This window comes from Ochlerotatus camptorhynchus, unplaced genomic scaffold, assembly GCF_037179485.1.
Source record: "Ochlerotatus camptorhynchus isolate MF236.1 unplaced genomic scaffold, CSIRO-AGI_Acam_v1.1 ptg000177l, whole genome shotgun sequence".
In the NCBI taxonomy this organism is placed as follows: Eukaryota; Metazoa; Arthropoda; class Insecta; order Diptera; family Culicidae; genus Ochlerotatus; species Ochlerotatus camptorhynchus.
The window spans coordinates 3,232,757-3,304,845 of record NW_027040667.1 but is presented as its reverse complement, the minus strand read 5'-3'; the positions used below and the strand labels follow the sequence as shown (position 1 = coordinate 3,304,845).

The 72,089-nt window shown below is 33.4% G+C and overlaps 4 protein-coding genes across 4 annotated transcripts; 2 read left to right on the top strand and 2 right to left on the bottom strand.

Annotated features, from left to right (window-relative positions):
* Positions 1 to 17,255: 17,255 nt before the first annotated feature.
* LOC135701844 (histone H3-like) lies at positions 17,256 to 18,201 on the bottom strand. The gene has a single exon (XM_065222788.1). It carries the CDS (start codon positions 18,016 to 18,018, stop codon positions 17,608 to 17,610), a length of 411 nt encoding a protein of 136 aa, XP_065078860.1. The 5' UTR covers positions 18,019 to 18,201; the 3' UTR covers positions 17,256 to 17,607.
* A 44-nt stretch (positions 18,202 to 18,245) lies between these two features.
* On the top strand, positions 18,246 to 18,717 carry LOC135701847 (histone H4). The gene has a single exon (XM_065222790.1). The coding sequence runs from the start codon at positions 18,261 to 18,263 to the stop codon at positions 18,570 to 18,572; it is 312 nt and encodes a 103-aa protein (XP_065078862.1). The 5' UTR covers positions 18,246 to 18,260; the 3' UTR covers positions 18,573 to 18,717.
* Positions 18,718 to 27,331: 8,614 nt separating this feature from the next.
* On the bottom strand, positions 27,332 to 28,264 carry LOC135701843 (histone H3-like). The gene has a single exon (XM_065222787.1). It carries the CDS (start codon positions 28,092 to 28,094, stop codon positions 27,684 to 27,686), a length of 411 nt encoding a protein of 136 aa, XP_065078859.1. The 5' UTR covers positions 28,095 to 28,264; the 3' UTR covers positions 27,332 to 27,683.
* A 57-nt stretch (positions 28,265 to 28,321) lies between these two features.
* Positions 28,322 to 28,793, top strand: LOC135701846 (histone H4). Its single transcript, XM_065222789.1, has one exon. The coding sequence runs from the start codon at positions 28,337 to 28,339 to the stop codon at positions 28,646 to 28,648; it is 312 nt and encodes a 103-aa protein (XP_065078861.1). The 5' UTR covers positions 28,322 to 28,336; the 3' UTR covers positions 28,649 to 28,793.
* Positions 28,794 to 72,089: the final 43,296 nt, after the last annotated feature.

Here is a 72,089-nt window from a genome sequence, read left to right as displayed (position 1 = left end):
CCGGATTGTTTGGTGTTTTTAGTAACGTTCAACCTGCTTGTAAACGGGGTGATCGAGTTAAGAATCGAAAAAAAAAATCGGCGTGGAAACTACGTAATTCAAAGGGGGAAGCCTGGCTCAAGGCTCCCCCATCCTCCATGAGACACGCCAATTAGTCTTAAAACCTGAAATCTGATGTCTGTGTTAGGGAATCTAAACTTTTTTTTTTTATTGCGGTTTGTAGTTCCTTCTTCAGAATGGTTAAGTTTGCCATAACCGCAACTTGTAGAAACAATTTCAGGCCAATCTGACGATTGAGGTTAGAGATAGGTCTGTTAAACTTTTGTGTAATAAACCTATCACTATTTTTTAAAAATTAACGGCACAACTCATCAAGCTGAAATTTTCACAGAAGGCAGTTGGTAATGACTTCTACTTGTAGAAAAAATTTCAGGCCAATCTGATGTTTGTTGTTTGAGATAGAGTGGTTTCCCCGTTTTACGTTTGTTGTGGAATAATTATACTTTTTTGTGTAATAAACCTATCACTATTTTTTAAAAATTAACGGCACAACTCATCAAGCTGAAATTTTCACAGAAGGCAGTTGGTAATGACCTCTACTTGTAGAAAAAAATTCAGGACAATCTAATGCTTGTTGTTTGAGATAGAGTGATTTCCCCGTTTTACGTTTGTTGTGGAATAATTATACTTTTTTTGTTTAATAAACTTATCACTATTTTTTAAAAATTAACGGCACAACTTATCAAGCTGAAATTTTTATAGAAGGCAGTTGGTAATGACATCTACTTGTAGAAAAAATTTCAGGCCAATCTGACGGTTGGGGTTAGAGATAGAGTGATTTCCCCGGTTTACTTTTGTTGTGGAAAAAATTAATTGAAGATTTTTAACAAAAGAAAAGCAATCTTCATATAGGACATTAAAAACCATCTCGGATTGTTGGTTGTTCTTAGTAACGTTCAACCTGCTTGCAAACGGGGTGATTGGGTTTAGAATCGAAAAAAAAATCGGCGTAGAAACTACCTTATTAAAAAGGGGAAGCCTGGCTCAAAGTTTCCCCATGAGACACGGCAATGAGTCTTAACACCTGCAATCTGATGTCTGTGTTAGGGAATCCGAACTTTTTTTTTTTTTTTTTTTTTTTTTTTTTTTTTTGCGCTTTGTAGTGACTACTCCATAATGGTTGAGTTTGCAATAATTTCTACTTGTAGAAACAATTTCAGGCCAATCTGAAGGTTGGGGTTAGAGATAGAGCGATTTGCCTGTTTTACTGTTGTGTAATAAATCTATTACGATTTTGTTTTTTATTAACGGCACAACAAATCAAGCTGAAATTTTCACAGAAGGCAGTTGGTAGTGACCTCTACTTGTAGAAAAAATTTCAGGCCAATCTGATGTTTGTTGTTTGAGATAGAGTGAATTCCTCGTTTTACGTTTGTTGTGGAATAATTATACTTTTTTGTGTAATAAACCTATCACTATTTTTTTTAAATTAACGGCACAACTCATCAAGCTGAAATTTTCACAGATGGCAGTTGGTAATGACTTCTACTTGTAGAAAAAATTTCAGGCCAATCTGATGTTTGTTGTTTGAGATAGAGTGATTTCCCCGTTTTACGTTTGTTGTGGAATAATTATACTTTTTTGTGTAATAAACCGATCACTATTTTTTTTTAAATTAACGGCACAACTCATCAAGCTGAAATTTTCTCTGAAGGCAGATGGTAATGACTTCTACTTGTAGAAAAAATTTCAGGCCAATCTGATGTTTGTTGTTTGAGATAGAGTGATTTCCCTGTTTTACGTTTGTTGTGGAATAATTATACTTTTTTGTGTAATAAACCTATCACTATTTTTTTTAAATTAACGGCACAACTCATCAAGCTGAAATTTTCTCTGAAGGCAGATGGTAATGACTTCTACTTGTAGAAAAAATTTCAGGCCAATCTGATGTTTGTTGTTTGAGATAGAGTGATTTCCCCGTTTTACGTTTGTTGTGGAATAATTATACTTTTTTGTGTAATAAACCTATCACTATTTTTTTTAAATTAACGGCACAACTCATTAAGCTGAAATTTTCTCTGAAGGCAGATGGTAATGACTTTTACTTGTAGAAAAAATTTCAGGCCAATCTGATGTTTGTTGTTTGAGATAGAGTGATTTCCCCGTTTTACGTTTGTTGTGGAATAATTATACTTTTTGGTGTAATAAACCTATCACTATTTTTTAAAAATTAACGGCACAACTCATCAAGCTGAAATTTTCACAGAAGGCAGTTGGTAGTGACCTCTACTTGTAGAAAAAATTTCAGGACAATCTAATGCTTGTTGTTTGAGATAGAGTGATTTCCCCGTTTAACGTTTATTGTGGAATAATTATACTTTTTAGTGTAATACACCTATCACTATTTTTTTTAAATTAACGGCACAACTCATCAAGTTGAAATTTTCGCAGAAGACAGTTGGTAATGACTTCTACTTGTAGAAAAAATTTCAGGCCAATCTGATGTTTGTTGTTTGAGATAGAGTGATTTCCCCGTTTTACGTTTGTTGTGGAATAATTATACTTTTTTTGTTTAATAAACTTATCACTATTTTTTAAAAATTAACGGCACAACTTATCAAGCTGAAATTTTTATAGAAGGCAGTTGGTAATGACATCTACTTGCAGAAAAAATTTCAGGCCAATCTGATGTTTGTTGTTTGAGATAGAGTGATTTCCCCGTTTTACGTTTGTTGTGGAATAATTATACTTTTTTGTGTAATAAACCTATCACTATTTTTTAAAAATTAACGGCACAACTTATCAAGCTGAAATTTTTATAGAAGGCAGTTGGTAATGACATCTACTTGTAGAAAAAATTTCAGGCCAATCTGACGGTTGGGGTTAGAGATAGAGTGATTTCCCCGGTTTACGTTTGTTGTGGAATAATTATACTTTTTGTGTAATAAACCTATCACTATTTCTTTAAAATTAACGGCACAACTCATCAAGCTGAAATTTTCACAGAAGGCAGTTGGTAATGACTTCTACTTGTAGAAAAAATTTCAGGCCAATCTGATGTTTGTTGTTTGAGATAGAGTGATTTCCCCGTTTTACGTTTGTTGTGGAATAATTATACTTTTTGGTGTAATAAACCTATCACTATTTTTTTAAAATTAACGGCACATCTCATCAAGCTGAAATTTTCACAGAAGGCAGTTGGTAATGACTTCTACTTGTAGAAAAAATTTCAGGCCAATCTGATGTTTGTTGTTTGAGATAGAGTGATTTCCCCGTTTTACGTTTGTTGTGGAATAATTATACTTTTTTGTGTAATAAACCTATCACTATTTTTTTTAAATTAACGGCACATCTCATCAAGCTGAAATTTTCACAGAAGGCAGTTGGTAATGACTTCTACTTGTAGAAAAAATTTCAGGCCAATCTGATGTTTGTTGTTTGAGATAGAGTGATTTCCCCGTTTTACGTTTGTTGTGGAATAATTAAACTTTTTTTGTTTAATAAACTTATCACTATTTTTTAAAAATTAACGGCACAACTTATCAAGCTGAAATTTTTATAGAAGGCAGTTGGTAATGACATCTACTTGTAGAAAAAATTTCAGGCCAATCTGATGTTTGTTGTTTGAGATAGAGTGATTTCCCCGTTTTACGTTTGTTGTGGAATAATTATACTTTTTGGTGTAATAAACCTATCACTATTTTTTAAAAATTAACGGCACAACTCATCAAGCTGAAATTTTCTCTGAAGGCAGTTGGTAATGACTTCTACTTGTAGAAAAAATTTCAGGCCAATCTGATGTTTGTTGTTTGAGATAGAGTGATTTTCCCGTTTTACGTTTGTTGTGGAATAATTATACTTTTTTGTGTAATAAACCTATCACTATTTCTTTAAAATTAACGGCACAACTCATCAAGCTGAAATTTTCACAGAAGGCAGTTGGTAATGACTTCTACTTGTAGAAAAAATTTCAGGCCAATCTGATGTTTTTTGTTTGAGATAGAGTGATTTCCCCGTTTTACGTTTGTTGTGGAATAATTATACTTTTTTGTGTAATAAACCTATCACTATTTTTTTAAAATTAACGGCACAACTCATCAAGCTGAAATTTTCTCTGAAGGCAGATGGTAATGACTTCTACTTGTAGAAAAAATTTCAGGCCAATCTGATGTTTGTTGTTTGAGATAGAGTGATTTCCCCGTTTTACGTTTGTTGTGGAATAATTATACTTTTTTGTGTAATAAACCTATCACTATTTTTTAAAAACTAACGGCACAACTCATCAAGCTGAAATTTTCACAGCAGGCAGTTGGTAATGACTTCTACTTGTAGAAAAAATTTCAGGCCAATCTGATGTTTGTTGTTTGAGATAGAGTGAATTCCCCGTTTTACGTTTGTTGTGGAATAATTATACTTTTTTGTGTAATAAACCTATCACTATTTTTTTAAATTAACGGCACATCTCATCAAGCTGAAATTTTCACAGAAGGCAGTTGGTAATGACTTCTACTTGTAGAAAAAATTTCAGGCCAATCTGATGTTTGTTGTTTGAGATAGAGTGATTTCCCCGTTTTACGTTTGTTGTGGAATAATTATACTTTTTTTTTGTAATAAACCGATCACTATTTTTTTTAAATTAACGGCGCAACTCATCAAGCTGAAATTTTCTCTGAAGGCAGATGGTAATGACTTCTACTTGTAGAAAAAATTTCAGGCCAATCTGATGTTTGTTGTTTGAGATAGAGTGATTTCCCCGTTTTACGTTTGTTGTGGAATAATTATACTTTTTTTGTTTAATAAACTTATCACTATTTTTTTTAAATTAACGGCACAACTTATCAAGCTGAAATTTTTATAGAAGGCAGTTGGTAATGACATCTACTTGTAGAAAAAATTTCAGGCCAATCTGACGGTTGGGGTTAGAGATAGAGTGATTTCCCCGGTTTACTTTTGTTGTGGAAAAAATTAATTGAAGATTTTTAACAAAAGAAAAGCAGTCTTCATATAGGACATTAAAACCCATCTCGGATTGTTGGTTGTTCTTAGTAACGTTCAACCTGCTTGCAAACGGGGTGATTGGGTTTAGAATCGAAAAAAAAATCGGCGTAGAAACTACCTTATTAAAAAGGGGAAGCCTGGCTCAAAGTTTCCCCATGAGACACGGCAATGAGTCTTAGGCCCTGAAATCTGATGTCTGTGTTAGGGAATCCGAACTTTTTTTTTTTTTTTTTTTTTGCGCTTTGTAGTGACTACTCCATAATGGTTGAGTTTGCAATAATTTCTACTTGTAGAAAAAATTTCAGGCCAATCTGAAGGTTGGGGTTAGAGATAGAGCGATTTGCCTGTTTTACTGTTGTGTAATAAATCTATTACGATTTTTTTTTTATTAACGGCACAACAAATCAAGCTGAAATTTTCACAGAAGGCAGTTGGTAGTGACCTCTACTTGTAGAAAAAATTTCAGGCCAATCTGATGTTTGTTGTTTGAGATAGAGTGATTTCCCCGTTTTACGTTTGTTGTGGAATAATTATACTTTTTTTGTTTAATAAACTTATCACTATTTTTTTTAAATTAACGGCACAACTTATCAAGCTGAAATTTTTATAGAAGGCAGTTGGTAATGACATCTACTTGTAGAAAAAATTTCAGGCCAATCTGACGGTTGGGGTTAGAGATAGAGTGATTTCCCCGGTTTACTTTTGTTGTGGAAAAAATTAATTGAAGATTTTTAACAAAAGAAAAGCAGTCTTCATATAGGACATTAAAACCCATCTCGGATTGTTGGTTGTTCTTAGTAACGTTCAACCTGCTTGCAAACGGGGTGATTGGGTTTAGAATCGAAAAAAAAATCGGCGTAGAAACTACCTTATTAAAAAGGGGAAGCCTGGCTCAAAGTTTCCCCATGAGACACGGCAATGAGTCTTAGCACCTGAAATCTGATGTCTGTGTTAGGGAATCCGAACTTTTTTTTTTTTTTTTTTTTGCGCTTTGTAGTGACTACTCCATAATGGTTGAGTTTGCAATAATTTCTACTTGTAGAAAAAATTTCAGGCCAATCTGAAGGTTGGGGTTAGAGATAGAGCGATTTGCCTGTTTTACTGTTGTGTAATAAATCTATTACGATTTTTTTTTTATTAACGGCACAACAAATCAAGCTGAAATTTTCTCTGAAGGCAGATGGTAATGACTTCTACTTGTAGAAAAAATTTCAGGCCAATCTGATGTTTGTTGTTTGAGATAGAGTGATTTCCCCGTTTTACGTTTGTTGTGGAATAATTATACTTTTTTGTGTAATAAACCTATCACTTTTTCTTAAAAATTAACGGCACAACTCATCAAGCTGAAATTTTCACAGAAGGCAGTTGGTAATGACTTCTACTTGTAGAAAAAATTTCAGGCCAATCTGATGTTTGTTGTTTGAGATAGAGTGATTTTCCCGTTTTACGTTTGTTGTGGAATAATTATACTTTTTTGTGTAATAAACCTATCACTATTTCTTTAAAATTAACGGCACAACTCATCAAGCTGAAATTTTCACAGAAGGCAGTTGGTAATGACTTCTACTTGTAGAAAAAATTTCAGGCCAATCTGATATTTGTTGGTTGAGATAGAGTGATTTCCCCGTTTTACGTTTGTTGTGGAATAATTATACTTTTTGGTGTAATAAACCTATCACTATTTTTCAAAAATTAACGGCACAACTTATCAAGCTGAAATTTTTATAGAAGGCAGTTGGTAATGACATCTACTTGTAGAAAAAATTTCAGGCCAATCTGACGGTTGGGGTTAGAGATAGAGTGATTTCCCCGGTTTACGTTTGTTGTGGAATAATTATACTTTTTTGTGTAATAAACCTATAACTATTTCTTAAAAATTAACGGCACAACTCATCAAGCTGAAATTTTCACAGAAGGCAGTTGGTAATGACTTCTACTTGTAGAAAAAATTTCAGGCCAATCTGATGTTTGTTGTTTGAGATAGAGTGATTTTCCCGTTTTACGTTTGTTGTGGAATAATTATACTTTTTTGTGTAATAAACCTATCACTATTTCTTTAAAATTAACGGCACAACTCATCAAGCTGAAATTTTCACAGAAGGCAGTTGGTAATGACTTCTACTTGTAGAAAAAATTTCAGGCCAATCTGATGTTTGTTGTTTGAGATAGAGTGATTTCCCCGTTTTACGTTTGTTGTGGAATAATTATACTTTTTGGTGTAATAAACCTATCACTATTTCTTTAAAATTAACGGCACAACTCATCAAGCTGAAATTTTTACAGAAGGCAGTTGGTAATGACTTCTACTTGTAGAAAAAATTTCAGGCCAATCTGATGTTTGTTGTTTGAGATAGAGTGATTTCCCCGTTTTACGTTTGTTGTGGAATAATTAAACTTTTTTTGTTTAATAAACTTATCACTATTTTTTAAAAATTAACGGCACAACTTATCAAGCTGAAATTTTTATAGAAGGCAGTTGGTAATGACATCTACTTGTAGAAAAAATTTCAGGCCAATCTGATGTTTGTTGTTTGAGATAGAGTGATTTCCCCGTTTTACGTTTGTTGTGGAATAATTATACTTTTTTGTGTAATAAACCTATCACTATTTTTTTTAAATTAACGGCACATCTCATCAAGCTGAAATTTTCACAGAAGGCAGTTGGTAATGACTTCTACTTGTAGAAAAAATTTCAGGCCAATCTGATGTTTGTTGTTTGAGATAGAGTGATTTCCCCGTTTTACGTTTGTTGTGGAATAATTATACTTTTTTTTGTAATAAACCGATCACTATTTTTTTTAAATTAACGGCGCAACTCATCAAGCTGAAATTTTCCCTGAAGGCAGATGGTAATGACTTCTACTTGTAGAAAAAATTTCAGGCCAATCTGATGTTTGTTGTTTGAGATAGAGTGATTTCCCCGTTTTACGTTTGTTGTGGAATAATTATACTTTTTTTGTTTAATAAACTTATCACTATTTTTTTTAAATTAACGGCACAACTTATCAAGCTGAAATTTTTATAGAAGGCAGTTGGTAATGACATCTACTTGTAGAAAAAATTTCAGGCCAATCTGACGGTTGGGGTTAGAGATAGAGTGATTTCCCCGGTTTACTTTTGTTGTGGAAAAAATTAATTGAAGATTTTTAACAAAAGAAAAGCAGTCTTCATATAGGACATTAAAACCCATCTCGGATTGTTGGTTGTTCTTAGTAACGTTCAACCTGCTTGCAAACGGGGTGATTGGGTTTAGAATCGAAAAAAAAATCGGCGTAGAAACTACCTTATTAAAAAGGGGAAGCCTGGCTCAAAGTTTCCCCATGGGACACGGCAATGAGTCTTAGCACCTGAAATCTGATGTCTGTGTTAGGGAATCCGAACTTTTTTTTTTTTTTTTTTTTTTTTTTTTGCGCTTTGTAGTGACTACTCCATAATGGTTGAGTTTGCAATAATTTCTACTTGTAGAAAAAAATTCAGGCCAATCTGAAGGTTGGGGTTAGAGATAGAGCGATTTGCCTGTTTTACTGTTGTGTAATAAATCTATTACGATTTTTTTTTTTATTAACGGCACAACAAATCAAGCTGAAATTTTCACAGAAGGCAGTTGGTAGTGACCTCTACTTGTAGAAAAAATTTCAGGCCAATCTGATGTTTGTTGTTTGAGATAGAGTGATTTCCCCGTTTTACGTTTGTTGTGGAATAATTATACTTTTTTGTGTAATAAACCGATCACTATTTTTTTTTAAATTAACGGCACAACTCATCAAGCTAAAATTTTCTCTGAAGGCAGATGGTAATGACTTCTACTTGTAGAAAAAATTTCAGGCCAATCTGATGTTTGTTGTTTGAGATAGAGTGATTTCCCCGTTTTACGTTTGTTGTGGAATAATTATACTTTTTTGTGTAATAAACCTATCACTTTTTCTTAAAAATTACCGGCACAACTCATCAAGCTGAAATTTTCACAGAAGGCAGTTGGTAATGACTTCTACTTGTAGAAAAATTTTCAGGCCAATCTGATGTTTGTTGTTTGAGATAGAGTGATTTTCCCGTTTTACGTTTGTTGTGGAATAATTATACTTTTTTGTGTAATAAACCTATCACTATTTCTTTAAAATTAACGGCACAACTCATCAAGCTGAAATTTTCACAGAAGGCAGTTGGTAATGACTTCTACTTGTAGAAAAAATTTCAGGCCAATCTGATGTTTGTTGTTTGAGATAGAGTGATTTCCCCGTTTTACGTTTGTTGTGGAATAATTATACTTTTTGGTGTAATAAACCTATCACTATTTTTTAAAAATTAACGGCACAACTTATCAAGCTGAAATTTTTATAGAAGGCAGTTGGTAATGACTTCTACTTGTAGAAAAAATTTCAGGCCAATCTGATGTTTGTTGTTTGAGATAGAGTTAATTCCTCGTTTTACGTTTGTTGTGGAATAATTATACTTTTTTGTGTAATAAACCGATCACTATTTTTTTTAAAATTAACGGCACAACTCATCAAGCTGAAATTTTCTCTGAAGGCAGATGGTAATGACTTCTACTTGTAGAAAAAATTTCAGGCCAATCTGATGTTTGTTGTTTGAGATAGAGTGATTTCCCCGTTTTACGTTTGTTGTGGAATAATTATACTTTTTTGTGTAATAAACCTATCACTATTTTTTTTAAATTAACGGCACAACTCATCAAGCTGAAATTTTCTCTGAAGGCAGATGGTAATGACTTCTACTTGTAGAAAAAATTTCAGGCCAATCTGATGTTTGTTGTTTGAGATAGAGTGATTTCCCCGTTTTACGTTTGTTGTGGAATAATTATACTTTTTGGTGTAATAAACCTATCACTATTTTTTTTAAATTAACGGCACAACTCATCAGGCTGAAATTTTCACAGAAGGCAGTTGGTAGTGACCTCTACTTGTAGAAAAAATTTCAGGACAATCTAATGCTTGTTGTTTGAGATAGAGTGATGTCTCCGTTTAACGTTTATTGTGGAATAATTATACTTTTTAGTGTAATACACCTATCACTATTTTTTTTAAATTAACGGCACAACTCATCAAGCTGAAATTTTCGCCGAAGACAGTTGGTAATGACTTCTACTTGTAGAAAAAATTTCAGGCCAATCTGATGTTTGTTGTTTGAGATAGAGTGATTTCCCCGTTTTACGTTTGTTGTGGAATAATTATACTTTTTGGTGTAATAAACCTATCACTATTTTTTTAAAATTAACGGCACATCTCATCAAGCTGAAATTTTCACAGAAGGCAGTTGGTAATGACTTCTACTTGTAGAAAAAATTTCAGGCCAATCTGATGTTTGTTGTTTGAGATAGAGTGATTTCCCCGTTTTACGTTTGTTGTGGAATAATTATACTTTTTGGTGTAATAAACCTATCACTATTTTTTAAAAATTAACGGCACAACTTATCAAGCTGAAATTTTTATAGAAGGCAGTTGGTAATGACATCTACTTGTAGAAAAAATTTCAGGCCAATCTGACGGTTGGGGTTAGAGATAGAGTGATTTCCCCGGTTTACGTTTGTTGTGGAATAATTATACTTTTTTGTGTAATAAACCTATCACTATTTCTTTAAAATTAACGGCACAACTCATCAAGCTGAAATTTTCACAGAAGGCAGTTGGTAATGACTTCTACTTGTAGAAAAAATTTCAGGCCAATCTGATGTTTGTTGTTTGAGATAGAGTGATTTCCCCGTTTTACGTTTGTTGTGGAATAATTATACTTTTTGGTGTAATAAACCTATCACTATTTTTTTTAAATTAACGGCACATCTCATCAAGCTGAAATTTTCACAGAAGGCAGTTGGTAATGACTTCTACTTGTAGAAAAAATTTCAGGCCAATCTGATGTTTGTTGTTTGAGATAGAGTGATTTCCCCGTTTTACGTTTGTTGTGGAATAATTATACTTTTTTGTGTAATAAACCTATCACTATTTTTTTTTAAATTAACGGCACATCTCATCAAGCTGAAATTTTCACAGAAGGCAGTTGGTAATGACTTCTACTTGTAGAAAAAATTTCAGGCCAATCTGATGTTTGTTGTTTGAGATAGAGTGATTTCCCCGTTTTACGTTTGTTGTGGAATAATTAAACTTTTTTTGTTTAATAAACTTATCACTATTTTTTAAAAATTAAAGGCACAACTTATCAAGCTGAAATTTTTATAGAAGGCAGTTGGTAATGACATCTACTTGTAGAAAAAATTTCAGGCCAATCTGATGTTTGTTGTTTGAGATAGAGTGATTTCCCCGTTTTACGTTTGTTGTGGAATAATTATACTTTTTGGTGTAATAAACCTATCACTATTTTTTTTAAATTAACGGCACATCTCATCAAGCTGAAATTTTCACAGAAGGCAGTTGGTAATGACTTCTACTTGTAGAAAAAATTTCAGGCCAATCTGATGTTTGTTGTTTGAGATAGAGTGATTTTCCCGTTTTACGTTTGTTGTGGAATAATTATACTTTTTTGTGTAATAAACCTATCACTATTTCTTTAAAATTAACGGCACAACTCATCAAGCTGAAATTTTTACAGAAGACAGTTGGTAATGACTTCTACTTGTAGAAAAAATTTCAGGCCAATCTGATGTTTGTTGTTTGAGATAGAGTGATTTCCCCGTTTTACGTTTGTTGTGGAATAATTATACTTTTTGGTGTAATAAACCTATCACTATTTTTTAAAAATTAACGGCACAACTCATCAAGCTGAAATTTTCTCTGAAGGCAGTTGGTAATGACTTCTACTTGTAGAAAAAATTTCAGGCCAATCTGATGTTTGTTGTTTGAGATAGAGTGATTTTCCCGTTTTACGTTTGTTGTGGAATAATTATACTTTTTTGTGTAATAAACCTATCACTATTTCTTTAAAATTAACGGCACAACTCATCAAGCTGAAATTTTCTCTGAAGGCAGATGGTAATGACTTCTACTTGTAGAAAAAATTTCAGGCCAATCTGATGTTTGTTGTTTGAGATAGAGTGATTTCCCCGTTTTACGTTTGTTGTGGAATAATTATACTTTTTGGTGTAATAAACCTATCACTATTTTTTTTAAATTAACGGCACAACTCATCAGGCTGAAATTTTCACAGAAGGCAGTTGGTAGTGACCTCTACTTGTAGAAAAAATTTCAGGACAATCTAATGCTTGTTGTTTGAGATAGAGTGATGTCTCCGTTTAACGTTTATTGTGGAATAATTATACTTTTTAGTGTAATACACCTATCACTATTTTTTTTAAATTAACGGCACAACTCATCAAGCTGAAATTTTCGCAGAAGACAGTTGGTAATGACTTCTACTTGTAGAAAAAATTTCAGGCCAATCTGATGTTTGTTGTTTGAGATAGAGTGATTTCCCCGTTTTACGTTTGTTGTGGAATAATTATACTTTTTGGTGTAATAAACCTATCACTATTTTTTTAAAATTAACGGCACATCTCATCAAGCTGAAATTTTCACAGAAGGCAGTTGGTAATGACTTCTACTTGTAGAAAAAATTTCAGGCCAATCTGATGTTTGTTGTTTGAGATAGAGTGATTTCCCCGTTTTACGTTTGTTGTGGAATAATTATACTTTTTGGTGTAATAAACCTATCACTATTTTTTAAAAATTAACGGCACAACTTATCAAGCTGAAATTTTTATAGAAGGCAGTTGGTAATGACTTCTACTTGTAGAAAAAATTTCAGGCCAATCTGATGTTTGTTGTTTGAGATAGAGTTAATTCCTCGTTTTACGTTTGTTGTGGAATAATTATACTTTTTTGTGTAATAAACCGATCACTATTTTTTTTAAAATTAACGGCACAACTCATCAAGCTGAAATTTTCTCTGAAGGCAGATGGTAATGACTTCTACTTGTAGAAAAAATTTCAGGCCAATCTGATGTTTGTTGTTTGAGATAGAGTGATTTCCCCGTTTTACGTTTGTTGTGGAATAATTATACTTTTTTGTGTAATAAACCTATCACTATTTTTTTTAAATTAACGGCACAACTCATCAAGCTGAAATTTTCTCTGAAGGCAGATGGTAATGACTTCTACTTGTAGAAAAAATTTCAGGCCAATCTGATGTTTGTTGTTTGAGATAGAGTGATTTCCCCGTTTTACGTTTGTTGTGGAATAATTATACTTTTTGGTGTAATAAACCTATCACTATTTTTTTTAAATTAACGGCACAACTCATCAGGCTGAAATTTTCACAGAAGGCAGTTGGTAGTGACCTCTACTTGTAGAAAAAATTTCAGGACAATCTAATGCTTGTTGTTTGAGATAGAGTGATGTCTCCGTTTAACGTTTATTGTGGAATAATTATACTTTTTAGTGTAATACACCTATCACTATTTTTTTTAAATTAACGGCACAACTCATCAAGCTGAAATTTTCGCCGAAGACAGTTGGTAATGACTTCTACTTGTAGAAAAAATTTCAGGCCAATCTGATGTTTGTTGTTTGAGATAGAGTGATTTCCCCGTTTTACGTTTGTTGTGGAATAATTATACTTTTTGGTGTAATAAACCTATCACTATTTTTTTAAAATTAACGGCACATCTCATCAAGCTGAAATTTTCACAGAAGGCAGTTGGTAATGACTTCTACTTGTAGAAAAAATTTCAGGCCAATCTGATGTTTGTTGTTTGAGATAGAGTGATTTCCCCGTTTTACGTTTGTTGTGGAATAATTATACTTTTTGGTGTAATAAACCTATCACTATTTTTTAAAAATTAACGGCACAACTTATCAAGCTGAAATTTTTATAGAAGGCAGTTGGTAATGACATCTACTTGTAGAAAAAATTTCAGGCCAATCTGACGGTTGGGGTTAGAGATAGAGTGATTTCCCCGGTTTACGTTTGTTGTGGAATAATTATACTTTTTTGTGTAATAAACCTATCACTATTTCTTTAAAATTAACGGCACAACTCATCAAGCTGAAATTTTCACAGAAGGCAGTTGGTAATGACTTCTACTTGTAGAAAAAATTTCAGGCCAATCTGATGTTTGTTGTTTGAGATAGAGTGATTTTCCCGTTTTACGTTTGTTGTGGAATAATTATACTTTTTTGTGTAATAAACCTATCACTATTTCTTTAAAATTAACGGCACAACTCATCAAGCTGAAATTTTCTCTGAAGGCAGATGGTAATGACTTCTACTTGTAGAAAAAATTTCAGGCCAATCTGATGTTTGTTGTTTGAGATAGAGTGATTTCCCCGTTTTACGTTTGTTGTGGAATAATTATACTTTTTGGTGTAATAAACCTATCACTATTTTTTTTAAATTAACGGCACAACTCATCAGGCTGAAATTTTCACAGAAGGCAGTTGGTAGTGACCTCTACTTGTAGAAAAAATTTCAGGACAATCTAATGCTTGTTGTTTGAGATAGAGTGATGTCTCCGTTTAACGTTTATTGTGGAATAATTATACTTTTTAGTGTAATACACCTATCACTATTTTTTTTAAATTAACGGCACAACTCATCAAGCTGAAATTTTCGCAGAAGACAGTTGGTAATGACTTCTACTTGTAGAAAAAATTTCAGGCCAATCTGATGTTTGTTGTTTGAGATAGAGTGATTTCCCCGTTTTACGTTTGTTGTGGAATAATTATACTTTTTGGTGTAATAAACCTATCACTATTTTTTTAAAATTAACGGCACATCTCATCAAGCTGAAATTTTCACAGAAGGCAGTTGGTAATGACTTCTACTTGTAGAAAAAATTTCAGGCCAATCTGATGTTTGTTGTTTGAGATAGAGTGATTTCCCCGTTTTACGTTTGTTGTGGAATAATTATACTTTTTGGTGTAATAAACCTATCACTATTTTTTAAAAATTAACGGCACAACTTATCAAGCTGAAATTTTTATAGAAGGCAGTTGGTAATGACTTCTACTTGTAGAAAAAATTTCAGGCCAATCTGATGTTTGTTGTTTGAGATAGAGTTAATTCCTCGTTTTACGTTTGTTGTGGAATAATTATACTTTTTTGTGTAATAAACCGATCACTATTTTTTTTAAAATTAACGGCACAACTCATCAAGCTGAAATTTTCTCTGAAGGCAGATGGTAATGACTTCTACTTGTAGAAAAAATTTCAGGCCAATCTGATGTTTGTTGTTTGAGATAGAGTGATTTCCCCGTTTTACGTTTGTTGTGGAATAATTATACTTTTTGGTGTAATAAACCTATCACTATTTTTTTTAAATTAACGGCACAACTCATCAGGCTGAAATTTTCACAGAAGGCAGTTGGTAGTGACCTCTACTTGTAGAAAAAATTTCAGGACAATCTAATGCTTGTTGTTTGAGATAGAGTGATGTCTCCGTTTAACGTTTATTGTGGAATAATTATACTTTTTAGTGTAATACACCTATCACTATTTTTTTTAAATTAACGGCACAACTCATCAAGCTGAAATTTTCGCCGAAGACAGTTGGTAATGACTTCTACTTGTAGAAAAAATTTCAGGCCAATCTGATGTTTGTTGTTTGAGATAGAGTGATTTCCCCGTTTTACGTTTGTTGTGGAATAATTATACTTTTTGGTGTAATAAACCTATCACTATTTTTTTAAAATTAACGGCACATCTCATCAAGCTGAAATTTTCACAGAAGGCAGTTGGTAATGACTTCTACTTGTAGAAAAAATTTCAGGCCAATCTGATGTTTGTTGTTTGAGATAGAGTGATTTCCCCGTTTTACGTTTGTTGTGGAATAATTATACTTTTTGGTGTAATAAACCTATCACTATTTTTTAAAAATTAACGGCACAACTTATCAAGCTGAAATTTTTATAGAAGGCAGTTGGTAATGACATCTACTTGTAGAAAAAATTTCAGGCCAATCTGACGGTTGGGGTTAGAGATAGAGTGATTTCCCCGGTTTACGTTTGTTGTGGAATAATTATACTTTTTTGTGTAATAAACCTATCACTATTTCTTTAAAATTAACGGCACAACTCATCAAGCTGAAATTTTCACAGAAGGCAGTTGGTAATGACTTCTACTTGTAGAAAAAATTTCAGGCCAATCTGATGTTTGTTGTTTGAGATAGAGTGATTTCCCCGTTTTACGTTTGTTGTGGAATAATTATACTTTTTTTGTAATAAACCTATCACTATTTTTTTAAAATTAACGGCACATCTCATCAAGCTGAAATTTTCACAGAAGGCAGTTGGTAATGACTTCTACTTGTAGAAAAAATTTCAGGCCAATCTGATGTTTGTTGTTTGAGATAGAGTGATTTCCCCGTTTTACGTTTGTTGTGGAATAATTATACTTTTTTGTGTAATAAACCTATCACTATTTTTTGACGTAGGACTACGTCTGTGATTTCTATATGGGGGTACACTTTGTGAAAACCGAAAATGGAACATGTAACGTAAATTCCCAAACAGGGACGCAGCGACAGAGCGCCAATCGAACACACGACACATTTTTGCTTTGACTTCGTTCACATTCTGATTTCGACCAAGTTCCCTTCGCCGATTTCAGCTGTGAACGATTGCAAAAACAGCAAACTGATCGCAGTCACTTTGGTGCTTTGTGCTGCTTCTAACTTGGGCAGTAAAAAATAAAGTAGGGGTTATTTTCCAAGAGTCGAAGTGACTTTTTTCACTAGTGAAGTGAGAAAAGACACGTCGTGGTGACGTTACTCTCCATTTGATTTCCACAGAGAGTCACGTCACCACGACGTGACTTCTCTCACTTCACTAGTGACAAAAGTCACATCGATTCTCGCTATCGCTCATTCTGGAATTTCAATATGCAGGAATATGGGAAAATCGGCTTCTATGCAGCAGCTGTGGCATGCACAGCGCAAACAACCAAAACAAGCTAGAATGAAACATTGAAACGTCCGTCGCTGCTGTCAGAGATGCCAGATTCACAGACATGTCTGTGAATTCACAGACTTTTATTTTTTTCACAGACTTTTTTTTCGTTACAGACTTTTTAGTTTTTTCACAGATATTTACAGACTTTTGAAATGAAGGGAAAAATTTAAAATTTAGTTACCTTTTTATTAATAGCTTTGAACGTATACGCGTAAATGGATGCATTCCCAACTCCAATTAGGTTTAATTCGTTAAAAGCAGGTCTGTTTTTTCCCATACCGTTTTAACCGCTTTACTACCAATCCCCAGAGCCAAAACATTAAAATTTGAAAGAGAAAATTCACTCTCAATATCTCAACATTCCATGTACTTTGATGACACTCTGTAACATTTGGTGGGGGAGGAAGGACTAACATTTGAAGTCCCTCCCATTTAGCATATTCTGCATAAAAAATACATACAAATTCAGCCTGTAAGAAAATACTATTTATCAAAAATTTCTAGGAAAAAAAAACTAAACGTTAATGAATGATTTTTGACTTATTTTCACCATAATATGCATCCAAAGCGTTCCATCCACTTTTCCAAATTTCTAACTTACTATCAATGGAACAGCGCCATCAATGATAAAAAATAGCCATGACTTGGTGAAAACTATTTTTGTAGTTCTTTAAGAAATCTATTCCAACTCTTTTTTTATATGAACTTAGTGGCCCTGAAAAGGGCCGGTTTGGTAAGATTTTCGACGGGGAAATTAAGCGCGTTCACCACGGATACGACGAGCCAGCTGGATGTCCTTTGGCATGATTGTGACACGCTTGGCGTGGATGGCACACAGGTTGGTATCTTCGAACAGACCGACCAGATAAGCCTCGCTAGCTTCCTGTAGAGCCATAACAGCTGAGCTCTGGAAGCGCAGATCGGTCTTGAAGTCCTGGGCAATTTCACGGACCAGACGCTGGAAAGGCAACTTGCGGATCAGCAGTTCGGTCGATTTCTGATAACGACGGATCTCACGCAGGGCGACGGTGCCTGGCCGGAAGCGATGAGGCTTCTTTACTCCTCCGGTGGCTGGAGCGCTTTTGCGAGCGGCCTTCGTTGCCAACTGCTTGCGAGGAGCCTTTCCTCCAGTGGACTTGCGAGCGGTCTGCTTGGTGCGAGCCATTTTCCTTTATCCGATGTTTTCACGTTGAAAGCTAACTGTGGAATAAAAAATAAAAACGACTTCCATTCTGTTTTATAACATGCGTTTGCTGTGATCAACCAATCAGAAACGATGAAAGAACAAGAATACAACAACTAACAAGAAGAATTTAACCCTCGAGTAGGTATAAAAAAGCCGAAATTTGGAATTTTTGTTCACTTTCGTCTCATCCTTCATCAACAATAAACAAACCATCTCCCCCAATGACTGGACGCGGCAAGGGAGGAAAAGGACTCGGCAAAGGAGGAGCAAAGCGTCATCGAAAAGTGCTGCGTGACAACATTCAGGGTATTACTAAACCTGCAATCCGTCGTCTGGCTCGTCGTGGTGGAGTCAAGCGAATTTCTGGGCTTATTTACGAGGAAACTAGAGGTGTGTTGAAGGTATTTTTGGAGAACGTTATCCGTGATGCTGTTACTTACACCGAACACGCTAAGAGGAAGACGGTCACCGCGATGGATGTCGTTTACGCTCTGAAGCGACAGGGACGCACTCTGTACGGTTTCGGAGGATAAATTACCCTAATAAAAAATAACCATAAACGAACGATAACCCAAATAATTGAACTTTTCCACAAATGGTTTGGACGATACCCAGAACACGTCGTTAAGCAAAATAACCATAACAATTTTATTAGGGTAGCATCATCGACTCAGACTAAAAAACCGGCCCTTTTCAGGGCCATCAAATGAATTAAAAAGGTGATTTTGATTAACTTCCTTGTCGGGATTTCAAAGGTGGTAGGGATGTGATCGAATGATGATTTTTTTCAGTTGAAGATTATTAGATTTAACCTAAGTTGGTTGTTACTGGTATGAGATCTACCACTGCTAATCCAGTACCGACAATCATTTGCATTCATTTGTTGTGTTGGGGTAAGTAGTGCGTTTCCAGTGTTCCAGTCGAAATACAAAATAATCAATAAAAACCGCCTCGGTTGTACGCGCCTTGGTCTTGGTTGGTTAATCTGAGGGCAATCATAGAGAATAATCAGAGAACCCAACTAAAATTCCTATTCCTACACAAAACACAAACTCCTGCTGCAGTTAACAAAAATATTTATTATATCATACCACGTTGTCCTACGTCATCATTTCGTACAACCCCATTGGGTTGTCCCTTGTAGTTTTTTAAATTAACGGCACATCTCATCAAGCTGAAATTTTCACAGAAGGCAGTTGGTAATGACTTCTACTTGTAGAAAAAATTTCAGGCCAATCTGATGTTTGTTGTTTGAGATAGAGTGATTTCCCCGTTTTACGTTTGTTGTGGAATAATTATACTTTTTGGTGTAATAAACCTATCACTATTTTTTTTAAATTAACGGCACATCTCATCAAGCTGAAATTTTCACAGAAGGCAGTTGGTAATGACTTCTACTTGTAGAAAAAATTTCAGGCCAATCTGATGTTTGTTGTTTGAGATAGAGTGATTTTCCCGTTTTACGTTTGTTGTGGAATAATTATACTTTTTTGTGTAATAAACCTATCACTATTTCTTTAAAATTAACGGCACAACTCATCAAGCTGAAATTTTTACAGAAGACAGTTGGTAATGACTTCTACTTGTAGAAAAAATTTCAGGCCAATCTGATGTTTGTTGTTTGAGATAGAGTGATTTCCCCGTTTTACGTTTGTTGTGGAATAATTATACTTTTTGGTGTAATAAACCTATCACTATTTTTTAAAAATTAACGGCACAACTCATCAAGCTGAAATTTTCTCTGAAGGCAGTTGGTAATGACTTCTACTTGTAGAAAAAATTTCAGGCCAATCTGATGTTTGTTGTTTGAGATAGAGTGATTTTCCCGTTTTACGTTTGTTGTGGAATAATTATACTTTTTTGTGTAATAAACCTATCACTATTTCTTTAAAATTAACGGCACAACTCATCAAGCTGAAATTTTCTCTGAAGGCAGATGGTAATGACTTCTACTTGTAGAAAAAATTTCAGGCCAATCTGATGTTTGTTGTTTGAGATAGAGTGATTTCCCCGTTTTACGTTTGTTGTGGAATAATTATACTTTTTGGTGTAATAAACCTATCACTATTTTTTTTAAATTAACGGCACAACTCATCAGGCTGAAATTTTCACAGAAGGCAGTTGGTAGTGACCTCTACTTGTAGAAAAAATTTCAGGACAATCTAATGCTTGTTGTTTGAGATAGAGTGATGTCTCCGTTTAACGTTTATTGTGGAATAATTATACTTTTTAGTGTAATACACCTATCACTATTTTTTTTAAATTAACGGCACAACTCATCAAGCTGAAATTTTCGCAGAAGACAGTTGGTAATGACTTCTACTTGTAGAAAAAATTTCAGGCCAATCTGATGTTTGTTGTTTGAGATAGAGTGATTTCCCCGTTTTACGTTTGTTGTGGAATAATTATACTTTTTGGTGTAATAAACCTATCACTATTTTTTTAAAATTAACGGCACATCTCATCAAGCTGAAATTTTCACAGAAGGCAGTTGGTAATGACTTCTACTTGTAGAAAAAATTTCAGGCCAATCTGATGTTTGTTGTTTGAGATAGAGTGATTTCCCCGTTTTACGTTTGTTGTGGAATAATTATACTTTTTTGTGTAATAAACCTATCACTATTTTTTTTTAAATTAACGGCACAACTCATCAAGCTGAAATTTTCTCTGAAGGCAGATGGTAATGACTTCTACTTGTAGAAAAAATTTCAGGCCAATCTGATGTTTGTTGTTTGAGATAGAGTGATTTCCCCGTTTTACGTTTGTTGTGGAATAATTATACTTTTTGGTGTAATAAACCTATCACTATTTTTTTTAAATTAACGGCACAACTCATCAGGCTGAAATTTTCACAGAAGGCAGTTGGTAGTGACCTCTACTTGTAGAAAAAATTTCAGGACAATCTAATGCTTGTTGTTTGAGATAGAGTGATGTCTCCGTTTAACGTTTATTGTGGAATAATTATACTTTTTAGTGTAATACACCTATCACTATTTTTTTTAAATTAACGGCACAACTCATCAAGCTGAAATTTTCGCAGAAGACAGTTGGTAATGACTTCTACTTGTAGAAAAAATTTCAGGCCAATCTGATGTTTGTTGTTTGAGATAGAGTGATTTCCCCGTTTTACGTTTGTTGTGGAATAATTATACTTTTTGGTGTAATAAACCTATCACTATTTTTTTAAAATTAACGGCACATCTCATCAAGCTGAAATTTTCACAGAAGGCAGTTGGTAATGACTTCTACTTGTAGAAAAAATTTCAGGCCAATCTGATGTTTGTTGTTTGAGATAGAGTGATTTCCCCGTTTTACGTTTGTTGTGGAATAATTAAACTTTTTTTGTTTAATAAACTTATCACTATTTTTTAAAAATTAAAGGCACAACTTATCAAGCTGAAATTTTTATAGAAGGCAGCTGGTAATGACATCTACTTGTAGAAAAAATTTCAGGCCAATCTGATGTTTGTTGTTTGAGATAGAGTGATTTCCCCGTTTTACGTTTGTTGTGGAATAATTATACTTTTTGGTGTAATAAACCTATCACTATTTTTTTTAAATTAACGGCACAACTCATCAGGCTGAAATTTTCACAGAAGGCAGTTGGTAGTGACCTCTACTTGTAGAAAAAATTTCAGGACAATCTAATGCTTGTTGTTTGAGATAGAGTGATGTCTCCGTTTAACGTTTATTGTGGAATAATTATACTTTTTAGTGTAATACACCTATCACTATTTTTTTTAAATTAACGGCACAACTCATCAAGCTGAAATTTTCGCAGAAGACAGTTGGTAATGACTTCTACTTGTAGAAAAAATTTCAGGCCAATCTGATGTTTGTTGTTTGAGATAGAGTGATTTCCCCGTTTTACGTTTGTTGTGGAATAATTATACTTTTTGGTGTAATAAACCTATCACTATTTTTTTAAAATTAACGGCACATCTCATCAAGCTGAAATTTTCACAGAAGGCAGTTGGTAATGACTTCTACTTGTAGAAAAAATTTCAGGCCAATCTGATGTTTGTTGTTTGAGATAGAGTGATTTCCCCGTTTTACGTTTGTTGTGGAATAATTAAACTTTTTTTGTTTAATAAACTTATCACTATTTTTTAAAAATTAAAGGCACAACTTATCAAGCTGAAATTTTTATAGAAGGCAGCTGGTAATGACATCTACTTGTAGAAAAAATTTCAGGCCAATTTGATGTTTGTTGTTTGAGATAGAGTGATTTCCCCGTTTTACGTTTGTTGTGGAATAATTATACTTTTTGGTGTAATAAACCTATCACTATTTTTTTTAAATTAACGGCACATCTCATCAAGCTGAAATTTTCACAGAAGGCAGTTGGTAATGACTTCTACTTGTAGAAAAAATTTCAGGCCAATCTGATGTTTGTTGTTTGAGATAGAGTGATTTTCCCGTTTTACGTTTGTTGTGGAATAATTATACTTTTTTGTGTAATAAACCTATCACTATTTCTTTAAAATTAACGGCACAACTCATCAAGCTGAAATTTTTACAGAAGACAGTTGGTAATGACTTCTACTTGTAGAAAAAATTTCAGGCCAATCTGATGTTTGTTGTTTGAGATAGAGTGATTTCCCCGTTTTACGTTTGTTGTGGAATAATTATACTTTTTGGTGTAATAAACCTATCACTATTTTTTAAAAATTAACGGCACAACTCATCAAGCTGAAATTTTCTCTGAAGGCAGTTGGTAATGACTTCTACTTGTAGAAAAAATTTCAGGCCAATCTGATGTTTGTTGTTTGAGATAGAGTGATTTTCCCGTTTTACGTTTGTTGTGGAATAATTATACTTTTTTGTGTAATAAACCTATCACTATTTCTTTAAAATTAACGGCACAACTCATCAAGCTGAAATTTTCTCTGAAGGCAGATGGTAATGACTTCTACTTGTAGAAAAAATTTCAGGCCAATCTGATGTTTGTTGTTTGAGATAGAGTGATTTCCCCGTTTTACGTTTGTTGTGGAATAATTATACTTTTTGGTGTAATAAACCTATCACTATTTTTTTTAAATTAACGGCACAACTCATCAGGCTGAAATTTTCACAGAAGGCAGTTGGTAGTGACCTCTACTTGTAGAAAAAATTTCAGGACAATCTAATGCTTGTTGTTTGAGATAGAGTGATGTCTCCGTTTAACGTTTATTGTGGAATAATTATACTTTTTAGTGTAATACACCTATCACTATTTTTTTTAAATTAACGGCACAACTCATCAAGCTGAAATTTTCGCAGAAGACAGTTGGTAATGACTTCTACTTGTAGAAAAAATTTCAGGCCAATCTGATGTTTGTTGTTTGAGATAGAGTGATTTCCCCGTTTTACGTTTGTTGTGGAATAATTATACTTTTTGGTGTAATAAACCTATCACTATTTTTTTAAAATTAACGGCACATCTCATCAAGCTGAAATTTTCACAGAAGGCAGTTGGTAATGACTTCTACTTGTAGAAAAAATTTCAGGCCAATCTGATGTTTGTTGTTTGAGATAGAGTGATTTCCCCGTTTTACGTTTGTTGTGGAATAATTATACTTTTTTGTGTAATAAACCTATCACTATTTTTTTTAAATTAACGGCACAACTCATCAAGCTGAAATTTTCTCTGAAGGCAGATGGTAATGACTTCTACTTGTAGAAAAAATTTCAGGCCAATCTGATGTTTGTTGTTTGAGATAGAGTGATTTCCCCGTTTTACGTTTGTTGTGGAATAATTATACTTTTTGGTGTAATAAACCTATCACTATTTTTTTTAAATTAACGGCACAACTCATCAGGCTGAAATTTTCACAGAAGGCAGTTGGTAGTGACCTCTACTTGTAGAAAAAATTTCAGGACAATCTAATGCTTGTTGTTTGAGATAGAGTGATGTCTCCGTTTAACGTTTATTGTGGAATAATTATACTTTTTAGTGTAATACACCTATCACTATTTTTTTTAAATTAACGGCACAACTCATCAAGCTGAAATTTTCGCAGAAGACAGTTGGTAATGACTTCTACTTGTAGAAAAAATTTCAGGCCAATCTGATGTTTGTTGTTTGAGATAGAGTGATTTCCCCGTTTTACGTTTGTTGTGGAATAATTATACTTTTTGGTGTAATAAACCTATCACTATTTTTTTAAAATTAACGGCACATCTCATCAAGCTGAAATTTTCACAGAAGGCAGTTGGTAATGACTTCTACTTGTAGAAAAAATTTCAGGCCAATCTGATGTTTGTTGTTTGAGATAGAGTGATTTCCCCGTTTTACGTTTGTTGTGGAATAATTATACTTTTTGGTGTAATAAACCTATCACTATTTTTTTAAAATTAACGGCACAACTTATCAAGCTGAAATTTTTATAGAAGGCAGTTGGTAATGACATCTACTTGTAGAAAAAATTTCAGGCCAATCTGACGGTTGGGGTTAGAGATAGAGTGATTTCCCCGGTTTACGTTTGTTGTGGAATAATTATACTTTTTTGTGTAATAAACCTATCACTATTTCTTTAAAATTAACGGCACAACTCATCAAGCTGAAATTTTCACAGAAGGCAGTTGGTAATGACTTCTACTTGTAGAAAAAATTTCAGGCCAATCTGATGTTTGTTGTTTGAGATAGAGTGATTTCCCCGTTTTACGTTTGTTGTGGAATAATTATACTTTTTGGTGTAATAAACCTATCACTATTTTTTTAAAATTAACGGCACATCTCATCAAGCTGAAATTTTCACAGAAGGCAGTTGGTAATGACTTCTACTTGTAGAAAAAATTTCAGGCCAATCTGATGTTTGTTGTTTGAGATAGAGTGATTTCCCCGTTTTACGTTTGTTGTGGAATAATTATACTTTTTTGTGTAATAAACCTATCACTATTTTTTTTAAATTAACGGCACATCTCATCAAGCTGAAATTTTCACAGAAGGCAGTTGGTAATGACTTCTACTTGTAGAAAAAATTTCAGGCCAATCTGATGTTTGTTGTTTGAGATAGAGTGATTTCCCCGTTTTACGTTTGTTGTGGAATAATTAAACTTTTTTTGTTTAATAAACTTATCACTATTTTTTAAAAATTAACGGCACAACTTATCAAGCTGAAATTTTTATAGAAGGCAGTTGGTAATGACATCTACTTGTAGAAAAAGTTTCAGGCCAATCTGATGTTTGTTGTTTGAGATAGAGTGATTTCCCCGTTTTACGTTTGTTGTGGAATAATTATACTTTTTGGTGTAATAAACCTATCACTATTTTTTTAAAATTAACGGCACATCTCATCAAGCTGAAATTTTCACAGAAGGCAGTTGGTAATGACTTCTACTTGTAGAAAAAATTTCAGGCCAATCTGATGTTTGTTGTTTGAGATAGAGTGATTTTCCCGTTTTACGTTTGTTGTGGAATAATTATACTTTTTTGTGTAATAAACCTATCACTATTTCTTTAAAATTAACGGCACAACTCATCAAGCTGAAATTTTTACAGAAGGCAGTTGGTAATGACTTCTACTTGTAGAAAAAATTTCAGGCCAATCTGATGTTTGTTGTTTGAGATAGAGTGATTTCCCCGTTTTACGTTTGTTGTGGAATAATTATACTTTTTGGTGTAATAAACCTATCACTATTTTTTAAAAATTAACGGCACAACTCATCAAGCTGAAATTTTCTCTGAAGGCAGTTGGTAATGACTTCTACTTGTAGAAAAAATTTCAGGCCAATCTGATGTTTGTTGTTTGAGATAGAGTGATTTTCCCGTTTTACGTTTGTTGTGGAATAATTATACTTTTTTGTGTAATAAACCTATCACTATTTCTTTAAAATTAACGGCACAACTCATCAAGCTGAAATTTTCACAGAAGGCAGTTGGTAATGACTTCTACTTGTAAAAAAAATTTCAGGCCAATCTGATGTTTGTTGTTTGAGATAGAGTGATTTCCCCGTTTTACGTTTGTTGTGGAATAATTATACTTTTTTGTGTAATAAACCTATCACTATTTTTTAAAAATTAACGGCACAACTCATCAAGCTGAAATTTTCTCTGAAGGCAGATGGTAATGACTTCTACTTGTAGAAAAAATTTCAGGCCAATCTGATGTTTGTTGTTTGAGATAGAGTGATTTCCCCGTTTTACGTTTGTTGTGGAATAATTATACTTTTTTGTGTAATAAACCTATCACTATTTTTTAAAAACTAACGGCACAACTCATCAAGCTGAAATTTTCACAGAAGGCAGTTGGTAATGACTTCTACTTGTAGAAAAAAATTCAGGCCAATCTGATGTTTGTTGTTTGAGATAGAGTGATTTCCCCGTTTTACGTTTGTTGTGGAATAATTATACTTTTTTGTGTAATAAACCTATCACTATTTTTGACGTAGGACTACGTCTGTGATTTCTATATGGGGGTACACTTTGTGAAAACCGAAAATGGAACATGTAACGTAAATTCCCAAACAGGGACGCAGCGACAGAGCGCCAATCGAACACACGACACATTTTTGCTTTGACTTCGTTCACATTCTGATTTCGACCAAGTTCCCTTCGCCGATTTCAGCTGTGAACGATTGCAAAAACAGCAAACTGATCGCAGTCACTTTGGTGCTTTGTGCTGCTTCTAACTTGGGCAGTAAAAAATAAAGTAGGGGTTATTTTCCAAGAGTCGAAGTGACTTTTTTCACTAGTGAAGTGAGAAAAGACACGTCGTGGTGACGTTACTCTCCATTTGATTTCCACAGAGAGTCACGTCACCACGACGTGACTTCTCTCACTTCACTAGTGACAAAAGTCACATCGATTCTCGCTATCGCTCATTCTGGAATTTCAATATGCAGGAATATGGGAAAATCGGCTTCTATGCAGCAGCTGTGGCATGCACAGCGCAAACAACCAAAACAAGCTAGAATGAAACATTGAAACGTCCGTCGCTGCTGTCAGAGATGCCAGATTCACAGACATGTCTGTGAATTCACAGACTTTTATTTTTTTCACAGACTTTTTTTTCGTTACAGACTTTTTAGTTTTTTCACAGATATTTACAGACTTTTGAAATGAAGGGAAAAATTTAAAATTTAGTTACCTTTTTATTAATAGCTTTGAACGTATACGCGTAAATGGATGCATTCCCAACTCCAATTAGGTTTAATTCGTTAAAAGCAGGTCTGTTTTTTCCCATACCGTTTTAACCGCTTTACTACCAATCCCCAGAGCCAAAACATTAAAATTTGAAAGAGAAAATTCACTCTCAATATCTCAACATTCCATGTACTTTGATGACACTCTGTAACATTTGGTGGGGGAGGAAGGACTAACATTTGAAGTCCCTCCCATTTAGCATATTCTGCATAAAAAATACATACAAATTCAGCCTGTAAGAAAATACTATTTATCAAAAATTTCTAGGAAAAAAAAACTAAACGTTAATGAATGATTTTTGACTTATTTTCACCATAATATGCATCCAAAGCGTTCCATCCACTTTTCCAAATTTCTAACTTACTATCAATGGAACAGCGCCATCAATGATAAAAAATAGCCATGACTTGGTGAAAACTATTTTTGTAGTTCTTTAAGAAATCTATTCCAACTCTTTTTTTATATGAACTTAGTGGCCCTGAAAAGGGCCGGTTTGGTAAGATTTTCGACGGGGAAATTAAGCGCGTTCACCACGGATACGACGAGCCAGCTGGATGTCCTTTGGCATGATTGTGACACGCTTGGCGTGGATGGCACACAGGTTGGTATCTTCGAACAGACCGACCAGATAAGCCTCGCTAGCTTCCTGTAGAGCCATAACAGCTGAGCTCTGGAAGCGCAGATCGGTCTTGAAGTCCTGGGCAATTTCACGGACCAGACGCTGGAAAGGCAACTTGCGGATCAGCAGTTCGGTCGATTTCTGATAACGACGGATCTCACGCAGGGCGACGGTGCCTGGCCGGAAGCGATGAGGCTTCTTTACTCCTCCGGTGGCTGGAGCGCTTTTGCGAGCGGCCTTCGTTGCCAACTGCTTGCGAGGAGCCTTTCCTCCAGTGGACTTGCGAGCGGTCTGCTTGGTGCGAGCCATTTTCCTTTATCCGATGTTTTCACGTTGAAAGCTAACTGTGGAATAAAAAATAAAAACGACTTCCATTCTGTTTTATAACATGCGTTTGCTGTGATCAACCAATCAGAAACGATGAAAGAACAAGAATACAACAACTAACAAGAAGAATTTAACCCTCGAGTAGGTATAAAAAAGCCGAAATTTGGAATTTTTGTTCACTTTCGTCTCATCCTTCATCAACAATAAACAAACCATCTCCCCCAATGACTGGACGCGGCAAGGGAGGAAAAGGACTCGGCAAAGGAGGAGCAAAGCGTCATCGAAAAGTGCTGCGTGACAACATTCAGGGTATTACTAAACCTGCAATCCGTCGTCTGGCTCGTCGTGGTGGAGTCAAGCGAATTTCTGGGCTTATTTACGAGGAAACTAGAGGTGTGTTGAAGGTATTTTTGGAGAACGTTATCCGTGATGCTGTTACTTACACCGAACACGCTAAGAGGAAGACGGTCACCGCGATGGATGTCGTTTACGCTCTGAAGCGACAGGGACGCACTCTGTACGGTTTCGGAGGATAAATTACCCTAATAAAAAATAACCATAAACGAACGATAACCCAAATAATTGAACTTTTCCACAAATGGTTTGGACGATACCCAGAACACGTCGTTAAGCAAAATAACCATAACAATTTTATTAGGGTAGCATCATCGACTCAGACTAAAAAACCGGCCCTTTTCAGGGCCATCAAATGAATTAAAAAGGTGATTTTGATTAACTTCCTTGTCGGGATTTCAAAGGTGGTAGGGATGTGATCGAATGATGATTTTTTTCAGTTGAAGATTATTAGATTTAACCTAAGTTGGTTGTTACTGGTATGAGATCTACCACTGCTAATCCAGTACCGACAATCATTTGCATTCATTTGTTGTGTTGGGGTAAGTAGTGCGTTTCCAGTGTTCCAGTCGAAATACAAAATAATCAATAAAAACCGCCTCGGTTGTACGCGCCTTGGTCTTGGTTGGTTAATCTGAGGGCAATCATAGAGAATAATCAGAGAACCCAACTAAAATTCCTATTCCTACACAAAACACAAACTCCTGCTGCAGTTAACAAAAATATTTATTATATCATACCACGTTGTCCTACGTCATCATTTCGTACAACCCCATTGGGTTGTCCCTTGTAGTTTTTTTAAATTAACGGCACATCTCATCAAGCTGAAATTTTCACAGAAGGCAGTTGGTAATGACTTCTACTTGTAGAAAAAATTTCAGGCCAATCTGATGTTTGTTGTTTGAGATAGAGTGATTTCCCCGTTTTACGTTTGTTGTGGAATAATTATACTTTTTTGTGTAATAAACCTATCACTATTTTTTTTAAATTAACGGCACATCTCATCAAGCTGAAATTTTCACAGAAGGCAGTTGGTAGTGACCTCTACTTGTAGAAAAAATTTCAGGCCAATCTGATGTTTGTTGTTTGAGATAGAGTGATTTCCCCGTTTTACGTTTGTTGTGGAATAATTATACTTTTTTGTGTAATAAACCGATCACTATTTTTTTTAAATTAACGGCGCAACTCATCAAGCTGAAATTTTCTCTGAAGGCAGATGGTAATGACTTCTACTTGTAGAAAAAATTTCAGGCCAATCTGATGTTTGTTGTTTGAGATAGAGTGATTTCCCCGTTTTACGTTTGTTGTGGAATAATTATACTTTTTTTGTTTAATAAACTTATCACTATTTTTTTTAAATTAACGGCACAACTTATCAAGCTGAAATTTTTATAGAAGGCAGTTGGTAATGACATCTACTTGTAGAAAAAATTTCAGGCCAATCTGACGGTTGGGGTTAGAGATAGAGTGATTTCCCCGGTTTACTTTTGTTGTGGAAAAAATTAATTGAAGATTTTTAACAAAAGAAAAGCAGTCTTCATATAGGACATTAAAACCCATCTCGGATTGTTGGTTGTTCTTAGTAACGTTCAACCTGCTTGCAAACGGGGTGATTGGGTTTAGAATCGAAAAAAAAATCGGCGTAGAAACTACCTTATTAAAAAGGGGAAGCCTGGCTCAAAGTTTCCCCATGAGACACGGCAATGAGTCTTAGCACCTGAAATCTGATGTCTGTGTTAGGGAATCCGAACTTTTTTTTTTTTTTTTTTGCGCTTTGTAGTGACTACTCCATAATGGTTGAGTTTGCAATAATTTCTACTTGTAGAAAAAATTTCAGGCCAATCTGAAGGTTGGGGTTAGAGATAGAGCGATTTGCCTGTTTTACTGTTGTGTAATAAATCTATTACGATTTTTTTTTTATTAACGGCACAACAAATCAAGCTGAAATTTTCTCTGAAGGCAGATGGTAATGACTTCTACTTGTAGAAAAAATTTCAGGCCAATCTGATGTTTGTTGTTTGAGATAGAGTGATTTCCCCGTTTTACGTTTGTTGTGGAATAATTATACTTTTTTGTGTAATAAACCTATCACTTTTTCTTAAAAATTAACGGCACAACTCATCAAGCTGAAATTTTCACAGAAGGCAGTTGGTAATGACTTCTACTTGTAGAAAAAAATTCAGGCCAATCTGATGTTTGTTGTTTGAGATAGAGTGATTTCCCCGTTTTACGTTTGTTGTGGAATAATTATACTTTTTTGTGTAATAAACCTATCACTATTTTTTTTAAATTAACGGCACATCTCATCAAGCTGAAATTTTCACAGAAGGCAGTTGGTAATGACTTCTACTTGTAGAAAAAATTTCAGGCCAATCTGATGTTTGTTGTTTGAGATAGAGTGATTTCCCCGTTTTACGTTTGTTGTGGAATAATTATACTTTTTGGTGTAATAAACCTATCACTATTTTTTTAAAATTAACGGCACATCTCATCAAGCTGAAATTTTCACAGAAGGCAGTTGGTAATGACTTCTACTTGTAGAAAAAATTTCAGGCCAATCTGATGTTTGTTGTTTGAGATAGAGTGATTTCCCCGTTTTACGTTTGTTGTGGAATAATTATACTTTTTGGTGTAATAAACCTATCACTATTTTTTTTAAATTAACGGCACAACTCATCAGGCTGAAATTTTCACAGAAGGCAGTTGGTAGTGACCTCTACTTGTAGAAAAAATTTCAGGACAATCTAATGCTTGTTGTTTGAGATAGAGTGATGTCTCCGTTTAACGTTTATTGTGGAATAATTATACTTTTTAGTGTAATACACCTATCACTATTTTTTTTAAATTAACGGCACAACTCATCAAGCTGAAATTTTCGGCGAAGACAGTTGGTAATGACTTCTACTTGTAGAAAAAATTTCAGGCCAATCTGATGTTTGTTGTTTGAGATAGAGTGATTTCCCCGTTTTACGTTTGTTGTGGAATAATTATACTTTTTGGTGTAATAAACCTATCACTATTTTTTTAAAATTAACGGCACATCTCATCAAGCTGAAATTTTCACAGAAGGCAGTTGGTAATGACTTCTACTTGTAGAAAAAATTTCAGGCCAATCTGATGTTTGTTGTTTGAGATAGAGTGATTTCCCCGTTTTACGTTTGTTGTGGAATAATTATACTTTTTGGTGTAATAAACCTATCACTATTTTTTAAAAATTAACGGCACAACTTATCAAGCTGAAATTTTTATAGAAGGCAGTTGGTAATGACATCTACTTGTAGAAAAAATTTCAGGCCAATCTGACGGTTGGGGTTAGAGATAGAGTGATTTCCCCGGTTTACGTTTGTTGTGGAATAATTATACTTTTTTGTGTAATAAACCTATCACTATTTCTTTAAAATTAACGGCACAACTCATCAAGCTGAAATTTTCACAGAAGGCAGTTGGTAATGACTTCTACTTGTAGAAAAAATTTCAGGCCAATCTGATGTTTGTTGTTTGAGATAGAGTGATTTCCCCGTTTTACGTTTGTTGTGGAATAATTATACTTTTTGGTGTAATAAACCTATCACTATTTTTTTAAAATTAACGGCACATCTCATCAAGCTGAAATTTTCACAGAAGGCAGTTGGTAATGACTTCTACTTGTAGAAAAAATTTCAGGCCAATCTGATGTTTGTTGTTTGAGATAGAGTGATTTCCCCGTTTTACGTTTGTTGTGGAATAATTATACTTTTTTGTGTAATAAACCTATCACTATTTTTTTTTAAATTAACGGCACATCTCATCAAGCTGAAATTTTCACAGAAGGCAGTTGGTAATGACTTCTACTTGTAGAAAAAATTTCAGGCCAATCTGATGTTTGTTGTTTGAGATAGAGTGATTTCCCCGTTTTACGTTTGTTGTGGAATAATTAAACTTTTTTTGTTTAATAAACTTATCACTATTTTTAAAAATTAAAGGCACAACTTATCAAGCTGAAATTTTTATAGAAGGCAGTTGGTAATGACATCTACTTGTAGAAAAAATTTCAGGCCAATCTGATGTTTGTTGTTTGAGATAGAGTGATTTCCCCGTTTTACGTTTGTTGTGGAATAATTATACTTTTTGGTGTAATAAACCTATCACTATTTTTTTTAAATTAACGGCACATCTCATCAAGCTGAAATTTTCACAGAAGGCAGTTGGTAATGACTTCTACTTGTAGAAAAAATTTCAGGCCAATCTGATGTTTGTTGTTTGAGATAGAGTGATTTTCCCGTTTTACGTTTGTTGTGGAATAATTATACTTTTTTGTGTAATAAACCTATCACTATTTCTTTAAAATTAACGGCACAACTCATCAAGCTGAAATTTTTACAGAAGACAGTTGGTAATGACTTCTACTTGTAGAAAAAATTTCAGGCCAATCTGATGTTTGTTGTTTGAGATAGAGTGATTTCCCCGTTTTACGTTTGTTGTGGAATAATTATACTTTTTGGTGTAATAAACCTATCACTATTTTTTAAAAATTAACGGCACAACTCATCAAGCTGAAATTTTCTCTGAAGGCAGTTGGTAATGACTTCTACTTGTAGAAAAAATTTCAGGCCAATCTGATGTTTGTTGTTTGAGATAGAGTGATTTTCCCGTTTTACGTTTGTTGTGGAATAATTATACTTTTTTGTGTAATAAACCTATCACTATTTCTTTAAAATTAACGGCACAACTCATCAAGCTGAAATTTTCTCTGAAGGCAGATGGTAATGACTTCTACTTGTAGAAAAAATTTCAGGCCAATCTGATGTTTGTTGTTTGAGATAGAGTGATTTCCCCGTTTTACGTTTGTTGTGGAATAATTATACTTTTTGGTGTAATAAACCTATCACTATTTTTTTTAAATTAACGGCACAACTCATCAGGCTGAAATTTTCACAGAAGGCAGTTGGTAGTGACCTCTACTTGTAGAAAAAATTTCAGGACAATCTAATGCTTGTTGTTTGAGATAGAGGGATGTCTCCGTTTAACGTTTATTGTGGAATAATTATACTTTTTAGTGTAATACACCTATCACTATTTTTTTTAAATTAACGGCACAACTCATCAAGCTGAAATTTTCGCAGAAGACAGTTGGTAATGACTTCTACTTGTAGAAAAAATTTCAGGCCAATCTGATGTTTGTTGTTTGAGATAGAGTGATTTCCCCGTTTTACGTTTGTTGTGGAATAATTATACTTTTTGGTGTAATAAACCTATCACTATTTTTTTAAAATTAACGGCACATCTCATCAAGCTGAAATTTTCACAGAAGGCAGTTGGTAATGACTTCTACTTGTAGAAAAAATTTCAGGCCAATCTGATGTTTGTTGTTTGAGATAGAGTGATTTCCCCGTTTTACGTTTGTTGTGGAATAATTATACTTTTTTGTGTAATAAACCTATCACTATTTTTTTTAAATTAACGGCACAACTCATCAAGCTGAAATTTTCTCTGAAGGCAGATGGTAATGACTTCTACTTGTAGAAAAAATTTCAGGCCAATCTGATGTTTGTTGTTTGAGATAGAGTGATTTCCCCGTTTTACGTTTGTTGTGGAATAATTATACTTTTTGGTGTAATAAACCTATCACTATTTTTTTTAAATTAACGGCACAACTCATCAGGCTGAAATTTTCACAGAAGGCAGTTGGTAGTGACCTCTACTTGTAGAAAAAATTTCAGGACAATCTAATGCTTGTTGTTTGAGATAGAGTGATGTCTCCGTTTAACGTTTATTGTGGAATAATTATACTTTTTAGTGTAATACACCTATCACTATTTTTTTTAAATTAACGGCACAACTCATCAAGCTGAAATTTTCGCAGAAGACAGTTGGTAATGACTTCTACTTGTAGAAAAAATTTCAGGCCAATCTGATGTTTGTTGTTTGAGATAGAGTGATTTCCCCGTTTTACGTTTGTTGTGGAATAATTATACTTTTTGGTGTAATAAACCTATCACTATTTTTTTAAAATTAACGGCACATCTCATCAAGCTGAAATTTTCACAGAAGGCAGTTGGTAATGACTTCTACTTGTAGAAAAAATTTCAGGCCAATCTGATGTTTGTTGTTTGAGATAGAGTGATTTCCCCGTTTTACGTTTGTTGTGGAATAATTATACTTTTTGGTGTAATAAACCTATCACTATTTTTTAAAAATTAACGGCACAACTTATCAAGCTGAAATTTTTATAGAAGGCAGTTGGTAATGACATCTACTTGTAGAAAAAATTTCAGGCCAATCTGACGGTTGGGGTTAGAGATAGAGTGATTTCCCCGGTTTACGTTTGTTGTGGAATAATTATACTTTTTTGTGTAATAAACCTATCACTATTTCTTTAAAATTAACGGCACAACTCATCAAGCTGAAATTTTCACAGAAGGCAGTTGGTAATGACTTCTACTTGTAGAAAAAATTTCAGGCCAATCTGATGTTTGTTGTTTGAGATAGAGTGATTTCCCCGTTTTACGTTTGTTGTGGAATAATTATACTTTTTGGTGTAATAAACCTATCACTATTTTTTTAAAATTAACGGCACATCTCATCAAGCTGAAATTTTCACAGAAGGCAGTTGGTAATGACTTCTACTTGTAGAAAAAATTTCAGGCCAATCTGATGTTTGTTGTTTGAGATAGAGTGATTTCCCCGTTTTACGTTTGTTGTGGAATAATTATACTTTTTTGTGTAATAAACCTATCACTATTTTTTTTAAATTAACGGCACATCTCATCAAGCTGAAATTTTCACAGAAGGCAGTTGGTAATGACTTCTACTTGTAGAAAAAATTTCAGGCCAATCTGATGTTTGTTGTTTGAGATAGAGTGATTTCCCCGTTTTACGTTTGTTGTGGAATAATTAAACTTTTTTTGTTTAATAAACTTATCACTATTTTTTAAAAATTAACGGCACAACTTATCAAGCTGAAATTTTTATAGAAGGCAGTTGGTAATGACATCTACTTGTAGAAAAAGTTTCAGGCCAATCTGATGTTTGTTGTTTGAGATAGAGTGATTTCCCCGTTTTACGTTTGTTGTGGAATAATTATACTTTTTGGTGTAATAAACCTATCACTATTTTTTTAAAATTAACGGCACATCTCATCAAGCTGAAATTTTCACAGAAGGCAGTTGGTAATGACTTCTACTTGTAGAAAAAATTTCAGGCCAATCTGATGTTTGTTGTTTGAGATAGAGTGATTTTCCCGTTTTACGTTTGTTGTGGAATAATTATACTTTTTTGTGTAATAAACCTATCACTATTTCTTTAAAATTAACGGCACAACTCATCAAGCTGAAATTTTTACAGAAGGCAGTTGGTAATGACTTCTACTTGTAGAAAAAATTTCAGGCCAATCTGATGTTTGTTGTTTGAGATAGAGTGATTTCCCCGTTTTACGTTTGTTGTGGAATAATTATACTTTTTGGTGTAATAAACCTATCACTATTTTTTAAAAATTAACGGCACAACTCATCAAGCTGAAATTTTCTCTGAAGGCAGTTGGTAATGACTTCTACTTGTAGAAAAAATTTCAGGCCAATCTGATGTTTGTTGTTTGAGATAGAGTGATTTTCCCGTTTTACGTTTGTTGTGGAATAATTATACTTTTTTGTGTAATAAACCTATCACTATTTCTTTAAAATTAACGGCACAACTCATCAAGCTGAAATTTTCACAGAAGGCAGTTGGTAATGACTTCTACTTGTAAAAAAAATTTCAGGCCAATCTGATGTTTGTTGTTTGAGATAGAGTGATTTCCCCGTTTTACGTTTGTTGTGGAATAATTATACTTTTTTGTGTAATAAACCTATCACTATTTTTTAAAAATTAACGGCACAACTCATCAAGCTGAAATTTTCTCTGAAGGCAGATGGTAATGACTTCTACTTGTAGAAAAAATTTCAGGCCAATCTGATGTTTGTTGTTTGAGATAGAGTGATTTCCCCGTTTTACGTTTGTTGTGGAATAATTATACTTTTTTGTGTAATAAACCTATCACTATTTTTTAAAAACTAACGGCACAACTCATCAAGCTGAAATTTTCACAGAAGGCAGTTGGTAATGACTTCTACTTGTAGAAAAAAATTCAGGCCAATCTGATGTTTGTTGTTTGAGATAGAGTGATTTCCCCGTTTTACGTTTGTTGTGGAATAATTATACTTTTTTGTGTAATAAACCTATCACTATTTTTTTTAAATTAACGGCACAACTCATCAAGCTGAAATTTTCTCTGAAGGCAGATGGTAATGACTTCTACTTGTAGAAAAAAATTCAGGCCAATCTGATGTTTGTTGTTTGAGATAGAGTGATTTCCCCGTTTTACGTTTGTTGTGGAATAATTATACTTTTTTGTGTAATAAACCTATCACTATTTTTTTTAAATTAACGGCACATCTCATCAAGCTGAAATTTTCACAGAAGGCAGTTGGTAGTGACCTCTACTTGTAGAAAAAATTTCAGGCCAATCTGATGTTTGTTGTTTGAGATAGAGTGATTTCCCCGTTTTACGTTTGTTGTGGAATAATTATACTTTTTTGTGTAATAAACCGATCACTATTTTTTTTAAATTAACGGCACATCTCATCAAGCTGAAATTTTCTCTGAAGGCAGATGGTAATGACTTCTACTTGTAGAAAAAATTTCAGGCCAATCTGATGTTTGTTGTTTGAGATAGAGTGATTTCCCCGTTTTACGTTTGTTGTGGAATAATTATACTTTTTTGTGTAATAAACCTATCACTATTTTTTAAAAACTAACGGCACATCTCATCAAGCTGAAATTTTCACAGAAGGCAGTTGGTAATGACTTCTACTTGTAGAAAAAAATTCAGGCCAATCTGATGTTTGTTGTTTGAGATAGAGTGATTTCCCCGTTTTACGTTTGTTGTGGAATAATTATACTTTTTTGTGTAATAAACCTATCACTATTTTTTTTAAATTAACGGCACATCTCATCAAGCTGAAATTTTCTCTGAAGGCAGATGGTAATGACTTCTACTTGTAGAAAAAATTTCAGGCCAATCTGATGTTTGTTGTTTGAGATAGAGTGATTTCCCCGTTTTACGTTTGTTGTGGAATAATTATACTTTTTTTGTTTAATAAACTTATCACTATTTTTTTTAAATTAACGGCACAACTTATCAAGCTGAAATTTTTATAGAAGGCAGTTGGTAATGGAAATAAAATGACATCTACTTGTAGAAAAAATTTCAGGCCAATCTGACGGTTGGGGTTAGAGATAGAGTGATTTCCCCGGTTTACTTTTGTTGTGGAAAAAATTAATTGAAGATTTTTAACAAAAGAAAAGCAGTCTTCATATAGGACATTAAAACCCATCTCGGATTGTTGGTTGTTCTTAGTAACGTTCAACCTGCTTGCAAACGGGGTGATTGGGTTTAGAATCGAAAAAAAAATCGGCGTAGAAACTACCTTATTAAAAAGGGGAAGCCTGGCTCAAAGTTTCCCCATGAGACACGGCAATGAGTCTTAGCACCTGAAATCTGATGTCTGTGTTAGGGAATCCGAACTTTTTTTTTTTTTTTTGCGCTTTGTAGTGACTACTCCATAATGGTTGAGTTTGCAATAATTTCTACTTGTAGAAAAAATTTCAGGCCAATCTGAAGGTTGGGGTTAGAGATAGAGCGATTTGCCTGTTTTACTGTTGTGTAATAAATCTATTACGATTTTTTTTTTATTAACGGCACAACAAATCAAGCTGAAATTTTCTCTGAAGGCAGATGGTAATGACTTCTACTTGTAGAAAAAATTTCAGGCCAATCTGATGTTTGTTGTTTGAGATAGAGTGATTTCCCCGTTTTACGTTTGTTGTGGAATAATTATACTTTTTTGTGTAATAAACCTATCACTTTTTCTTAAAAATTAACGGCACAACTCATCAAGCTGAAATTTTCACAGAAGGCAGTTGGTAATGACTTCTACTTGTAGAAAAAATTTCAGGCCAATCTGATGTTTGTTGTTTGAGATAGAGTGATTTTCCCGTTTTACGTTTGTTGTGGAATAATTATACTTTTTTGTGTAATAAACCTATCACTATTTCTTTAAAATTAACGGCACAACTCATCAAGCTGAAATTTTCACAGAAGGCAGTTGGTAATGACTTCTACTTGTAGAAAAAATTTCAGGCCAATCTGATGTTTGTTGTTTGAGATAGAGTGATTTCCCCGTTTTACGTTTGTTGTGGAATAATTATAGTTTTTGGTGTAATAAACCTATCACTATTTTTTAAAAATTAACGGCACAACTTATCAAGCTGAAATTTTCACAGAAGGCAGTTGGTAATGACATCTACTTGTAGAAAAAATTTCAGGCCAATCTGACGGTTGGGGTTAGAGATAGAGTGATTTCCCCGGTTTACGTTTGTTGTGGAATAATTATACTTTTTTGTGTAATAAACCTATAACTATTTCTTAAAAATTAACGGCACAACTCATCAAGCTGAAATTTTCACAGAAGGCAGTTGGTAATGACTTCTACTTGTAGAAAAAATTTCAGGCCAATCTGATGTTTGTTGTTTGAGATAGAGTGATTTTCCCGTTTTACGTTTGTTGTGGAATAATTATACTTTTTTGTGTAATAAACCTATCACTATTTCTTTAAAATTAACGGCACAACTCATCAAGCTGAAATTTTCACAGAAGGCAGTTGGTAATGACTTCTACTTGTAGAAAAAATTTCAGGCCAATCTGATGTTTGTTGTTTGAGATAGAGTGATTTCCCCGTTTTACGTTTGTTGTGGAATAATTATACTTTTTGGTGTAATAAACCTATCACTATTTTTTAAAAATTAACGGCACAACTTATCAAGCTGAAATTTTTATAGAAGGCAGTTGGTAATGACATCTACTTGTAGAAAAAATTTCAGGCCAATCTGACGGTTGGGGTTAGAGATAGAGTGATTTCCCCGGTTTACGTTTGTTGTGGAATAATTATACTTTTTTGTGTAATAAACCTATAACTATTTCTTAAAAATTAACGGCACAACTCATCAAGCTGAAATTTTCACAGAAGGCAGTTGGTAATGACTTCTACTTGTAGAAAAAATTTCAGGCCAATCTGATGTTTGTTGTTTGAGATAGAGTGATTTCCCCGTTTTACGTTTGTTGTGGAATAATTATACTTTTTTGTGTAATAAACCTATTACGGTTTTTTAAAAATTAACGGCACAACTCATCAAGATGAAATTTTTACAGAAGGCAGTTGGTACTGACTTCAACTTGTAGAAAAAATTTCAGGTCAATCTGATGTTTGTTGTTAGAGATAGAGTGATTTCCCCGTTTTATGTTTGTTGTAGAATAATTATACTTTTTTGTTTAATAAACCTATTACGGTTTTTTAAAAATTAACGGCGCAACTCATCAAGCTGAAATTTTCAAAAAAAGGCAGTTGGTAATGGCTTCTATTTGCAGAAAAAATTTCATGTCAATCTGACGTTTTTTGTTAGAAATAGAGCGATTTCCCCGGTTTACTTTTGTTGTGGAAAAAAAATTTAATCAAAGATTTTTAACAAAAAGCAGTTTACATATAGGACATTAAAAACATCCGGATTGTTTGGTGTTTTTAGTAACGTTCAACCTGCTTGTAAACGGGGTGATCGAGTTAAGAATCGAAAAAAAAAATCGGCGTGGAAACTACGTAATTCAAAGGGGGAAGCCTGGCTCAAGGCTCCCCCATCCTCCATGAGACACGCCAATTAGTCTTAAAACCTGAAATCTGATGTCTGTGTTAGGGAATCTAAACTTTTTTTTTTTTTATTGCGGTTTGTAGTTCCTTCTTCAGAATGGTTAAGTTTGCCATAACCGCAACTTGTAGAAACAATTTCAGGCCAATCTGACGATTGAGGTTAGAGATAGAGTGATTTGCCTGTTAAACTTTTGTGTAATAAACCTATCACTATTATTTAAAAATTAACGGCACAACTCATCAAGCTGAAATTTTCACAGAAGGCAGTTGGTAATGACTTCTACTTGTAGAAAAAATTTCAGGCCAATCTGATGTTTGTTGTTTGAGATAGAGTGATTTCCCCGTTTTACGTTTGTTGTGGAATAATTAAACTTTTTTTGTTTAATAAACTTATCACTATTTTTTAAAAATTAACGGCACAACTTATCAAGCTGAAATTTTTATAGAAGGCAGTTGGTAATGACATCTACTTGTAGAAAAAATTTCAGGCCAATCTGATGTTTGTTGTTTGAGATAGAGTGATTTCCCCGTTTTACGTTTGTTGTGGAATAATTATACTTTTTTGTGTAATAAACCTATCACTATTTTTTTTAAATTAACGGCACATCTCATCAAGCTGAAATTTTCACAGAAGGCAGTTGGTAATGACTTCTACTTGTAGAAAAAATTTCAGGCCAATCTGATGTTTGTTGTTTGAGATAGAGTGATTTCCCCGTTTTACGTTTGTTGTGGAATAATTATACTTTTTTTTGTAATAAACCGATCACTATTTTTTTTAAATTAACGGCGCAACTCATCAAGCTGAAATTTTCTCTGAAGGCAGATGGTAATGACTTCTACTTGTAGAAAAAATTTCAGGCCAATCTGATGTTTGTTGTTTGAGATAGAGTGATTTCCCCGTTTTACGTTTGTTGTGGAATAATTATACTTTTTTTGTTTAATAAACTTATCACTATTTTTTTTAAATTAACGGCACAACTTATCAAGCTGAAATTTTTATAGAAGGCAGTTGGTAATGACATCTACTTGTAGAAAAAATTTCAGGCCAATCTGACGGTTGGGGTTAGAGATAGAGTGATTTCCCCGGTTTACTTTTGTTGTGGAAAAAATTAATTGAAGATTTTTAACAAAAGAAAAGCAGTCTTCATATAGGACATTAAAACCCATCTCGGATTGTTGGTTGTTCTTAGTAACGTTCAACCTGCTTGCAAACGGGGTGATTGGGTTTAGAATCGAAAAAAAAATCGGCGTAGAAACTACCTTATTAAAAAGGGGAAGCCTGGCTCAAAGTTTCCCCATGGGACACGGCAATGAGTCTTAGCACCTGAAATCTGATGTCTGTGTTAGGGAATCCGAACTTTTTTTTTTTTTTTTTTTTTTTTTTTTTTGCGCTTTGTAGTGACTACTCCATAATGGTTGAGTTTGCAATAATTTCTACTTGTAGAAAAAAATTCAGGCCAATCTGAAGGTTGGGGTTAGAGATAGAGCGATTTGCCTGTTTTACTGTTGTGTAATAAATCTATTACGATTTTTTTTTTATTAACGGCACAACAAATCAAGCTGAAATTTTCACAGAAGGCAGTTGGTAGTGACCTCTACTTGTAGAAAAAATTTCAGGCCAATCTGATGTTTGTTGTTTGAGATAGAGTGATTTCCCCGTTTTACGTTTGTTGTGGAATAATTATACTTTTTTGTGTAATAAACCGATCACTATTTTTTTAAAATTAACGGCACAACTCATCAAGCTGAAATTTTCTCTGAAGGCAGATGGTAATGACTTCTACTTGTAGAAAAAATTTCAGGCCAATCTGATGTTTGTTGTTTGAGATAGAGTGATTTCCCCGTTTTACGTTTGTTGTGGAATAATTATACTTTTTTGTGTAATAAACCTATCACTTTTTCTTAAAAATTACCGGCACAACTCATCAAGCTGAAATTTTCACAGAAGGCAGTTGGTAATGACTTCTACTTGTAGAAAAAATTTCAGGCCAATCTGATGTTTGTTGTTTGAGATAGAGTGATTTTCCCGTTTTACGTTTGTTGTGGAATAATTATACTTTTTTGTGTAATAAACCTATCACTATTTCTTTAAAATTAACGGCACAACTCATCAAGCTGAAATTTTCACAGAAGGCAGTTGGTAATGACTTCTACTTGTAGAAAAAATTTCAGGCCAATCTGATGTTTGTTGTTTGAGATAGAGTGATTTCCCCGTTTTACGTTTGTTGTGGAATAATTATACTTTTTGGTGTAATAAACCTATCACTATTTTTTAAAAATTAACGGCACAACTTATCAAGCTGAAATTTTTATAGAAGGCAGTTGGTAATGACATCTACTTGTAGAAAAAATTTCAGGCCAACCTGACGGTTGGGGTTAGAGATAGAGTGATTTCCCCGGTTTACGTTTGTTGTGGAATAATTATACTTTTTTGTGTAATAAACCTATAACTATTTCTTAAAAATTAACGGCACAACTCATCAAGCTGAAATTTTCACAGAAGGCAGTTGGTAATGACTTCTACTTGTAGAAAAAATTTCAGGCCAATCTGATGTTTGTTGTTTGAGATAGAGTGATTTCCCCGTTTTACGTTTGTTGTGGAATAATTATACTTTTTTGTGTAATAAACCTATCACTATTTTTTAAAAATTAACGGCACAACTCATCAAGCTGAAATTTTCTCTGAAGGCAGATGGTAATGACTTCTACTTGTAGAAAAAATTTCAGGCCAATCTGATGTTTGTTGTTTGAGATAGAGTGATTTCCCCGTTTTACGTTTGTTGTGGAATAATTATACTTTTTTTGTTTAATAAACTTATCACTATTTTTTTTAAATTAACGGCACAACTTATCAAGCTGAAATTTTTATAGAAGGCAGTTGGTAATGGCATCTACTTGTAGAAAAAATTTCAGGCCAATCTGACGGTTGGGGTTAGAGATAGAGTGATTTCCCCGGTTTACTTTTGTTGTGGAAAAAATTAATTGAAGATTTTTAACAAAAGAAAAGCAGTCTTCATATAGGACATTAAAACCCATCTCGGATTGTTGGTTGTTCTTAGTAACGTTCAACCTGCTTGCAAACGGAGTGATTGGGTTTAGAATCGAAAAAAAAATCGGCGTAGAAACTACCTTATTAAAAAGGGGAAGCCTGGCTCAAAGTTTCCCCATGGGACACGGCAATGAGTCTTAGCACCTGAAATCTGATGTCTGTGTTAGGGAATCCGAACTTTTTTTTTTTTTTTTTTTTTTGCGCTTTGTAGTGACTACTCCATAATGGTTGAGTTTGCAATAATTTCTACTTGTAGAAAAAATTTCAGGCCAATCTGAAGGTTGGGGTTAGAGATAGAGCGATTTGCCTGTTTTACTGTTGTGTAATAAATCTATTACGATTTTTTTTTTATTAACGGCACAACAAATCAAGCTGAAATTTTCTCTGAAGGCAGATGGTAATGACTTCTACTTGTAGAAAAAATTTCAGGCCAATCTGATGTTTGTTGTTTGAGATAGAGTGATTTCCCCGTTTTACGTTTGTTGTGGAATAATTATACTTTTTTGTGTAATAAACCTATCACTTTTTCTTAAAAATTAACGGCACAACTCATCAAGCTGAAATTTTCACAGAAGGCAGTTGGTAATGACTTCTACTTGTAGAAAAAATTTCAGGCCAATCTGATGTTTGTTGTTTGAGATAGAGTGATTTTCCCGTTTTACGTTTGTTGTGGAATAATTATACTTTTTTGTGTAATAAACCTATCACTATTTCTTTAAAATTAACGGCACAACTCATCAAGCTGAAATTTTCACAGAAGGCAGTTGGTAATGACTTCTACTTGTAGAAAAAATTTCAGGCCAATCTGATGTTTGTTGTTTGAGATAGAGTGATTTCCCCGTTTTACGTTTGTTGTGGAATAATTATACTTTTTGGTATAATAAACCTATCACTATTTTTTAAAAATTAACGGCACAACTCATCAAGCTGAAATTTTTATAGAAGGCAGTTGGTAATGACATCTACTTGTAGAAAAAATTTCAGGCCAATCTGACGGTTGGGGTTAGAGATAGAGTGATTTCCCCGGTTTACGTTTGTTGTGGAATAATTATACTTTTTTGTGTAATAAACCTATAACTATTTCTTAAAAATTAACGGCACAACTCATCAAGCTGAAATTTTCACAGAAGGCAGTTGGTAATGACTTCTACTTGTAGAAAAAATTTCAGGCCAATCTGATGTTTGTTGTTTGAGATAGAGTGATTTCCCCGTTTTACGTTTGTTGTGGAATAATTATACTTTTTTGTTTAATAAACCTATTACGGTTTTTTAAAAATTAACGGCACAACTCATCAAGATGAAATTTTTACAGAAGGCAGTTGGTACTGACTTCAACTTGTAGAAAAAATTTCAGGTCAATCTGATGTTTGTTGTTAGAGATAGAGTGATTTCCCCGTTTTATGTTTGTTGTAGAATAATTATACTTTTTTGTTTAATAAACCTATTACGGTTTTTTAAAAATTAACGGCGCAACTCATCAAGCTGAAATTTTCAAAAAAAGGCAGTTGGTAATGGCTTCTATTTGCAGAAAAAATTTCATGTCAATCTGACGTTTTTTGTTAGAAATAGAGCGATTTCCCCGGTTTACTTTTGTTGTGGAAAAAAAATTTAATCAAAGATTTTTAACAAAAAGCAGTTTACATATAGGACATTAAAAACATCCGGATTGTTTGGTGTTTTTAGTAACGTTCAACCTGCTTGTAAACGGGGTGATCGAGTTAAGAATCGAAAAAAAAAATCGGCGTGGAAACTACGTAATTCAAAGGGGGAAGCCTGGCTCAAGGCTCCCCCATCCTCCATGAGACACGCCAATTAGTCTTAAAACCTGAAATCTGATGTCTGTGTTAGGGAATCTAAACTTTTTTTTTTTTTATTGCGGTTTGTAGTTCCTTCTTCAGAATGGTTAAGTTTGCCATAACCGCAACTTGTAGAAACAATTTCAGGCCAATCTGACGATTGAGGTTAGAGATAGAGTGATTTGCCTGTTAAACTTTTGTGTAATAAACCTATCACTATTTTTTAAAAATTAACGGCACAACTCATCAAGCTGAAATTTTCACAGAAGGCAGTTGGTAATGACTTCTACTTGTAGAAAAAATTTCAGGCCAATCTGATGTTTGTTGTTTGAGATAGAGTGATTTCCCCGTTTTACGTTTGTTGTGGAATAATTAAACTTTTTTTGTTTAATAAACTTATCACTATTTTTTAAAAATTAACGGCACAACTTATCAAGCTGAAATTTTTATAGAAGGCAGTTGGTAATGACATCTACTTGTAGAAAAAATTTCAGGCCAATCTGATGTTTGTTGTTTGAGATAGAGTGATTTCCCCGTTTTACGTTTGTTGTGGAATAATTATACTTTTTTGTGTAATAAACCTATCACTATTTTTTTTAAATTAACGGCACATCTCATCAAGCTGAAATTTTCTCTGAAGGCAGATGGTAATGACTTCTACTTGTAGAAAAAATTTCAGGCCAATCTGATGTTTGTTGTTTGAGATAGAGTGATTTCCCCGTTTTACGTTTGTTGTGGAATAATTATACTTTTTTTGTTTAATAAACTTATCACTATTTTTTTTAAATTAACGGCACAACTTATCAAGCTGAAATTTTTATAGAAGGCAGTTGGTAATGACATCTACTTGTAGAAAAAATTTCAGGCCAATCTGACGGTTGGGGTTAGAGATAGAGTGATTTCCCCGGTTTACTTTTGTTGTGGAAAAAATTAATTGAAGATTTTTAACAAAAGAAAAGCAGTCTTCATATAGGACATTAAAACCCATCTCGGATTGTTGGTTGTTCTTAGTAACGTTCAACCTGCTTGCAAACGGGGTGATTGGGTTTAGAATCGAAAAAAAAATCGGCGTAGAAACTACCTTATTAAAAAGGGGAAGCCTGGCTCAAAGTTTCCCCATGGGACACGGCAATGAGTCTTAGCACCTGAAATCTGATGTCTGTGTTAGGGAATCCGAACTTTTTTTTTTTTTTTTTTTTTTTTTTTTTTTTTTTTTTTTTTTTTTTTTGCGCTTTGTAGTGACTACTCCATAATGGTTGAGTTTGCAATAATTTCTACTTGTAGAAAAAAATTCAGGCCAATCTGAAGGTTGGGGTTAGAGATAGAGCGATTTGCCTGTTTTACTGTTGTGTAATAAATCTATTACGATTTTTTTTTTTATTAACGGCACAACAAATCAAGCTGAAATTTTCACAGAAGGCAGTTGGTAGTGACCTCTACTTGTAGAAAAATTTTCAGGCCAATCTGATGTTTGTTGTTTGAGATAGAGTGATTTCCCCGTTTTACGTTTGTTGTGGAATAATTATACTTTTTTGTGTAATAAACCGATCACTATTTTTTTTAAAATTAACGGCACAACTCATCAAGCTGAAATTTTCTCTGAAGGCAGATGGTAATGACTTCTACTTGTAGAAAAAATTTCAGGCCAATCTGATGTTTGTTGTTTGAGATAGAGTGATTTCCCCGTTTTACGTTTGTTGTGGAATAATTATACTTTTTTGTGTAATAAACCTATCACTTTTTCTTAAAAATTAACGGCACAACTCATCAAGCTGAAATTTTCACAGAAGGCAGTTGGTAATGACTTCTACTTGTAGAAAAAATTTCAGGCCAATCTGATGTTTGTTGTTTGAGATAGAGTGATTTTCCCGTTTTACGTTTGTTGTGGAATAATTATACTTTTTTGTGTAATAAACCTATCACTATTTCTTTAAAATTAACGGCACAACTCATCAAGCTGAAATTTTCACAGAAGGCAGTTGGTAATGACTTCTACTTGTAGAAAAAATTTCAGGCCAATCTGATGTTTGTTGTTTGAGATAGAGTGATTTCCCCGTTTTACGTTTGTTGTGGAATAATTATAGTTTTTGGTGTAATAAACCTATCACTATTTTTTAAAAATTAACGGCACAACTTATCAAGCTGAAATTTTTATAGAAGGCAGTTGGTAATGACATCTACTTGTAGAAAAAATTTCAGGCCAATCTGACGGTTGGGGTTAGAGATAGAGTGATTTCCCCGGTTTACGTTTGTTGTGGAATAATTATACTTTTTTGTGTAATAAACCTATAACTATTTCTTAAAAATTAACGGCACAACTCATCAAGCTGAAATTTTCACAGAAGGCAGTTGGTAATGACTTCTACTTGTAGAAAAAATTTCAGGCCAATCTGATGTTTGTTGTTTGAGATAGAGTGATTTCCCCGTTTTACGTTTGTTGTGGAATAATTATACTTTTTTGTGTAATAAACCTATCACTATTTTTTAAAAATTAACGGCACAACTCATCAAGCTGAAATTTTCTCTGAAGGCAGATGGTAATGACTTCTACTTGTAGAAAAAATTTCAGGCCAATCTGATGTTTGTTGTTTGAGATAGAGTGATTTCCCCGTTTTACGTTTGTTGTGGAATAATTATACTTTTTTGTGTAATAAACCTATCACTATTTTTTAAAAACTAACGGCACAACTCATCAAGCTGAAATTTTCACAGCAGGCAGTTGGTAATGACTTCTACTTGTAGAAAAAATTTCAGGCCAATCTGATGTTTGTTGTTTGAGATAGAGTGATTTCCCCGTTTTACGTTTGTTGTGGAATAATTATACTTTTTTGTGTAATAAACCTATCACTATTTTTTTAAAATTAACGGCACATCTCATCAAGCTGAAATTTTCACAGAAGGCAGTTGGTAATGACTTCTACTTGTAGAAAAAATTTCAGGCCAATCTGATGTTTGTTGTTTGAGATAGAGTGATTTCCCCGTTTTACGTTTGTTGTGGAATAATTAAACTTTTTTTGTTTAATAAACTTATCACTATTTTTTAAAAATTAACGGCACAACTTATCAAGCTGAAATTTTTATAGAAGGCAGTTGGTAATGACATCTACTTGTAGAAAAAATTTCAGGCCAATCTGATGTTTGTTGTTTGAGATAGAGTGATTTCCCCGTTTTACGTTTGTTGTGGAATAATTATACTTTTTTGTGTAATAAACCTATCACTATTTTTTTTTAAATTAACGGCACATCTCATCAAGCTGAAATTTTCACAGAAGGCAGTTGGTAATGACTTCTACTTGTAGAAAAAATTTCAGGCCAATCTGATGTTTGTTGTTTGAGATAGAGTGATTTCCCCGTTTTACGTTTGTTGTGGAATAATTATACTTTTTTTTGTAATAAACCGATCACTATTTTTTTTTAAATTAACGGCGCAACTCATCAAGCTGAAATTTTCTCTGAAGGCAGATGGTAATGACTTCTACTTGTAGAAAAAATTTCAGGCCAATCTGATGTTTGTTGTTTGAGATAGAGTGATTTCCCCGTTTTACGTTTGTTGTGGAATAATTATACTTTTTTTGTTTAATAAACTTATCACTATTTTTTTTAAATTAACGGCACAACTTATCAAGCTGAAATTTTCACAGAAGGCAGTTGGTAATGACATCTACTTGTAGAAAAAATTTCAGGCCAATCTGACGGTTGGGGTTAGAGATAGAGTGATTTCCCCGGTTTACGTTTGTTGTGGAATAATTATACTTTTTTGTGTAATAAACCTATAACTATTTCTTAAAAATTAACGGCACAACTCATCAAGCTGAAATTTTCACAGAAGGCAGTTGGTAATGACTTCTACTTGTAGAAAAAATTTCAGGCCAATCTGATGTTTGTTGTTTGAGATAGAGTGATTTTCCCGTTTTACGTTTGTTGTGGAATAATTATACTTTTTTGTGTAATAAACCTATCACTATTTCTTTAAAATTAACGGCACAACTCATCAAGCTGAAATTTTCACAGAAGGCAGTTGGTAATGACTTCTACTTGTAGAAAAAATTTCAGGCCAATCTGATGTTTGTTGTTTGAGATAGAGTGATTTCCCCGTTTTACGTTTGTTGTGGAATAATTATACTTTTTGGTGTAATAAACCTATCACTATTTTTTAAAAATTAACGGCACAACTTATCAAGCTGAAATTTTTATAGAAGGCAGTTGGTAATGACATCTACTTGTAGAAAAAATTTCAGGCCAATCTGACGGTTGGGGTTAGAGATAGAGTGATTTCCCCGGTTTACGTTTGTTGTGGAATAATTATACTTTTTTGTGTAATAAACCTATAACTATTTCTTAAAAATTAACGGCACAACTCATCAAGCTGAAATTTTCACAGAAGGCAGTTGGTAATGACTTCTACTTGTAGAAAAAATTTCAGGCCAATCTGATGTTTGTTGTTTGAGATAGAGTGATTTCCCCGTTTTACGTTTGTTGTGGAATAATTATACTTTTTTGTGTAATAAACCTATTACGGTTTTTTAAAAATTAACGGCACAACTCATCAAGATGAAATTTTTACAGAAGGCAGTTGGTACTGACTTCAACTTGTAGAAAAAATTTCAGGTCAATCTGATGTTTGTTGTTAGAGATAGAGTGATTTCCCCGTTTTATGTTTGTTGTAGAATAATTATACTTTTTTGTTTAATAAACCTATTACGGTTTTTTAAAAATTAACGGCGCAACTCATCAAGCTGAAATTTTCAAAAAAAGGCAGTTGGTAATGGCTTCTATTTGCAGAAAAAATTTCATGTCAATCTGACGTTTTTTGTTAGAAATAGAGCGATTTCCCCGGTTTACTTTTGTTGTGGAAAAAAAATTTAATCAAAGATTTTTAACAAAAAGCAGTTTACATATAGGACATTAAAAACATCCGGATTGTTTGGTGTTTTTAGTAACGTTCAACCTGCTTGTAAACGGGGTGATCGAGTTAAGAATCGAAAAAAAAAATCGGCGTGGAAACTACGTAATTCAAAGGGGGAAGCCTGGCTCAAGGCTCCCCCATCCTCCATGAGACACGCCAATTAGTCTTAAAACCTGAAATCTGATGTCTGTGTTAGGGAATCTAAACTTTTTTTTTTTTTATTGCGGTTTGTAGTTCCTTCTTCAGAATGGTTAAGTTTGCCATAACCGCAACTTGTAGAAACAATTTCAGGCCAATCTGACGATTGAGGTTAGAGATAGAGTGATTTGCCTGTTAAACTTTTGTGTAATAAACCTATCACTATTATTTAAAAATTAACGGCACAACTCATCAAGCTGAAATTTTCACAGAAGGCAGTTGGTAATGACTTCTACTTGTAGAAAAAATTTCAGGCCAATCTGATGTTTGTTGTTTGAGATAGAGTGATTTCCCCGTTTTACGTTTGTTGTGGAATAATTAAACTTTTTTTGTTTAATAAACTTATCACTATTTTTTAAAAATTAACGGCACAACTTATCAAGCTGAAATTTTTATAGAAGGCAGTTGGTAATGACATCTACTTGTAGAAAAAATTTCAGGCCAATCTGATGTTTGTTGTTTGAGATAGAGTGATTTCCCCGTTTTACGTTTGTTGTGGAATAATTATACTTTTTTGTGTAATAAACCTATCACTATTTTTTTTAAATTAACGGCACATCTCATCAAGCTGAAATTTTCACAGAAGGCAGTTGGTAATGACTTCTACTTGTAGAAAAAATTTCAGGCCAATCTGATGTTTGTTGTTTGAGATAGAGTGATTTCCCCGTTTTACGTTTGTTGTGGAATAATTATACTTTTTTTTGTAATAAACCGATCACTATTTTTTTTAAATTAACGGCGCAACTCATCAAGCTGAAATTTTCTCTGAAGGCAGATGGTAATGACTTCTACTTGTAGAAAAAATTTCAGGCCAATCTGATGTTTGTTGTTTGAGATAGAGTGATTTCCCCGTTTTACGTTTGTTGTGGAATAATTATACTTTTTTTGTTTAATAAACTTATCACTATTTTTTTTAAATTAACGGCACAACTTATCAAGCTGAAATTTTTATAGAAGGCAGTTGGTAATGACATCTACTTGTAGAAAAAATTTCAGGCCAATCTGACGGTTGGGGTTAGAGATAGAGTGATTTCCCCGGTTTACTTTTGTTGTGGAAAAAATTAATTGAAGATTTTTAACAAAAGAAAAGCAGTCTTCATATAGGACATTAAAACCCATCTCGGATTGTTGGTTGTTCTTAGTAACGTTCAACCTGCTTGCAAACGGGGTGATTGGGTTTAGAATCGAAAAAAAAATCGGCGTAGAAACTACCTTATTAAAAAGGGGAAGCCTGGCTCAAAGTTTCCCCATGGGACACGGCAATGAGTCTTAGCACCTGAAATCTGATGTCTGTGTTAGGGAATCCGAACTTTTTTTTTTTTTTTTTTTTTTTTTTTTTTGCGCTTTGTAGTGACTACTCCATAATGGTTGAGTTTGCAATAATTTCTACTTGTAGAAAAAAATTCAGGCCAATCTGAAGGTTGGGGTTAGAGATAGAGCGATTTGCCTGTTTTACTGTTGTGTAATAAATCTATTACGATTTTTTTTTTATTAACGGCACAACAAATCAAGCTGAAATTTTCACAGAAGGCAGTTGGTAGTGACCTCTACTTGTAGAAAAAATTTCAGGCCAATCTGATGTTTGTTGTTTGAGATAGAGTGATTTCCCCGTTTTACGTTTGTTGTGGAATAATTATACTTTTTTGTGTAATAAACCGATCACTATTTTTTTAAAATTAACGGCACAACTCATCAAGCTGAAATTTTCTCTGAAGGCAGATGGTAATGACTTCTACTTGTAGAAAAAATTTCAGGCCAATCTGATGTTTGTTGTTTGAGATAGAGTGATTTCCCCGTTTTACGTTTGTTGTGGAATAATTATACTTTTTTGTGTAATAAACCTATCACTTTTTCTTAAAAATTACCGGCACAACTCATCAAGCTGAAATTTTCACAGAAGGCAGTTGGTAATGACTTCTACTTGTAGAAAAAATTTCAGGCCAATCTGATGTTTGTTGTTTGAGATAGAGTGATTTTCCCGTTTTACGTTTGTTGTGGAATAATTATACTTTTTTGTGTAATAAACCTATCACTATTTCTTTAAAATTAACGGCACAACTCATCAAGCTGAAATTTTCACAGAAGGCAGTTGGTAATGACTTCTACTTGTAGAAAAAATTTCAGGCCAATCTGATGTTTGTTGTTTGAGATAGAGTGATTTCCCCGTTTTACGTTTGTTGTGGAATAATTATACTTTTTGGTGTAATAAACCTATCACTATTTTTTAAAAATTAACGGCACAACTTATCAAGCTGAAATTTTTATAGAAGGCAGTTGGTAATGACATCTACTTGTAGAAAAAATTTCAGGCCAACCTGACGGTTGGGGTTAGAGATAGAGTGATTTCCCCGGTTTACGTTTGTTGTGGAATAATTATACTTTTTTGTGTAATAAACCTATAACTATTTCTTAAAAATTAACGGCACAACTCATCAAGCTGAAATTTTCACAGAAGGCAGTTGGTAATGACTTCTACTTGTAGAAAAAATTTCAGGCCAATCTGATGTTTGTTGTTTGAGATAGAGTGATTTCCCCGTTTTACGTTTGTTGTGGAATAATTATACTTTTTTGTGTAATAAACCTATCACTATTTTTTAAAAATTAACGGCACAACTCATCAAGCTGAAATTTTCTCTGAAGGCAGATGGTAATGACTTCTACTTGTAGAAAAAATTTCAGGCCAATCTGATGTTTGTTGTTTGAGATAGAGTGATTTCCCCGTTTTACGTTTGTTGTGGAATAATTATACTTTTTTTGTTTAATAAACTTATCACTATTTTTTTTAAATTAACGGCACAACTTATCAAGCTGAAATTTTTATAGAAGGCAGTTGGTAATGGCATCTACTTGTAGAAAAAATTTCAGGCCAATCTGACGGTTGGGGTTAGAGATAGAGTGATTTCCCCGGTTTACTTTTGTTGTGGAAAAAATTAATTGAAGATTTTTAACAAAAGAAAAGCAGTCTTCATATAGGACATTAAAACCCATCTCGGATTGTTGGTTGTTCTTAGTAACGTTCAACCTGCTTGCAAACGGAGTGATTGGGTTTAGAATCGAAAAAAAAATCGGCGTAGAAACTACCTTATTAAAAAGGGGAAGCCTGGCTCAAAGTTTCCCCATGGGACACGGCAATGAGTCTTAGCACCTGAAATCTGATGTCTGTGTTAGGGAATCCGAACTTTTTTTTTTTTTTTTTTTTTGCGCTTTGTAGTGACTACTCCATAATGGTTGAGTTTGCAATAATTTCTACTTGTAGAAAAAATTTCAGGCCAATCTGAAGGTTGGGGTTAGAGATAGAGCGATTTGCCTGTTTTACTGTTGTGTAATAAATCTATTACGATTTTTTTTTTATTAACGGCACAACAAATCAAGCTGAAATTTTCTCTGAAGGCAGATGGTAATGACTTCTACTTGTAGAAAAAATTTCAGGCCAATCTGATGTTTGTTGTTTGAGATAGAGTGATTTCCCCGTTTTACGTTTGTTGTGGAATAATTATACTTTTTTGTGTAATAAACCTATCACTTTTTCTTAAAAATTAACGGCACAACTCATCAAGCTGAAATTTTCACAGAAGGCAGTTGGTAATGACTTCTACTTGTAGAAAAAATTTCAGGCCAATCTGATGTTTGTTGTTTGAGATAGAGTGATTTTCCCGTTTTACGTTTGTTGTGGAATAATTATACTTTTTTGTGTAATAAACCTATCACTATTTCTTTAAAATTAACGGCACAACTCATCAAGCTGAAATTTTCACAGAAGGCAGTTGGTAATGACTTCTACTTGTAGAAAAAATTTCAGGCCAATCTGATGTTTGTTGTTTGAGATAGAGTGATTTCCCCGTTTTACGTTTGTTGTGGAATAATTATACTTTTTGGTATAATAAACCTATCACTATTTTTTAAAAATTAACGGCACAACTCATCAAGCTGAAATTTTTATAGAAGGCAGTTGGTAATGACATCTACTTGTAGAAAAAATTTCAGGCCAATCTGACGGTTGGGGTTAGAGATAGAGTGATTTCCCCGGTTTACGTTTGTTGTGGAATAATTATACTTTTTTGTGTAATAAACCTATAACTATTTCTTAAAAATTAACGGCACAACTCATCAAGCTGAAATTTTCACAGAAGGCAGTTGGTAATGACTTCTACTTGTAGAAAAAATTTCAGGCCAATCTGATGTTTGTTGTTTGAGATAGAGTGATTTCCCCGTTTTACGTTTGTTGTGGAATAATTATACTTTTTTGTTTAATAAACCTATTACGGTTTTTTAAAAATTAACGGCACAACTCATCAAGATGAAATTTTTACAGAAGGCAGTTGGTACTGACTTCAACTTGTAGAAAAAATTTCAGGTCAATCTGATGTTTGTTGTTAGAGATAGAGTGATTTCCCCGTTTTATGTTTGTTGTAGAATAATTATACTTTTTTGTTTAATAAACCTATTACGGTTTTTTAAAAATTAACGGCGCAACTCATCAAGCTGAAATTTTCAAAAAAAGGCAGTTGGTAATGGCTTCTATTTGCAGAAAAAATTTCATGTCAATCTGACGTTTTTTGTTAGAAATAGAGCGATTTCCCCGGTTTACTTTTGTTGTGGAAAAAAAATTTAATCAAAGATTTTTAACAAAAAGCAGTTTACATATAGGACATTAAAAACATCCGGATTGTTTGGTGTTTTTAGTAACGTTCAACCTGCTTGTAAACGGGGTGATCGAGTTAAGAATCGAAAAAAAAAATCGGCGTGGAAACTACGTAATTCAAAGGGGGAAGCCTGGCTCAAGGCTCCCCCATCCTCCATGAGACACGCCAATTAGTCTTAAAACCTGAAATCTGATGTCTGTGTTAGGGAATCTAAACTTTTTTTTTTTTATTGCGGTTTGTAGTTCCTTCTTCAGAATGGTTAAGTTTGCCATAACCGCAACTTGTAGAAACAATTTCAGGCCAATCTGACGATTGAGGTTAGAGATAGAGTGATTTGCCTGTTAAACTTTTGTGTAATAAACCTATCACTATTTTTTAAAAATTAACGGCACAACTCATCAAGCTGAAATTTTCACAGAAGGCAGTTGGTAATGACTTCTACTTGTAGAAAAAATTTCAGGCCAATCTGATGTTTGTTGTTTGAGATAGAGTGATTTCCCCGTTTTACGTTTGTTGTGGAATAATTAAACTTTTTTTGTTTAATAAACTTATCACTATTTTTTAAAAATTAACGGCACAACTTATCAAGCTGAAATTTTTATAGAAGGCAGTTGGTAATGACATCTACTTGTAGAAAAAATTTCAGGCCAATCTGATGTTTGTTGTTTGAGATAGAGTGATTTCCCCGTTTTACGTTTGTTGTGGAATAATTATACTTTTTTGTGTAATAAACCTATCACTATTTTTTTTAAATTAACGGCACATCTCATCAAGCTGAAATTTTCTCTGAAGGCAGATGGTAATGACTTCTACTTGTAGAAAAAATTTCAGGCCAATCTGATGTTTGTTGTTTGAGATAGAGTGATTTCCCCGTTTTACGTTTGTTGTGGAATAATTATACTTTTTTTGTTTAATAAACTTATCACTATTTTTTTTAAATTAACGGCACAACTTATCAAGCTGAAATTTTTATAGAAGGCAGTTGGTAATGACATCTACTTGTAGAAAAAATTTCAGGCCAATCTGACGGTTGGGGTTAGAGATAGAGTGATTTCCCCGGTTTACTTTTGTTGTGGAAAAAATTAATTGAAGATTTTTAACAAAAGAAAAGCAGTCTTCATATAGGACATTAAAACCCATCTCGGATTGTTGGTTGTTCTTAGTAACGTTCAACCTGCTTGCAAACGGGGTGATTGGGTTTAGAATCGAAAAAAAAATCGGCGTAGAAACTACCTTATTAAAAAGGGGAAGCCTGGCTCAAAGTTTCCCCATGGGACACGGCAATGAGTCTTAGCACCTGAAATCTGATGTCTGTGTTAGGGAATCCGAACTTTTTTTTTTTTTTTTTTTTTTTTTTTTTTTTTTTTTTTTTTTTTTTTTTTTTTTTTTTTTGCGCTTTGTAGTGACTACTCCATAATGGTTGAGTTTGCAATAATTTCTACTTGTAGAAAAAAATTCAGGCCAATCTGAAGGTTGGGGTTAGAGATAGAGCGATTTGCCTGTTTTACTGTTGTGTAATAAATCTATTACGATTTTTTTTTTTATTAACGGCACAACAAATCAAGCTGAAATTTTCACAGAAGGCAGTTGGTAGTGACCTCTACTTGTAGAAAAATTTTCAGGCCAATCTGATGTTTGTTGTTTGAGATAGAGTGATTTCCCCGTTTTACGTTTGTTGTGGAATAATTATACTTTTTTGTGTAATAAACCGATCACTATTTTTTTTAAAATTAACGGCACAACTCATCAAGCTGAAATTTTCTCTGAAGGCAGATGGTAATGACTTCTACTTGTAGAAAAAATTTCAGGCCAATCTGATGTTTGTTGTTTGAGATAGAGTGATTTCCCCGTTTTACGTTTGTTGTGGAATAATTATACTTTTTTGTGTAATAAACCTATCACTTTTTCTTAAAAATTAACGGCACAACTCATCAAGCTGAAATTTTCACAGAAGGCAGTTGGTAATGACTTCTACTTGTAGAAAAAATTTCAGGCCAATCTGATGTTTGTTGTTTGAGATAGAGTGATTTTCCCGTTTTACGTTTGTTGTGGAATAATTATACTTTTTTGTGTAATAAACCTATCACTATTTCTTTAAAATTAACGGCACAACTCATCAAGCTGAAATTTTCACAGAAGGCAGTTGGTAATGACTTCTACTTGTAGAAAAAATTTCAGGCCAATCTGATGTTTGTTGTTTGAGATAGAGTGATTTCCCCGTTTTACGTTTGTTGTGGAATAATTATAGTTTTTGGTGTAATAAACCTATCACTATTTTTTAAAAATTAACGGCACAACTTATCAAGCTGAAATTTTTATAGAAGGCAGTTGGTAATGACATCTACTTGTAGAAAAAATTTCAGGCCAATCTGACGGTTGGGGTTAGAGATAGAGTGATTTCCCCGGTTTACGTTTGTTGTGGAATAATTATACTTTTTTGTGTAATAAACCTATAACTATTTCTTAAAAATTAACGGCACAACTCATCAAGCTGAAATTTTCACAGAAGGCAGTTGGTAATGACTTCTACTTGTAGAAAAAATTTCAGGCCAATCTGATGTTTGTTGTTTGAGATAGAGTGATTTCCCCGTTTTACGTTTGTTGTGGAATAATTATACTTTTTTGTGTAATAAACCTATCACTATTTTTTAAAAATTAACGGCACAACTCATCAAGCTGAAATTTTCTCTGAAGGCAGATGGTAATGACTTCTACTTGTAGAAAAAATTTCAGGCCAATCTGATGTTTGTTGTTTGAGATAGAGTGATTTCCCCGTTTTACGTTTGTTGTGGAATAATTATACTTTTTTGTGTAATAAACCTATCACTATTTTTTAAAAACTAACGGCACAACTCATCAAGCTGAAATTTTCACAGCAGGCAGTTGGTAATGACTTCTACTTGTAGAAAAAATTTCAGGCCAATCTGATGTTTGTTGTTTGAGATAGAGTGATTTCCCCGTTTTACGTTTGTTGTGGAATAATTATACTTTTTTGTGTAATAAACCTATCACTATTTTTTTAAAATTAACGGCACATCTCATCAAGCTGAAATTTTCACAGAAGGCAGTTGGTAATGACTTCTACTTGTAGAAAAAATTTCAGGCCAATCTGATGTTTGTTGTTTGAGATAGAGTGATTTCCCCGTTTTACGTTTGTTGTGGAATAATTAAACTTTTTTTGTTTAATAAACTTATCACTATTTTTTAAAAATTAACGGCACAACTTATCAAGCTGAAATTTTTATAGAAGGCAGTTGGTAATGACATCTACTTGTAGAAAAAATTTCAGGCCAATCTGATGTTTGTTGTTTGAGATAGAGTGATTTCCCCGTTTTACGTTTGTTGTGGAATAATTATACTTTTTTGTGTAATAAACCTATCACTATTTTTTTTTAAATTAACGGCACATCTCATCAAGCTGAAATTTTCACAGAAGGCAGTTGGTAATGACTTCTACTTGTAGAAAAAATTTCAGGCCAATCTGATGTTTGTTGTTTGAGATAGAGTGATTTCCCCGTTTTACGTTTGTTGTGGAATAATTATACTTTTTTTTGTAATAAACCGATCACTATTTTTTTTTAAATTAACGGCGCAACTCATCAAGCTGAAATTTTCTCTGAAGGCAGATGGTAATGACTTCTACTTGTAGAAAAAATTTCAGGCCAATCTGATGTTTGTTGTTTGAGATAGAGTGATTTCCCCGTTTTACGTTTGTTGTGGAATAATTATACTTTTTTTGTTTAATAAACTTATCACTATTTTTTTTAAATTAACGGCACAACTTATCAAGCTGAAATTTTTATAGAAGGCAGTTGGTAATGACTTCTACTTGTAGAAAAAATTTCAGGCCAATCTGACGGTTGGGGTTAGAGATAGAGTGATTTCCCCGGTTTACTTTTGTTGTGGAATAATTATACTTTTTTTGTTTAATAAACTTATCACTATTTTTTAAAAATTAACGGCACAACTTATCAAGCTGAAATTTTTATAGAAGGCAGTTGGTAATGACATCTACTTGTAGAAAAAATTTCAGGCCAATCTGATGTTTGTTGTTTGAGATAGAGTGATTTCCCCGTTTTACGTTTGTTGTGGAATAATTATACTTTTTTGTGTAATAAACCTATCACTATTTTTTTAAAATTAACGGCACAACTTATCAAGCTGAAATTTTCACAGCAGGCAGTTGGTAATGACTTCTACTTGTAGAAAAAATTTCAGGCCAATCTGATGTTTGTTGTTTGAGATAGAGTGATTTCCCCGTTTTACGTTTGTTGTGGAATAATTATACTTTTTTGTGTAATAAACCTATCACTATTTTTTAAAAATTAACGGCACAACTCATCAAGCTGAAATTTTCTCTGAAGGCAGATGGTAATGACTTCTACTTGTAGAAAAAATTTCAGGTCAATCTGATGTTTGTTGTTTGAGATTGAGTGATTTCCCCGTTTTACGTTTGTTGTGGAATAATTAAACTTTTTTTGTTTAATAAACTTATCACTATTTTTTAAAAATTAACGGCACAACTTATCAAGCTGAAATTTTTATAGAAGGCAGTTGGTAATGACATCTACTTGTAGAAAAAATTTCAGGCCAATCTGACGGTTGGGGTTAGAGATAGAGTGATTTCCCCGGTTTACGTTTGTTGTGGAATAATTATACTTTTTTGTGTAATAAACCTATAACTATTTCTTAAAAATTAACGGCACAACTCATCAAGCTGAAATTTTCACAGAAGGCAGTTGGTAATGACTTCTACTTGTAGAAAAAATTTCAGGCCAATCTGATGTTTGTTGTTTGAGATAGAGTGATTTCCCCGTTTTACGTTTGTTGTGGAATAATTATACTTTTTTGTGTAATAAACCTATCACTATTTTTTAAAAATTAACGGCACAACTCATCAAGCTGAAATTTTTCTCTGAAGGCAGATGGTAATGACTTCTACTTGTAGAAAAAATTTCAGGCCAATCTGATGTTTGTTGTTTGAGATAGAGTGATTTCCCCGTTTTACGTTTGTTGTGGAATAATTATACTTTTTTGTGTAATAAACCTATCACTATTTTTTAAAAACTAACGGCACAACTCATCAAGCTGAAATTTTCACAGCAGGCAGTTGGTAATGACTTCTACTTGTAGAAAAAATTTCAGGCCAATCTGATGTTTGTTGTTTGAGATAGAGTGATTTCCCCGTTTTACGTTTGTTGTGGAATAATTATACTTTTTTGTGTAATAAACCTATCACTATTTTTTTTAAATTAACGGCACATCTCATCAAGCTGAAATTTTCACAGAAGGCAGTTGGTAATGACATCTACTTGTAGAAAAAATTTCAGGCCAATCTGATGTTTGTTGTTTGAGATAGAGTGATTTCCCCGTTTTACGTTTGTTGTGGAATAATTATACTTTTTTTTGTAATAAACCTATCACTATTTTTTTAAATTAACGGCACATCTCATCAAGCTGAAATTTTCACAGAAGGCAGTTGGTAATGACTTCTACTTGTAGAAAAAATTTCAGGCCAATCTGATGTTTGTTGTTTGAGATAGAGTGATTTCCCCGTTTTACGTTTGTTGTGGAATAATTAAACTTTTTTTGTTTAATAAACCTATCACTATTTTTTAAAAATTAACGGCACAACTTATCAAGCTGAAATTTTTATAGAAGGAAGTTGGTAATGACATCTACTTGTAGAAAAAATTTCAGGCCAATCTGACGGTTGGGGTTAGAGATAGAGTGATTTCCCCGGTTTACGTTTGTTGTGGAATAATTATACTTTTTTGTGTAATAAACCTATAACTATTTCTTAAAAATTAACGGCACAACTCATCAAGCTGAAATTTTCACAGAAGGCAGTTGGTAATGACTTCTACTTGTAGAAAAAATTTCAGGCCAATCTGATGTTTGTTTTTTGAGATAGAGTGATTTCCCCGTTTTACGTTTGTTGTGGAATAATTATACTTTTTTGTGTAATAAACCTATCACTATTTTTTTTAAATTAACGGCACATCTCATCAAGCTGAAATTTTCACAGAAGGCAGTTGGTAATGACTTCTACTTGTAGAAAAAATTTCAGGCCAATCTGATGTTTGTTGTTTGAGATAGAGTGATTTCCCCGTTTTACGTTTGTTGTGGAATAATTAAACTTTTTTTGTTTAATAAACTTATCACTATTTTTTAAAAATTAACGGCACAACTTATCAAGCTGAAATTTTTATAGAAGGCAGTTGGTAATGACATCTACTTGTAGAAAAAATTTCAGGCCAATCTGATGTTTGTTGTTTGAGATAGAGTGATTTCCCCGTTTTACGTTTGTTGTGGAATAATTATACTTTTTTGTGTAATAAACCTATCACTATTTTTTTTAAATTAACGGCACATCTCATCAAGCTGAAATTTTCACAGAAGGCAGTTGGTAATGACTTCTACTTGTAGAAAAAATTTCAGGCCAATCTGATGTTTGTTGTTTGAGATAGAGTGATTTCCCCGTTTTACGTTTGTTGTGGAATAATTATACTTTTTGGTGTAATAAACCTATCACTATTTTTTAAAAATTAACGGCACAACTTATCAAGCTGAAATTTTTATAGAAGGCAGTTGGTAATGACATCTACTTGTAGAAAAAATTTCAGGCCAATCTGACGGTTGGGGTTAGAGATAGAGTGATTTCCCCGGTTTACGTTTGTTGTGGAATAATTATACTTTTTTGTGTAATAAACCTATAACTATTTCTTAAAAATTAACGGCACAACTCATCAAGCTGAAATTTTCACAGAAGGCAGTTGGTAATGACTTCTACTTGTAGAAAAAATTTCAGGCCAATCTGATGTTTGTTGTTTGAGATAGAGTGATTTCCCCGTTTTACGTTTGTTGTGGAATAATTATACTTTTTTGTGTAATAAACCGATCACTATTTTTTTTTAAATTAACGGCACAACTCATCAAGCTGAAATTTTCTCTGAAGGCAGATGGTAATGACTTCTACTTGTAGAAAAAATTTCAGGCCAATCTGATGTTTGTTGTTTGAGATAGAGTGATTTCCCCGTTTTACGTTTGTTGTGGAATAATTATACTTTTTTGTGTAATAAACCTATCACTTTTTCTTAAAAATTAACGGCACAACTCATCAAGCTGAAATTTTCACAGAAGGCAGTTGGTAATGACTTCTACTTGTAGAAAAAATTTCAGGCCAATCTGATGTTTGTTGTTTGAGATAGAGTGATTTTCCCGTTTTACGTTTGTTGTGGAATAATTATACTTTTTTGTGTAATAAACCTATCACTATTTCTTTAAAATTAACGGCACAACTCATCAAGCTGAAATTTTCACAGAAGGCAGTTGGTAATGACTTCTACTTGTAGAAAAAATTTCAGGCCAATCTGATGTTTGTTGTTTGAGATAGAGTGATTTCCCCGTTTTACGTTTGTTGTGGAATAATTATACTTTTTGGTGTAATAAACCTATCACTATTTTTTAAAAATTAACGGCACAACTTATCAAGCTGAAATTTTTATAGAAGGCAGTTGGTAATGACATCTACTTGTAGAAAAAATTTCAGGCCAATCTGACGGTTGGGGTTAGAGATAGAGTGATTTCCCCGGTTTACGTTTGTTGTGGAATAATTATACTTTTTTGTGTAATAAACCTATAACTATTTCTTAAAAATTAACGGCACAACTCATCAAGCTGAAATTTTCACAGAAGGCAGTTGGTAATGACTTCTACTTGTAGAAAAAATTTCAGGCCAATCTGATGTTTGTTTTTTGAGATAGAGTGATTTCCCCGTTTTACGTTTGTTGTGGAATAATTATACTTTTTTGTGTAATAAACCTATCACTATTTTTTTTAAATTAACGGCACATCTCATCAAGCTGAAATTTTCACAGAAGGCAGTTGGTAATGACTTCTACTTGTAGAAAAAATTTCAGGCCAATCTGATGTTTGTTGTTTGAGATAGAGTGATTTCCCCGTTTTACGTTTGTTGTGGAATAATTAAACTTTTTTTGTTTAATAAACTTATCACTATTTTTTAAAAATTAACGGCACAACTTATCAAGCTGAAATTTTTATAGAAGGCAGTTGGTAATGACATCTACTTGTAGAAAAAATTTCAGGCCAATCTGACGGTTGGGGTTAGAGATAGAGTGATTTCCCCGGTTTACGTTTGTTGTGGAATAATTATACTTTTTTGTGTAATAAACCTATAACTATTTCTTAAAAATTAACGGCACAACTCATCAAGCTGAAATTTTCACAGAAGGCAGTTGGTAATGACTTCTACTTGTAGAAAAAATTTCAGGCCAATCTGATGTTTGTTTTTTGAGATAGAGTGATTTCCCCGTTTTACGTTTGTTGTGGAATAATTATACTTTTTTGTGTAATAAACCTATCACTATTTTTTTTAAATTAACGGCACATCTCATCAAGCTGAAATTTTCACAGAAGGCAGTTGGTAATGACTTCTACTTGTAGAAAAAATTTCAGGCCAATCTGATGTTTGTTGTTTGAGATAGAGTGATTTCCCCGTTTTACGTTTGTTGTGGAATAATTAAACTTTTTTTGTTTAATAAACTTATCACTATTTTTTAAAAATTAACGGCACAACTTATCAAGCTGAAATTTTTATAGAAGGCAGTTGGTAATGACATCTACTTGTAGAAAAAATTTCAGGCCAATCTGATGTTTGTTGTTTGAGATAGAGTGATTTCCCCGTTTTACGTTTGTTGTGGAATAATTATACTTTTTTGTGTAATAAACCTATCACTATTTTTTTTAAATTAACGGCACATCTCATCAAGCTGAAATTTTCACAGAAGGCAGTTGGTAATGACTTCTACTTGTAGAAAAAATTTCAGGCCAATCTGATGTTTGTTGTTTGAGATAGAGTGATTTCCCCGTTTTACGTTTGTTGTGGAATAATTATACTTTTTGGTGTAATAAACCTATCACTATTTTTTAAAAATTAACGGCACAACTTATCAAGCTGAAATTTTTATAGAAGGCAGTTGGTAATGACATCTACTTGAAAAAAAAATTTCAGGCCAATCTGACGGTTGGGGTTAGAGATAGAGTGATTTCCCCGGTTTACGTTTGTTGTGGAATAATTATACTTTTTTGTGTAATAAACCTATAACTATTTCTTAAAAATTAACGGCACAACTCATCAAGCTGAAATTTTCACAGAAGGCAGTTGGTAATGACTTCTACTTGTAGAAAAAATTTCAGGCCAATCTGATGTTTGTTGTTTGAGATAGAGTGATTTCCCCGTTTTACGTTTGTTGTGGAATAATTATACTTTTTGGTGTAATAAACCTATCACTATTTTTTAAAAATTAACGGCACAACTTATCAAGCTGAAATTTTTATAGAAGGCAGTTGGTAATGACATCTACTTGTAGAAAAAATTTCAGGCCAATCTGACGGTTGGGGTTAGAGATAGAGTGATTTCCCCGGTTTACTTTTGTTGTGGAAAAAATTAATTGAAGATTTTTAACAAAAGAAAAGCAGTCTTCATATAGGACATTAAAACCCATCTCGGATTGTTGGTTGTTTTTAGTAACGTTCAACCTGCTTGCAAACGGGGTGATTGGGTTTAGAATCGAAAAAAAAATCGGCGTAGAAACTACCTTATTAAAAAGGGGAAGCCTGGCTCAAAGTTTCCCCATGAGACACGGCAATGAGTCTTAGCACCTGAAATCTGATGTCTGTGTTAGGGAATCCGAACTTTTTTTTTTTTTTTTTTTTTTGCGCTTTGTAGTGACTACTCCATAATGGTTGAGTTTGCAATAATTTCTACTTGTAGAAAAAATTTCAGGCCAATCTGAAGGTTGGGGTTAGAGATAGAGCGATTTGCCTGTTTTACTGTTGTGTAATAAATCTATTACGATTTTTTTTTATTAACGGCACAACAAATCAAGCTGAAATTTTCACAGAAGGCAGTTGGTAGTGACCTCTACTTGTAGAAAAAATTTCAGGCCAATCTGATGTTTGTTGTTTGAGATAGAGTGATTTCCCCGTTTTACGTTTGTTGTGGAATAATTATACTTTTTTTGTTTAATAAACTTATCACTATTTTTTTTAAATTAACGGCACAACTTATCAAGCTGAAATTTTTATAGAAGGCAGTTGGTAATGACATCTACTTGTAGAAAAAATTTCAGGCCAATCTGACGGTTGGGGTTAGAGATAGAGTGATTTCCCCGGTTTACTTTTGTTGTGGAAAAAATTAATTGAAGATTTTTAACAAAAGAAAAGCAGTCTTCATATAGGACATTAAAACCCATCTCGGATTGTTGGTTGTTCTTAGTAACGTTCAACCTGCTTGCAAACGGGGTGATTGGGTTTAGAATCGAAAAAAAATCGGCGTAGAAACTACCTTATTAAAAAGGGGAAGCCTGGCTCAAAGTTTCCCCATGAGACACGGCAATGAGTCTTAGCACCTGAAATCTGATGTCTGTGTTAGGGAATCCGAACTTTTTTTTTTTTTTTTTTTTTTTTTTGCGCTTTGTAGTGACTACTCCATAATGGTTGAGTTTGCAATAATTTCTACTTGTAGAAAAAATTTCAGGCCAATCTGAAGGTTGGGGTTAGAGATAGAGCGATTTGCCTGTTTTACTGTTGTGTAATAAATCTATTACGATTTTTTTTTATTAACGGCACAACAAATCAAGCTGAAATTTTCACAGAAGGCAGTTGGTAGTGACCTCTACTTGTAGAAAAAATTTCAGGCCAATCTGATGTTTGTTGTTTGAGATAGAGTGATTTCCCCGTTTTACGTTTGTTGTGGAATAATTATACTTTTTTGTTTAATAAACTAATCACTATTTTTTTAATTAACGGCACAACTTATCAAGCTGAAATTTTTATAGAAGGCAGTTGGTAATGACATCTACTTGTAGAAAAAATTTCAGGCCAATCTGACGGTTGGGGTTAGAGATAGAGTGATTTCCCCGGTTTACTTTTGTTGTGGAAAAAATTAATTGAAGATTTTTAACAAAAGAAAAGCAGTCTTCATATAGGACATTAAAACCCATCTCGGATTGTTGGTTGTTCTTAGTAACGTTCAACCTGCTTGCAAACGGGGTGATTGGGTTTAGAATCGAAAAAAAAATCGGCGTAGAAACTACCTTATTAAAAAGGGGAAGCCTGGCTCAAAGTTTCCCCATGAGACACGGCAATGAGTCTTAGCACCTGAAATGTGATGTCTGTGTTAGGGAATCCGAACTTTTTTTTTTTTTTTTTTTTGCGCTTTGTAGTGACTACTCCATAATGGTTGAGTTTGCAATAATTTCTACTTGTAGAAAAAATTTCAGGCCAATCTGAAGGTTGGGGTTAGAGATAGAGCGATTTGCCTGTTTTACTGTTGTGTAATAAATCTATTACGATTTTTTTTTATTAACGGCACAACAAATCAAGCTGAAATTTTCACAGAAGGCAGTTCGTAGTGACCTCTACTTGTAGAAAAAATTTCAGGCCAATCTGATGTTTGTTGTTTGAGATAGAGTGATTTCCCCGTTTTACGTTTGTTGTGGAATAATTATACTTTTTTGTGTAATAAACCGATCACTATTTTTTTTTAAATTAACGGCACAACTCATCAAGCTGAAATTTTCTCTGAAGGCAGATGGTAATGACTTCTACTTGTAGAAAAAATTTCAGGCCAATCTGATGTTTGTTGTTTGAGATAGAGTGATTTCCCCGTTTTACGTTTGTTGTGGAATAATTATACTTTTTTGTGTAATAAACCTATCACTTTTTCTTAAAAATTAACGGCACAACTCATCAAGCTGAAATTTTCACAGAAGGCAGTTGGTAATGACTTCTACTTGTAGAAAAAATTTCAGGCCAATCTGATGTTTGTTGTTTGAGATAGAGTGATTTTCCCGTTTTACGTTTGTTGTGGAATAATTATACTTTTTTGTGTAATAAACCTATCACTATTTCTTTAAAATTAACGGCACAACTCATCAAGCTGAAATTTTCACAGAAGGCAGTTGGTAATGACTTCTACTTGTAGAAAAAATTTCAGGCCAATCTGATGTTTGTTGTTTGAGATAGAGTGATTTCCCCGTTTTACGTTTGTTGTGGAATAATTATACTTTTTTGTGTAATAAACCTATCACTATTTTTTAAAAATTAACGGCACAACTCATCAAGCTGAAATTTTCTCTGAAGGCAGATGGTAATGACTTCTACTTGTAGAAAAAATTTCAGGCCAATCTGATGTTTGTTGTTTGAGATAGAGTGATTTCCCCGTTTTACGTTTGTTGTGGAATAATTATACTTTTTTGTGTAATAAACCTATCACTATTTTTTAAAAACTAACGGCACAACTCATCAAGCTGAAATTTTCACAGCAGGCAGTTGGTAATGACTTCTACTTGTAGAAAAAATTTCAGGCCAATCTGATGTTTGTTGTTTGAGATAGAGTGATTTCCCCGTTTTACGTTTGTTGTGGAATAATTAAACTTTTTTTGTTTAATAAACTTATCACTATTTTTTTAAAATTAACGGCACAACTTATCAAGCTGAAATTTTTATAGAAGGCAGTTGGTAATGACATCTACTTGTAGAAAAAATTTCAGGCCAATCTGATGTTTGTTGTTTGAGATAGAGTGATTTCCCCGTTTTACGTTTGTTGTGGAATAATTATACTTTTTTGTGTAATAAACCTATCACTATTTTTTTTAAATTAACGGCACATCTCATCAAGCTGAAATTTTCACAGAAGGCAGTTGGTAATGACTTCTACTTGTAGAAAAAATTTCAGGCCAATCTGATGTTTGTTGTTTGAGATAGAGTGATTTCCCCGTTTTACGTTTGTTGTGGAATAATTATACTTTTTTGTGTAATAAACCTATCACTATTTTTTTTAAATTAACGGCGCAACTCATCAAGTTGAAATTTTCTCTGAAGGCAGATGGTAATGACTTCTACTTGTAGAAAAAAATTCAGGCCAATCTGATGTTTGTTGTTTGAGATAGAGTGATTTCCCCGTTTTACGTTTGTTGTGGAATAATTATACTTTTTTTGTTTAATAAACTTATCACTATTTTTTTTTAAATGAACGGCACAACTTATCAAGCTGAAATTTTTAAAGAAGGCAGTTGGTAATGACATCTACTTGTAGAAAAAATTTCAGGCCAATCTGACGGTTGGGGTTAGAGATAGAGTGATTTCCCCGGTTTACTTTTGTTGTGGAAAAAATTAATTGAAGATTTTTAACAAAAGAAAAGCAGTCTTCATATAGGACATTAAAATCCATCTCGGATTGTTGGTTGTTCTTAGTAACGTTCAACCTGCTTGCAAACGGGGTGATTGGGTTTAGAATCGAAAAAAAAATCGGCGTAGAAACTACCTTATTAAAAAGGGGAAGCCTGGCTCAAAGTTTCCCCATGAGACACGGCAATGAGTCTTAGCACCTGAAATCTGATGTCTGTGTTAGGGAATCCGAACTTTTTTTTTTTTTTTTTTGCGCTTTGTAGTGACTACTCCATAATGGTTGAGTTTGCAATAATTTCTACTTGTAGAAAAAATTTCAGGCCAATCTGAAGGTTGGGGTTAGAGATAGAGCGATTTGCCTGTTTTACTGTTGTGTAATAAATCTATTACGATTTTTTTTTTATTAACGGCACAACAAATCAAGCTGAAATTTTCACAGAAGGCAGTTGGTAGTGACCTCTACTTGTAGAAAAAATTTCAGGCCAATCTGATGTTTGTTGTTTGAGATAGAGTGATTTCCCCGTTTTACGTTTGTTGTGGAATAATTATACTTTTTTGTGTAATAAACCGATCACTATTTTTTTTTAAATTAACGGCACAACTCATCAAGCTGAAATTTTCTCTGAAGGCAGATGGTAATGACTTCTACTTGTAGAAAAAATTTCAGGCCAATCTGATGTTTGTTGTTTGAGATAGAGTGATTTCCCCGTTTTACGTTTGTTGTGGAATAATTATACTTTTTTGTGTAATAAACCTATCACTTTTTCTTAAAAATTAACGGCACAACTCATCAAGCTGAAATTTTCACAGAAGGCAGTTGGTAATGACTTCTACTTGTAGAAAAAATTTCAGGCCAATCTGATGTTTGTTGTTTGAGATAGAGTGATTTTCCCGTTTTACGTTTGTTGTGGAATAATTATACTTTTTTGTGTAATAAACCGATCACTATTTTTTTTAAAATTAACGGCACAACTCATCAAGCTGAAATTTTCACAGAAGGCAGTTGGTAATGACTTCTACTTGTAGAAAAAATTTCAGGCCAATCTGATGTTTGTTGTTTGAGATAGAGTGATTTCCCCGTTTTACGTTTGTTGTGGAATAATTATACTTTTTGGTGTAATAAACCTATCACTATTTTTTAAAAATTAACGGCACAACTTATCAAGCTGAAATTTTTATAGAAGGCAGTTGGTAATGACTTCTACTTGTAGAAAAAATTTCAGGCCAATCTGACGGTTGGGGTTAGAGATAGAGTGATTTCCCCGGTTTACGTTTGTTGTGGAATAATTATACTTTTTTGTGTAATAAACCTATAACTATTTCTTAAAAATTAACGGCACAACTCATCAAGCTGAAATTTTCACAGCAGGCAGTTGGTAATGACTTCTACTTGTAGAAAAAATTTCAGGCCAATCTGATGTTTGTTGTTTGAGATAGAGTGATTTCCCCGTTTTACGTTTGTTGTGGAATAATTATACTTTTTTGTGTAATAAACTTATCACTATTTTTTAAAAATTAACGGCACAACTCATCAAGCTGAAATTTTCTCTGAAGGCAGATGGTAATGACTTCTACTTGTAGAAAAAATTTCAGGCCAATCTGATGTTTGTTGTTTGAGATAGAGTGATTTCCCCGTTTTACGTTTGTTGTGGAAAAAATCAATTGAAGATTTTTAACAAAAGAAAAGCAGTCTTCATATAGGACATTAAAACCCATCTCGGATTGTTGGTTGTTCTTAGTAACGTTCAACCTGCTTGCAAACGGGGTGATTGGGTTTAGAATCGAAAAAAAAATCGGCGTAGAAACTACCTTATTAAAAAGGGGAAGCCTGGCTCAAAGTTTCCCCATGAGACACGGCAATGAATCTTAGCACCTGAAATGTGATGTCTGTGTTAGGGAATCCGAACTTTTTTTTTTTTTTTTTTTTTGCGCTTTGTAGTGACTACTCCATAATGGTTGAGTTTGCAATAATTTCTACTTGTAGAAAAAATTTCAGGCCAATCTGAAGGTTGGGGTTAGAGATAGAGCGATTTGCCTGTTTTACTGTTGTGTAATAAATCTATTACGATTTTTTTTTTATTAACGGCACAACAAATCAAGCTGAAATTTTCACAGAAGGCAGTTCGTAGTGACCTCTACTTGTAGAAAAAATTTCAGGCCAATCTGATGTTTGTTGTTTGAGATAGAGTGATTTCCCCGTTTTACGTTTGTTGTGGAATAATTATACTTTTTTGTGTAATAAACCGATCACTATTTTTTTTTAAATTAACGGCACAACTCATCAAGCTGAAATTTTCTCTGAAGGCAGATGGTAATGACTTCTACTTGTAGAAAAAATTTCAGGCCAATCTGATGTTTGTTGTTTGAGATAGAGTGATTTCCCCGTTTTACGTTTGTTGTGGAATAATTATACTTTTTTGTGTAATAAACCTATCACTTTTTCTTAAAAATTAACGGCACAACTCATCAAGCTGAAATTTTCACAGAAGGCAGTTGGTAATGACATCTACTTATAGAAAAAATTTCAGGCCAATCTGATGTTTGTTGTTTGAGATAGAGTGATTTTCCCGTTTTACGTTTGTTGTGGAATAATTATACTTTTTTGTGTAATAAACCTATCACTATTTTTTAAAAATTAACGGCACAACTTATCAAGCTGAAATTTTTATAGAAGGCAGTTGGTAATGACATCTACTTGTAGAAAAAATTTCAGGCCAATCTGACGGTTGGGGTTAGAGATAGAGTGATTTCCCCGGTTTACTTTTGTTGTGGAAAAAATTAATTGAAGATTTTTAACAAAAGAAAAGCAGTCTTCATATAGGACATTAAAACCCATCTCGGATTGTTGGTTGTTCTTAGTAACGTTCAACCTGCTTGCAAACGGGGTGATTGGGTTTAGAATCGAAAAAAAAATCGGCGTAGAAACTACCTTATTAAAAAGGGGAAGCCTGGCTCAAAGTTTCCCCATGGGACACGGCAATGAGTCTTAGCACCTGAAATCTGATGTCTGTGTTAGGGAATCCGAACTTTTTTTTTTTTTTTTTTTTTTTTTTTTTGCGCTTTGTAGTGACTACTCCATAATGGTTGAGTTTGCAATAATTTCTACTTGTAGAAAAAAATTCAGGCCAATCTGAAGGTTGGGGTTAGAGATAGAGCGATTTGCCTGTTTTACTGTTGTGTAATAAATCTATTACGATTTTTTTTTTATTAACGGCACAACAAATCAAGCTGAAATTTTCACAGAAGGCAGTTGGTAGTGACCTCTACTTGTAGAAAAAATTTCAGGCCAATCTGATGTTTGTTGTTTGAGATAGAGTGATTTCCCCGTTTTACGTTTGTTGTGGAATAATTATACTTTTTTGTGTAATAAACCGATCACTATTTTTTTAAAATTAACGGCACAACTCATCAAGCTGAAATTTTCTCTGAAGGCAGATGGTAATGACTTCTACTTGTAGAAAAAATTTCAGGCCAATCTGATGTTTGTTGTTTGAGATAGAGTGATTTCCCCGTTTTACGTTTGTTGTGGAATAATTATACTTTTTTGTGTAATAAACCTATCACTTTTTCTTAAAAATTACCGGCACAACTCATCAAGCTGAAATTTTCACAGAAGGCAGTTGGTAATGACTTCTACTTGTAGAAAAAATTTCAGGCCAATCTGATGTTTGTTGTTTGAGATAGAGTGATTTTCCCGTTTTACGTTTATTGTGGAATAATTATACTTTTTTGTGTAATAAACCTATCACTATTTCTTTAAAATTAACGGCACAACTCATCAAGCTGAAATTTTCACAGAAGGCAGTTGGTAATGACTTCTACTTGTAGAAAAAATTTCAGGCCAATCTGATGTTTGTTGTTTGAGATAGAGTGATTTCCCCGTTTTACGTTTGTTGTGGAATAATTATACTTTTTGGTGTAATAAACCTATCACTATTTTTTAAAAATTAACGGCACAACTTATCAAGCTGAAATTTTTATAGAAGGCAGTTGGTAATGACATCTACTTGTAGAAAAAATTTCAGGCCAACCTGACGGTTGGGGTTAGAGATAGAGTGATTTCCCCGGTTTACGTTTGTTGTGGAATAATTATACTTTTTTG

Bases quoted from the DNA above. Each gene is read 5' to 3' on its own strand.
- LOC135701846 (XM_065222789.1), top strand. From the start codon at position 28,337: ATGACTGGACGCGGCAAGGGAGGAAAAGGACTCGGCAAAGGAGGAGCA.
- LOC135701843 (XM_065222787.1), bottom strand. From the start codon at position 28,094: ATGGCTCGCACCAAGCAGACCGCTCGCAAGTCCACTGGAGGAAAGGCT.
- LOC135701847 (XM_065222790.1), top strand. From the start codon at position 18,261: ATGACTGGACGCGGCAAGGGAGGAAAAGGACTCGGCAAAGGAGGAGCA.
- LOC135701844 (XM_065222788.1), bottom strand. From the start codon at position 18,018: ATGGCTCGCACCAAGCAGACCGCTCGCAAGTCCACTGGAGGAAAGGCT.